The sequence below is a fragment of the Haliotis rubra genome, unplaced genomic scaffold (genome assembly GCF_003918875.1).
Source record: "Haliotis rubra isolate DU_JTF1 unplaced genomic scaffold, ASM391887v1 Scf18, whole genome shotgun sequence".
Taxonomy (NCBI): Eukaryota; Metazoa; Mollusca; class Gastropoda; order Lepetellida; family Haliotidae; genus Haliotis; species Haliotis rubra.
In genome coordinates this window covers 730300-802388 of record NW_025765780.1, presented here as the reverse complement: position 1 = coordinate 802388, position 72089 = coordinate 730300, and the positions used below count along the sequence as shown (strand labels likewise).

Sequence of the window (72089 nt, the reverse complement as noted above, 5' to 3'; positions counted from 1 at the left end):
CTACACTTGTTACCATGAACCACTTGCTGTGTACCCAGTCCTAGACCACCGCCATGCCCCTACACATGTTACCGTGAACCACTTGCTGTGTGGCCAGTCCAAGACCCCCGCCATGCCACTACACTTGTTTCCATGAACCACTTGCTAAGGAACCAGTCCTAGATTCCCGTCATGCCCCTACACATGTTACCGTGAACCACGTGTGTGTACCCAGTCCAAGACCCCCGCCATGCCCCAACACTTGTTACCATGAACCACTTGCAGTGTACCCAGTCCAAGATCCCCGCCATGCCCCAACACTTGTTACCATGAACCACTTGCTGTGTACCCAGTCCAAGACTTCCACCATGCCCGTATACTTGTTACCATGAACCACTTGCAGTGTACCCAGTCCAAAACCTCCACCATGCCCCTACACTTGTTACCATAAACCACTTGCTGTGTACCCAGTCCAGGACCTCCACCATGCCCCTACACTTGTTACCATGAACCACTTGTGTGTACTCAGTCCTGTACCTCCACCATGCCCCAACACTTGTTACCATGAACCACTTGCTGTGTACCCAGTCCAGTACCTCCACCATGCCCCAACACTTGTTACCATGAACCACTTGCAGTGTACCCAGTCCAAGACCCCCGCCATGCCCCAACACTTGTTACCATGAACCACTTGCTAAGGAACCAGTCCAAGATTCCCGTCATGCCCCTAAGCATGTTACCGTGAACCACTTGCTGTGTACCCAGCCCAAAACTCGGCGTTCCGAAGCAAATCTGTCCACAAACATCGGAAACTGTCGCCCAACCTATTGCCTCCTTACGTCAGACAAAGGTGTTTAAATTGTGTCCAAATGGAACAAAAGAATTGGTAAGGCTTTTGCCTCGTTTATTAAAATTGGAAGTAGTAAAAAAACTCTTGTATGCCTGGTGAGGGTGAAGGTTAATGTTATGGGTCGCGGCGGGAATTTTTCGGACAAGAAGTTTATTAACATATTTGAGTAGCGCTGCCACTGTGTGAAGACCCATCTTCAAGGAGACACTGGGACAGGCCGATAAGGCTCGGCGGGGGCCCTCAATATCAGAGAAATGTCTTTGATTAACACCACGTGTTCCCCTTGTTAAAACAGACTGTTTTTCAACATAAGAGTGGGGCAGAGATCAAAGATAATTAATTAACCAGAACATGTAATTGGGTTCATCTACAAGCCGGAGACACAGATGCGTATCCCCATTATGAGTGATGCTATCTGGTGGCGTGCATTTGTCACCGAGGTTAATGTAGACGAGAATTTGGTTGATGAAACATAAACTTCAAAGAAAAAAGTAACCATTCTTGTCTGAGCCTTTGGAAAAATGTACTGCGTGTTTCTTGTAGATTTAGTTGATCTAATGTCGTTGTTTTCATGTCGACACTGTTGAAATGATTTTGCAATTTGTACATTGTAATGAACTATCGAAGGAAGCATATTTATTCAACAGCAGCTGGCGGCGTTGTTAAAGTTGTTTAAGTGTTGAAGTGCTTATCATCATCAAAAGCAGTTCAACTTTTGAACTTATTTAGAACATAAGCAACAACATTCGGACAAGCACGACCACCGTCTACGTCACACACGACCACTGGTCACTGACGCCCCGCTGCAATAATATGACGCAATCATTGCACGTGCCCTCAGCGTCCACAGCGTGATAAAGGTCACGTGACACCTCGAGGGATGACCAGCGGTCAGTAGTCACACATCATTACAGCAAGACGTGCTAAGATCAAAGAGAATCGTGAGCTAAGATAGGGCTGAGAACTCGTCCTCTTCAGCGCCGAGTTACGTGATTCCATAAACTTCCTGGGAAAATGTCCCACTGTTGGGGCTGTATTGACAAGCCTGGGCTTGGAGGAATGGCTCGATACTGTATCGGTGTCAGGTAGCAGCGTACGCCTTCCCAGCTTCCCCAACCACTACTCACCACCACAGGGGCCCGCGCCCAGATGAAAGACAGTCAGCGATAAGCACCTGTTCTCTTGATAACCATGTAATTGGTAGCAGGAATTATTATGTATATTCAGCAGTTTATATAGCTTTGTGAGGATTGCAAAATTGTAAAATATTTTTCAAGCACGGAACCATAGGATAATGAGTGAACTATAAGGCACGCTTGTGCTCTTAATTTACCCATCTTGTCTCATCACTATCCTCACTATCACCGCTATCATCTCTATCAGTTTTTGTTGCACAACTCCGCACTAATTTCAACCACAAACCGGCTGTCTGTCAATAATCGAGTCTGAACTAGACAATCTACTGATTGACATCACGAGCATCGATCTACGTTACTGTGACACGATGGCATGCCTCACCCAAGTCAGCAAGCCTGACCACCCGATCCCGTTAGTCACCTCTTATGACAAACACGTAATCCTAAAATACCAATTCTAATCTGGATATTCAAGAAAGCATATTAAGTGCGCTATATCGTACTATAAATAACAGGGCTATATCCGCCTGTTTGTATGGTGTTGTACTTCAGTGAGTGTAAGGAGCCTTATGTATGGCCACATAGAGCGATGATATCATTTGTTGAGCGCTGCTTTCAATATTGTTCCGGACTAATAATCAGCTTAATTCCAGGAAAACAAAGGATTCATGCAGGTTACAGTCGTTCACCATTTTTGTGCAACCCATGAGGACGGCTATGGTGCTGACAACCTAGAAACAAAATAGGGAACAACTGGGATTCGACCCAAAAAGCATAGGGTTCCGGTGTGCCCAAGGGACGCTACTCTGTATAACGAATTGCGGTATCTAATTCTGTAATCGCGATTCTCAAGTTTGATTCTCAATATGTCATAATGCTTCATTGTTGTGAACTATGTTGTCTCTTGTTCAAGACTCCACGAGTTCACGTCCTTGGAACGATGTGCTGCCCTCTGCGAAACTGGTGTGTCAGGATTAACATTTTGTTTTTTCATTCAATTACTCTCACAATTACTCATTCTAATTAACATCATAATTTCATTTAGGAAAGATGCGACACAAGTGTCATCCATGGACCCCTGGTGATACTATACATGTAGTGTGAGGTTCTTGATGACACTATACATGTAGTGTGAGGTTCCTGATGACACTATACATGTAGTGTGAGGTTCCTGATGACACTATGTGTATAGTGTGAGGTTCCTGATGACACTATACATGTAGTGTGAGGTTCCTGATGACACTATACATGTAGTGTGAGGTTCCTGATGACACTATACATGTAGTGTGAGGTTCCTGATGACACTATGCATATAGTGTGAGGTTCCTGATGACACTATACATGTAGTGTGAGGTTCCTGATGACACTATACATATAGTGTGAGGTTCCTGATGACACTATGCATAATATAGTGTGAGGTTCCTGGTGATACTATCTAGCAGTGTAAGTCTCCTGATGACACTATACAGTGGTTTCAGTCCAGGGATGACACTATCACCTCTTTAGTCAGTGTCATAGGTCAACACACAAAATCTAACTCAGCCCTTGCGGAAACAATAATCATTGAGAACGCCTCCTAAATTACTATCATTCTGGAAATAATGCTATCTCTGTGAGTGTGGCTGTTCACGGAGGTCAACATAAATTGCAGATTATTTAAAACGAGGTTTATGGTTTTCTGAAAAGGATTATTCGGGTGGAGTCCATCACGGGAAATATCAAACTCGCAAAGGGATGTGCGGCGTAAAGTAATGAGGGGATTAGACGGTCTTCCTAGTCGTCTTCATGTCATTTGTTGACGTATTTTCCGTAGCATTCCCACAAAGAAGACCGTATCGTAATCACGCTTTTTCCTAACCATGAGCTTATCAACTGCCTCTGCTTGTAATCCCTATACTCGTGACCAAAGTTTGAAACATCCCCGACGTTCACTTAAATAGCTGAGGGCAAAGTTTATCTCCTTGTCTCACGCCTCGGCTTATCTGCTATATCGGAAAAACTTCACTCAGCCAATTAAGGATTTGATTTCTCAATTGTCTAGTGTTGTGACCGTCTTTTGTCCATGGGTCAAGGATCACAAACCTACCCAGAGGGAATATTTATCTCTCCTTCATCTGATGCCTGAAGTCAAGTACATCACACAACGAACCAGCATCCCCGGCAGTCTTCACTCGTTTAGGAAAAGAACGGTTCAAAGTTAATGACGTCTTACAATCTGTGTAATCAATCAACCCACAACGTTATGTGGACTTTGGTTTAGCTATGAAGTTGTATTTTACCGCATATACCGATAGAACTCGTGCACCAATAAACGTCAAAATACTGACTTCACCTCATCAACCGTGTATCTGATGAGTCCCATAACAAATGGTCCCTTCTCATGGCTTCCACAATTGTACCTGTTTTTCACACAGAGTTAATGGCAACACTTTCAGTTCTTCACACAGTTATATCTATCAGGAATATATTCAGCAAAATATCTTTGCTCTAAATAACGTCTATTGGCATAAACACCATGGTCTAAACATCTATCAGAATAATTACACATGCAAAAGCCTTCATTTGTAGGTCTAAACAAACATCTGTTAGAATCAATTCCTAGCTCTAAATACTATGTACCTCGCAACATCACATAAATACACATACGAAGCGAAACATTTTAAAACTTTGAAAGGCATTTAGAAGTTTGAAAAACACCAATACATGTAACTTCTACGGATAAAACCTTCTTACGTGTTTCAAGAAACGTCTCAGGGCAAAGTCGGGGCTAGCATCTTTTGTCTAAAATGAGCATGATTTACAGGAAAAAAACAGTTCTTAAATTATAATAAAAGAACCCAAATACTTTCTTCATTTTCAGGAACTGTGGTAATCTTGACTTTCCACATATTCTAGGCTTTGGATTTATTGGATCAGAGACCATATAATATCTATTATATGGTCTCTGCTTGGATATATTGATATTGTTTCAGCGTCTGTTTTGCAGACTAGGCAAAATCGTTGCCTGATAAACGAGAAACAAATTCCTCATGATCATATACGCACAAGAGATATCAAGAAAGAAAGAATACTTGTGCAGTGCTGAATACAATTTACATGTGTTGTAAGCTAGACAGTGTGTGCACTGTAAATTAGAAACTGATGGACAGGTGTTACGTTGAAATATCCGACCGATACGACACGTATCGTAACTGATTAAATAACTCTTTGAATATTGTAATAAATCGGCAGAGGGTATATAAAACACTTAAACAAGACTCGGAATCGGCGCTGTACATCAAAAGTCCCGGCATTGATATGTGGGTTGTCATAAAGTATTGAGGTTTGTTTATATCCTCCAATATGTATGTGTTATACAACAGGAAGACAAGCTGCCGTATATCAAACACACCGCTCTACAGAGGCAATTACACCATCAGTGTCTACCAATGTTCTCTTGTTCTCATGCAATTAGTTAGGATAAGACAATATTACATGTATGTACAACATGGTATATGTTGAAGAGTCAAAACAGTTATAACAAAAGTATGGCAAACCCTAACAAGACCATAAGTCATAATATTGATATCATATTGCCGTAGTGGTTCAAATATTCATAGATTCAAACATATTAAAGTTCAACTCAAGCAGCTGAATGATTATATAGCCCATTTCTATGGTTATACTTTCTTTGAGACATGTCACTTCCAGCTCGTTGTGGTCCATACTGCTGTATAAACGTTGATTGATCAAGCGGAGCCATGTGGGCACCCAGTGGGGTAACTTGATAGAAAGATGAAACAAATGCGGTAGAATTAAACTTCATCCACAGATATCAATCAATATTAATTTCTGCTTTGTGAACGTCAGCATCCTCTCCCTCCACCCCCAACCCCAACCCCACCCCATCGCGTAAGGTTCAGGTACGTTCGGAGCCAAGGCCTGTATAGAAACAGTGTTAATTCAGTTCGGTTGTGGCAGAACCGCACCACAAAACAGAACTAAGTTGTTTTACAGAGCGTTCAAGCAACATAGAGTATTCCACGATGAGCTTTAATTGTATCGATTATGTCGGCAGCATTTCCAGCTGATATAGAAATTCGTTTATAGTTGCTGGATAATTCAGATCCAAATTACAAGAAGCCATATTCCCCGATATATAGCAAGGTGATTTGTGAACGGATGTCCCACAACAGAAGCTAAACACGGGCATATTTTATACTCTGTAATGAATATTCATGTCTCCTTTATATTCGCTGCGACCCTCCAACGTTTACATGTGAGTAACGCCACTACAACACATACAGGACAGTGTTTCAGTAGGGGAAGGAGATGTTCCATCCGTGGATTGTCTCAATAACTGTACAGCAGTCAACATGTCACTATAACACTGACAAAACAAGAGTCCAACGTTTAAATTGTCCACACTTTGATTCACCTTTCGTTTGTCTTGCATTTAATTTTCTGTTCACCTATGTTCCCGTTATGTTTATGACTCCACAATGAGTGCATGGCTAGTTCTATATTTACTATTTCCTTACCGTTCGTTGCTTCAGGCTGTGTGACGTAATAGATAAACATTGTGTCGTCATCCCAGCTGGGACCTCCGGCGAAGATGAAAGCGTGGCCGCCGACATTTCCGTCCTTAATCCTTTAATCGTTTGTTATATTTCAACAGTCGGTGATGCGAATAACACTGTGCATAAATATTGACAATGAACGCGTTTGAAATACAATCGACGAGTGCTGATTTGCCCAGGATTACGCAGAAAGCAGTCATCACTGACAGCAATTTGATTTTATTTGACAGGTATCAAAGCGCCCAACTGAGGCAAACATTGAACTTTCTGATGTGAGGGTGGTTGTTTATATTGGTAGCTAAGTGGTCGTTATCATGCGATAAAGCATTCAGCCGATTGGCAGTATCTGCAGGAATCTGTTGTCTGATGCGGGACGATGCAGATGTCTGTTGTGTCCCAACACAAAGTTGTCTAAATAAAGTGTCCCAACACAAACATGTCATATGTGTCCCAACACAAAGTTGTCTAATGTGTCCCAATACAAACATGTGATATGTGTCCCAACACAAAGTTGCCTGATGTGTCCCAACACAAAGTTGTCTAAAGTGTCCCAACACAAACATGTCACATGTGTCCCAACACAAAGTTGTCTGAGGTGTCCCAAAACAAAGTTGTCTATAGTGTCCCAACACAAACATGTCATATGTGTCCCAACACAAAGTTGTATATAGTGTCCCAACGCAAAGTTTTCTGAGGTCTCCCAACACAAAGTTGTCTAAAGTGTCCCAACACAAAGCTGTCTAAAGTATTCCAACACAAAATTGTCTAAAGTGTCCCAACGCAAAGTTGTCTGATGTGTCCCAACACAAAGTTGTCTAAAGTGTCCCAACACAAACATGTCATATGTGTCCCAACACAAAGTTGTCTGATGTGTCCCAACACAAAGTTGTCTAAAGTGTCCCAACACAAACATGTCACATGTGTCCCAACACAAAGTTGTCTGTTGTGTCCCAACACAAAGTTGTCTATAGTGTCCCAACACAAAGTTGTCTATAGTGTCCCAACACAGGTTGACTAAAATGTCCCAACACAAAGCTGTCTAAAGTGTCCCAACACAGAATTGTCTAAAGTGTTCCAACACAAAATTGTCTAAAGTGTCCAAACGCAAAGTTGTCTGAGGTGTCCCAACACAAAGTTGTCTAAAGTGTCCCAACACAAACATGTCATATGTGTCCCAACACAAAGCTGTCTAAAGTGTCCCAACACAAAGTTGTCTAAAGTGTCCCAACGCAAAGTTGTCTGAGGTGTCCCAACACAAAGTTGTCTAAAGTGTCCCAACACAAACATGTCAAAAGTGTCCCAACACAAAGTTGTCAAAGTGTCATTGTCCGATGTGTCCCAACACAAAGTTGTCTAAAGTGTCCCAACACAAACATGTCATATGTGTCCCAACACAAAGTTGTCTAAAGTGTCCCAACACAAAGTTGTCTAAAGTGTCGCAACACAAAGTTGTCTAAAGTGTCCTAACACAAATATGTCATATGTGCCCGAACACAAAGTTGTCCCAACGCAAAGAAACAAATATATCCACGAAAGCCCATGCAAGTCTAGAATGTGCGGCAAGTCTAGATTTCCACAGTTTCTAAAAATGGAGAAAGTATCAGGGCTCCTTTCCATTATGTTCTAGTTTTGTTTAGTACGAACTGTTATTTCTGTAAACTATGTTTATATCAGAGACAAGTTGTTTGACTTCAAACCGGCATAAGTATCCGCCCATGCAGTTGTCTAAATGTGCCGGACACAGATTTGTTTTATGTGTTCAAACACAAAGTTGTCTGATGTGTCCCAAGTGTGAGTGAGTGAGTAGGTAGGTGAGTGCAGCTATCTATGATAAAAATATGTGGATCGGGTGGCTTGTTCAAAGGTATTACAAATTTACATTCAAAGACACAGAATAGATCCCATGAAATCTCGTCACGTGATTGTTTTTATTTTCTCTGTCCTGGAACATGTAACATGTAACACCTGATAAGGTGAGGTGGTAAGATAGTCTGTGCCAAGTTCTGGTGAACATGTCGACTAGTGTTTGAGCTGGCATGAAAACAGTACATTGTACTTTATTACCAGACAGACAATGGTTGAAACCCATAGAGTCGGCTATGGTCATGTAAACATATTCACAGCAAATCTATGAGTCGAAACCACCATCTAAGGTTTTGTTAGCGGTAGAACAGATCACTGCACACGAATGCGCGATAAAACATTTATACGATTAACGCCCTCATGGAGACGTTGTGTTATACTGTTCAGGGAACAACTAGTTTCAATGCCATGTTAGGTTATCCATGGGTTCCTTCTGGAACTGGGTGTATATGGACAATGAAGAATGATATTGATAGCCATCTACCCTGTGATGTCGAGATGACTGTATCATGATGTGAACAGACGAATAATGATATATTGCTTCCTGAAGCAATACCGACACTCACAGCTTCATGGAAGAATGTAACATCTGTACGCTTCTCTCCAGCGAACGAAAAACATATATACTGCTGCCAGAATTAAACAAGTTGTGTTGGGCCCGTCCATAACATAACGATCTGTCGACAATACATATAAAACGATTATTGTTTTCAAAGGTCAATAATACAGATATACTTATACATTTTCAGGAAATACAAATATGTGTTAACATATTTTCAGCAAGATGTAAACGCCATGAAAATACAGACGAAGCGAAACACGCCAACAACAAGGAAGATTCCGTGCTTTTCGTGATTAAATAAATGGCATTAATGTCGTCACATTACAACTGTGACCACCTCACTTCAAACATGCCTGTTACATTGACGCTGTTTCAGTCCATGCACATGCTGCACGGCTCACCTCCTCTCCCCTTGTCATAAAACTTATTGCCTTTCCGCCGATTTAACCGAATGTGCGGGTGGCGTAACCTACTATAACAAGTGTACCACCAGAGGGGTTGAAGGTGGCCACACCACAATGGCCTGGCGTAAACCTTTAATCTACGTAACACCTCGCCTTGTCCGGGCGCAGCACCGGAAACACTATGTATAACAGTGTGCTTGCGATTTTTAATGAGAACTGAACTGATTTTGAATTGCACCACGTGCTTCCAAATTATTTTTTGTTTGTATGTGTCCGTCTTTATTCCCTAGTTGTAAACTTAACGCTGGTTTCGGACAGAATGAAAGTTGAGGTGATAATGAAACGGTGGGAGGTGAGGGGAGGAGGGGGACCCACTGCCAGGAATATGGTTGTAACTGCCCCTCTGGGATTACGTTTGAAGAAATGTCCGTTTTTCTAAAATTGAATTCTCCACTCCTGCAGGGACAATGAGATCGACAAAGGGGCGGGTGAAGTCTTTGATCTGAAGTGATTGTCAATCCTGACAGGTACCTGTTGGCCGGTGACAGCCGTCTTGTTTCGACTGATCAGATCGGGTTATTCTGTCGTATTTGATCGCGATTTGATAGATGAAGAGACTGTTAAAGCCACATTTGTTTATTTACATTCGAAATTAAAATCCGGAGGCGGCTTTTAAATCCAGATTTGGTTCCAACAGAGTCATAAATCTTTCCGACTGCTACTGTTGGTTTAACCTTGCCGTGATTTAAACCGCAGCCGGACAAAGGCCAAAAAGGTGACGTTTTGCGTAATTTCCGTAAATGGAAACACGATACAGGCCGAGCAATAAACCATCCCCAACACGTCTTGTGTAACATATCTGTGTCCAGGCACATCCCCCGGATCTCCAGAGGAGATTGATGGGAACTGGACTGTGATACTCCACCGAGGGCTGTACCTCATACCATCAACCCATCCTGCATAGCCCACACCTCGGACAAGCCGCTTGTGTTTACTGCACATCACATGAAACCAAGCAGCCCTGAAATTAAACTATATATGTGCTACTCCCGTTTTTGGTAATATAAGATGAGTATTAAAGAGCTACAACCAAGGGAATGTTTAACTTTTGGTCGACTCCGATGGGAGGCGTGTATAGAGACGATCCATTTATGTTAGGTAATCTTCAAATACTCAAGGTTCCTGGCGAATACTTATTGAACTTTCAAGATCATAATACAATCTCTGTCAGATTTATTATAAAAACTATCAGCATTTAAATACTTACGACTGTGCTCTCACAATTTGGGAACCGGAAGATATATGATAACAGAAAATATCTAAACGTTCTCATTCAGGAGACGGTGAAGCTCATTTGATACTTCACGTTCTGTTCATACACCGAGTCTGTCTCATTTTCAAAGTACTGTTACACAACATAATGCAAAGCACACGAGAGTCTGGTCACATATGCTTAACACTTGTCCAAGAGGCCTATCTCTGAACATGACCTAGTGCACGGCATGTTGGAAACACTAGTCGAGGCCCACTTTATGTAGATTCCATTTACGGTCGAGGCCCACTTTATGTAGATTCCATTTACGGTGACTTCATTATGTGCAATATATTTGATTGTTGAATCTTCAAAGGTACGGAGACTTTAGTAATAGTATCTGGGCAATAATCTGGGTTTCCTCGCTGTGTAGTGTTGCAGGTGTTTTTGGCGAGATAGAAAATCCTGATCGTGGGTTCGGTCACATAATAACCGATATACTGTTCAATACAACACAATCGCTTCGGTTAAACAAGCAACGGTGTTACTTCGCATCGTCAGTTCCACGGGCACATAACGATAATGAGCGTTAGCTGTGAGTTTGTAACATACACACATTCATATTATGTGAGGTTAAACCAATTTTCTAAAGAACCTGCGAATATTGAGGAACCATCCAGTCCCTGAATTTCCTGGTGCTGAAGAGAGGATGAATAGTTGTCTGCTGAAACAAAGAAATTATTTATAATACGGAAGCTGATTGGTGTGACTGATATACACTAAACGCCAAAAGAAACGTTACCTTCCTTCCTTTATGACGGAGATATCTATCTTTAGCTGGGGTTGTGATGCGTGGACGTCCACTTATTGGTCTGTCTACGGTGTCCCCAGTTTGTCCGAAGCCCTGAATAAGTCTTATAACCGTGATACGGTGACATCAGAGGGCGTTGGTAACATCATTGTGTGTCGACCCCATCTGCACCATCCCAATGGCTCATTCTCTCTCTTCAGTTGTTAATCATGGCATATTTCTCGTACTTGTGTATCATATCATGCATTCTAGTCTCTCTTTATACCTTATAGAATCATTCTACACGTGAAGTGGATGCAAATACTGCTTGAATATTGCTACGTTTTTACGATTGATATTGGAAACAGAAAATGGAAAGAAAAGTTACTTTGCAAGCAAAAATGTTGACAAAGATAATTTTACATGTTCCTAAAAACCTTTTCACAATATCAAAGACACGTAGTACTTGTTTTCATTAATGCAAATCAGCAGAATAAGTTGTAAAAGAGTGTAATCACAGGAATGATTCTTTTACAATTTTACACACTATACAACAGTTGTTTCTTGTTTTAACAGTTGAAAAATGTTGGCTTTAAATGGTTTATCTTTGTCTCAAAGCAGAATTTTATTTCAACCTTTCTTTTGGACATCTAAATCACTGTTATTGGTTTATTTCGGCATGGTCGAAAATAGGACAATTTAACTCTTCTGAAAAAGATGCATTTCACATAAATATGAATGCATTTGAGAAAATGTTTTCGTGATTTGTATGAAGCTGTGTTGTTAAGCTATCTTGTAAACTAATACCTTCTAACATATCTTTGACAGTTTTGAAGTAATTCATAAAGGTAGGAGGGTAACGTTTTTTTGGCGTGTAGTGTATATGCTGAAGTCAGTAGGAGAGTCTAGTATCACTGCAGTGTCTGTACACGAGTATTGTCAGTGAAGCGCTGCCAGCCCTTTACACGTAATGTGTCCGGAACTGGCTACAACTGACCACACCTTCACACCTTTGTACAGCATTCAGTTCTAGAAGTTGTCTGGTAATTCTAAATAATACTACCATGTCTTATGTCGGTCACAGTGGACCGTACTGGACAACCGGACATCGGACATGGAGGGACTCTCTAATTAGCGGTCTGTTTGCGGGAGGGATGGGGTAGATTTCAAAGAGACTGACCGCTGTTCTGACGAGCAATTTAACCACCACTCCCACTGGTCAGCTCAATAAGAAACGGACCACACGCCCACATTCATCGTGGAGAACACGTGAGTCCACTTACATGGTCATCAGGGGATTTGATCAAACAAATGACCCCCTGCTTATAGTTGATACGCCATGATTTCTACCTCCAACCGCCCACTACCGTCGTCTACTGTGTCTCCCCTACCCACATGTAGAGAGGGTGCCCGGAAGCTAGACGCACGAGGGGGCAGGAGGGGCGTTGCGCCCTGTGTCTGCTGTAGATGACGTACACGGTGTTGGTACCCCGTTATGGTGTTACATCACACAGCGGAGTAATTGTTCCCAAAATATATTTTAGTTTATGATAGAGGTTTGTAAGAGGTGTGTTCTACGGAAACGGTGGGGTAGCCTAGTGGTTATATATAGCGTTCGCTAGTTTTGCCGAAGACCCGGGTTCGGTTGCCCACATGGTTACTATGTGAGAAGCCCATTTCTGAAGTTCCCCGCCGTGCTGGAATATTGCTAAAAGCGGCGTAAAACCATACTCACTCACTCACAATCCGGAAACAACCTTTGGTACACGACAACAGAGACCCCTAAAGTAGCTTCTGGGTATTGACAGATAGATGCCCGCCGTCACAAACTCTTGATATATGACGGAAGACATATTCCCGTAACCAGTTTCTGGTTCACGACAGAGAGATAATATATTTTACAAAATTAATGTTTCCAAACGGTCAACGTTGCAAACTGATTCAACATCATCCTTGAGTGTGTCATGTCCGACTGACGCACAATAATACATATCCTGACGATTGACATGATTCAGATCCGTACACCAAGAGGATCTGTCAACTGTATCTACAATGACATACAAAGGAAAGTATACATCTGGTGTTTTAGGTTCAATTAGAGCGAGTGAGTGAGTTTAGTTTTACGCCGATTTTAGCAATATCGCGGCGGGGGACACCAGAAATGTGCTTCACACATTGTACCCATGTGGGGAATCGAACCCGGGTGTTCTGCGTGACGAGCGAACACTTTACCCACTAGGCTACTCCACCGCCCCAGGTTTAATCAGAAATGCGTAAATACTTTGAAAAGTGTCAACACGGTCATCGACGAATCAGTCGATGTTGAGGTACACAATGCTTACGATTTGTAAGCCACAACGGAAACACTTTGGGTTTTTTCCCTTAAAACATAATCCCAAAGGACGAACTGTGTACATTGTTTTATACGTCGGTTCGTGGTATATTTTCCCTTTAAAGCATGACAACTGCATCTGTGATATATTTCACACTAAATTCGGTCAAGTATATCAGTGATATGTCACGCTACAGTGTACGACTATACATTCCAAATGGTATATTCTTCACAGGCAATGAAGCGGCAAGACCTCAAGCCTGTGTAATAGTTATGAACGTGGCGACATGAACCGGCACCACTGAAAACCAAGGTATACTGTGTTTATGGGCCTATGGCTTTGAAAACTAAACATACAAATGATTGAAACCTAATGTTCAGGTGGTAGACAATATCGGAGATATATCTGAGATCATTGCAGCATGACTGTCTCCGCTAGAGCTACAACTCACGTAGTGAGTGAGTGAGTGAGGATTTTTATACGCCGCACTCAACAATATTCCAGCTATATGGCAGCGGTCTGTAAATAATCGAGTCTGGGCCACGTAAGTTAATGTAGATTCCTCTTGGGGTAACCCGACGTATCCTGGTTCAATCCAATCAACCAGTGCCATTTCATACTTTATATTGCTCAGTCAAGGTGGTCAAGCAACGAAGAACCAGTATCTAGAAACAGATGTTCGCCATATTTCAAAAACTCCAACCAAACAAACGAGGGAATTTGTCAACATGTGCAATTAACCCGGATGAGTCACTGTTGACATTTGTTTTTCTTTTGATGTTTATAGGCATGACTGGAAGGTTACTGGCATCCTGAAGTGCATGGACACACTTTCGGCCATTATAACTCTGTCCCATGGGCTGTAATTTCATGGTGTCAGGGATCCCTGTGATTTAAGCAAATAAACACGGTATGGTGGTCCCCCTCCACACGTCTCCCCGTGGTACTATCAGACCCCCTTACATCAACTAACATCGGAAATGGCCACTACAACAGGTGGATGCGGCTAATCGGTACAAGTGATCACCGCCTTGGGGGTAGGGGCAGGGCGCGGGGGCAGGGGGGAAGTTGTATTAACACTTGTCCACTTCCTTCTGAGCTTCTTTCAAGTAGATACATTTACAGGTGTTGGTTTTTCAGTCGTTTCCCGCTTAGATGCACGTATACGGACCCATGCATGTTTAAATGTTCATATGTGGTAGCTACAGTGGACTCTAGTAATTAGCATAAGAGTTTACTGTCTGGCAACTGCTTTTGAGATACATTAGAATGTGTCCACTGTATGTATGTTTTACATAGCCAGTTCACGTCAGTGTGAAATATATCGTAGATACAACTGACAGACATTTGTGCCAAATATGTCGTAGATGCAACTGACAGACATTTGTGCCAAATATGTCGTAGATGCAGCTGACAGACATTTGTGCTAAATATATCGTAGATGCAACTGACAGACATTTGTGTCAAATATATCGTAGATGCAGCAGACAGACATTTGTGCCAAATATATCGTAAATGCAGCAGACAGACATTTCTGTCAAACGCATCGTAGATGCAACTGACAGACATTTGTGCCAAATATATCGTAGATGCAGCTGACAGACATATATGTGCCAAATATATCGTAGATGCAACTGATAGACATTTGTGCCAAATATATCGTAGATACAACTGACAGACATTTGTGCCAAATATGTCGTAGCTGCAGCTGAAAGACATTTGTGCTAAATATATCGTAGATGCAACTGACAGACATTTGTGCCAAATATATCGTAGATGCAGCAGACAGACATTTGTGCCAAATATATCGTAGATGCAGCTGATAGACATTTGTGCCAAATATGTCGTAGATGCAACTGACAGACATTTGTGCTAAATATATCGTAGATGCAACTGACAGACATCAGTGCCAAATATATCGTAGATACAGCTGACAGACATGTGTGCAAAATGCATCGTAGATGCAGCTGGCAGACATTTGTGCCAAATATATAGATACATCTGCCTTTGGTGTGACAGTGTTATAAAGCATGTAGGTATTATGCTTGTTGGAAATCTATTCCTGTGTATTCTGCATGCATGTTTTCACGCGTGTCTGCAGTCAAACAATGATGTATGTTTTACAAGCTGGGAGTTCGGCACAAATCGTTGTTTTAGGCAGGGGCTGTCGTCGCTGTAAGGCAGGGATATAAAACAGCCAACAGCTGATATCAGTGTACTGGGGTACATGTGTGTTGCCACGTACTCTAGGATGTCTGTTCAACATAACATATGTACTTGGTCAACCAATCTACTCGGGAACTGCTCACTGTCACATACACGTTTGATTGGTTCAAGTCACTTGTCTATTCCGATGTACGTCAGTAAATATTGACAACAATAGCACAAGGATATCCTCGGTCGGTGGTCGCTTAACCGACATCTGCAGCCTGGCTATTGCATCCCCAGCCTACACAATCCTCATCATCTGTACCACGCACTGGTTCAACATGAAGTCACGTAGCTGCACGTGTGTTACACAGAGGGTCACCAAGAACAGTCGGCGGCCAGGATGTGTTATGATGCCTTAAACAATTCATATCGGTAAAGCTATTATTTCCACACTCAAATCAGAAACTCAGTACCGGGTGCCCTGACATGTTAGTTAGTCTATATCCACATCGTATACTGATGTACATGTCAATATCTGGCTCTACTTAGTCTGACTCACAGTCACTGAACCATATTATTTTCCCTACTGCCTCGCCCTCCCTCCAATGCTAAAGCCCTAAATGAAGCAAGTCTAGATTTCCTCAGGTATCCCTGGGGCTCCTTTTCAGTTTAAATGTGTTTGTTTGTTGATATCAAAACCATATAATATTCAGAGACTAAGCGTTAGTCTAGGCTTTACATTACGGGGGAATATACGCCCGGTTTGTTTCAACTCAAAGAATGTCTCCACCGGGATCAGGTATCTAACCCAACATGAAATCTCTTACGAGGCTACATGTGTCAAAGATAACTCGCTCGATTGTATTCGCATGCAAACTAACCACCACTTGGTACAGTACAATGGATCATACACGTGTCAGGAATCAGAGTCTTTTATTCCACGAGTGCCCCTTCCGCCGGGTGACTCAATATTCCGTCTTCTACTGAAACTAATCAGTTGATCCACAGGCTTAGCGTCAGGGTCTCCCTGTCCCGGGAACGTCAAGGGTTGTTCCTGTACAATGGACACTGGTCATTCCCACGGCCACCAAGGATCATGGACACCAGGAGCGGCCATTACCCAGTGTTTATGCCTGTTTTATGTGTAGAGCATGTCGCGAGTAGACGGGACTTATCATTGCGGAAAGGAGACTACGGTCATAAATGTGGCACAGGCGCATGAATGGTCACTGTACTGTCCAGTTGCACGATGACCTCAACTTACTGAACATGACAATCTCAAGTCTGAAGTATCATGGCCGTGATAATGGAGGGCTGATGTCCGTCGGATCAATGACCGCAATGTTAATCACGAGTTTGATGCTGTGATCATGTGGTCATGAAGTGAGATTAGGATGGGCGAAGGCGAGACGGCCGTTTCCGGATCTGGCATCATGGGTTTATGGGGGACGTCCCCTACACCTGACAAAACCTTCTACCTGTCAGTGAAGTTTAACGGTGTTGATTATGACACTTGTTCAGTCTCCATCAGTCGTAACGTGTCTGTTAGTGATTGTTTCATTTGTCTCGGGGAACAAAGCGGGCGGAGAGTTTTGCTGACATGAGTATGAAAAGTACCACTGAATGTCACACAATGAATGAAATAAACACACGAGTTGTTTGATGGCAGCCTATGGCAGTTTTGTTGTCGTAGTTTGAGTCGGCTCAAACAATTGCATGGTTCATACATTGTATAAGAACACCATTCTGAGCTGATTTAATTTGTGCAATTAAAACATATACTCGAACTGGAGCAATAAATTACACATTCAAGCAATATCAAATAACAAATGAGTGAAGTAAATGTATATGGTTTGAATACATCTGACCCCTGGTCAACATGTCCGTCGTAGAGTACTTTCGGAACCAGAAATGTAGCTGGTAAATCCCTCTTTATTCTTTACACTGAAACATTTTCAAAAGTTTGTAGTGGGAGAGTTTGAGGTGGGAGAAACGGTATTTCAAGAAAAGATCGGTTATGTGACATACTGTAATGCACATGAAATTGAGAATTTTTATCATTTTACATTTATCTGTCCATCTTTAAGTGAGGTAAGGAAACAGTGACTGTATAGAAATTACATATCAATAAAATGAGCAGTTCGACATATTTCTCAAGTCTTAATGAAATTCTGTAATGCTGCTTTAAAATAAAGAAATTATTAATCATACCCAAACAACCTTGAATGTTTGTACAGTTTCGTGTATCTGTTGTATCGTCTATCTGTCAATTGTTACTACCCGTGAAGATCGGGGTTAGAATTGTGATCTTCAGTAACCCATGCGTCGTATCCCAGTTGCGTAGATCGATGCTTATGCTGTTGATCACTGGATTGTCTCGGTCAGACTCGATTGTTTACAGACAGCCGTCATACAGATGTAATATTGCTGAGTGCGGCGTAAAACTAAATTCACTCAGTCAATCTACTGTTACTACTTGTGTATATAGGGACGGCGGGGTAGCCTAGGGGTTAAAGTGTTCGCTCGTCTCGCAGAAGACCCGGGTTCGATTCCCCACATGGGTACAATGTGTGAAGCCCATTTCTGGTATCCCCAGCCGCGATATTTCTGGAATACTGCTAAAAGCGGCGTAAAACTAAACTCACTCACTCACTTGTATATATGGTCATCATGTTGGACCACTTTCTGTAAATATCACCTGGTTTATCATTAGTCACCGCCTTCTGTAACTGCCAGTGCATCTGGGACTTGGCCCCTCATGCTGTAAGCATCGTTCATTCAGTCGTATTGAGGATAGTGATATCTATCATTGTCAACCCCAAAGTACCAAAGAGGTAAACGCCAATCACTTGCAACATTTCAGCCTGAGTTGTTTTCAGGAGCATGAAAATCTGTTATATATACTGGGGGCTTGAAAAATGTCTTCAGACCAATCGAGTCCCACACCGGATGTAGACGTGCGACAGACGTGGTGTAGACCTGATATTGACGTAGTGTAGACGTTGGATAGACGTGGCGTAGACCTGGGATAGACTTGGTGTAGATGTGGGGTAGACATGATGTAAAGGTGATGTAAAGGTGATGAAGACGTAGTGTAGACGTTGGATAGACGTGGCGTAGACCTGGGGTAAACGTGGCGTAGACCTGGGATAGACTTGGTGTAGATGTGGGGTAGGCATGATGTAAAGGTGATGTGATGTGAAGTAGACGTAGTGTAGACGTTGGCTAGACGTAGTGGTGACGTTATTCTTTGTACAGTTCTGTACAGGCCACAAGTCCTTTGTACACAATGTCTGACACACATTTACGGAGACAGTCACGTCTATTTCTTCCTCGGTGTACTACAGATATGTATAGAGATACCAATGAGCTCCGTGTTCGTTTGGGTGTAAGTGATATTTACAATTTGACAATGAAGTTCCTTATCATCTTGATATCTGACGACCGAATAGATTTAAATAGCAGTGTTTCTGCGTCATCTTTATATTTAACGACAGAAATGAATTTAAATACAGGACTTTCAAATTTCTACATCGCTGACAACAAACGACCGAATAGTTGTAATACACGTGTGGCAATAAAAGTCTTGATATATAATCTCTGAATAGACATTGATAACGTGGAACACGCGCCAGTTTGATGGAGAGGCTGCAGCAACTCGTCAGTGGAATCGCGAAAACTAGGCCACTAAGTTTTGAATTTCCTTTGTTGTGAGAAAGTTGGCTTGATACAAAACAACAACAAGGTGGCCCGTGATAACAGGTGAAAGTGTACTACATCGTATGTAAAAACAAGATTTTGAAATGTTTTATGAAATCCAAATGTTTTAATGAATTATATTCATTGCACAAGAATCAAAGTGTTTGGTTTACTTGTTTAAAGGAAATGAAGGCAGTATATTGTCCTCTACTTGTTTGAAATTAATTAAATGGGTTGATGTAAGTGTTGTTTATAAATATATTATTGTATCTCTTTGCTTTAAATATGTTGTCAAGTGACAGTTAGAGTGGCCTTGAAATCGGCTGTACTCGTCAAGGGTAAGAGGGCGATGGCCCGAATAACGTACGGGGCGATGTGGGACTAGGATGAGTTGGTAAACATTGGAAGGAAAAAGATGAAAGATTTATCCCGTGCTACATCTGACAAACGTGGGTAATTCTATGTGCTTTCATCAAGCCTTGTGTTAGCTCTGGTCTGTCCCGCTGTGACAGTGCACAACAACAAGTTATGATTGCTAACATGTTTGCTGACATCATTGGAAGTAGATAGTAGTTTGAATGTCTTGACCAATAAGCGTATTGTCACCTGCTACGTACTATGGGAACATGGCGTAAACACATCTAAGGGACGCAACTGCAGGTGTCATGTCGATATTAACGGCGGGAATCCTGATGCTGTGTTTTTAGTCACGTGTCAGCGTGTGTCTCGCTCTAATTCTCACACAATACCGTGTGACGTTACACCAAAGAAAAGCCCAAGAAAGGTGAAGGGTCAATAATTGTCGCACAAGTTTAACTCGGAAACAACCGAACCTGTAAAACCGATTGTTCGTGAGTCAGTCGTGTAAACTGGACCGTCTCATCACGAGAACAGCAGGGCAATTGTATTTTTCCATATCTTCCAATGTGATAAACAGTTCTTATATTTGTCTGATTAAAGATCTGATTTGCTGAGAAAAATTTCATGTGACGAATTGGCTCGGGCGGAACTTTCAGGAAGGTCACCATATTAAAGAGAAGTTTTTAAGTAAATTTTGGGTGTTTTTGTTTGGGTTTTCTTTCCTTTCAATCTACTCTAATACAATACACAAAAACAGACAACTTTCATCATAAGGAATACAATTCAGATACTTGGAAAGATATGCTTTAATCAATATTAATTTTAAATTTCCACGTATCAGTATTGAATATTATTTATTACCAGAACCACCAAGGTACACAGACACACAGACACATTCAGTATGTACATAGCTTGGTGAACTTCGGTTCCATCAATACAGGTGTCATTAAAGTTCGTTGTATCAAACATCTTGAAGCCAGGTAAGGGGGGTAATCGTTGCAGGCCGCGAATGTTCAAGTTACGGCATAATGGACAGGTGCGATAGGCAAGGGGCGAGCTCGTGGGGGCACAGTGTCACGTCGGCACGTGCGCCGGTTTCCGCTTTAAAAGCCGGAAATTGACAAGGAGAATAGACAGATTTGAAGTTTATCGTGAAGAAATCTAGACTTTATCCGGGATGAATTTCAGACTGCCCAAAGTACTGAGTTAATATATACATCTTAGAACATTCTAATTTTTATATAGTTCGGTAATATACACATAAGTATATAAATATATCTATTTCTAAATATAGAGGTGAGATTCGTCATTGTACAGTAACCAATGATATACAATATACCCAATAAACACCGGACAGATATCGTTCTCTCATGGGTTTCACTTTTATCTTCCTGGAGTTGAGTTGGGTTGGCTTTTACGTCACATCGGCATTATTCCAGCGATATAGTGACTAGATCAAGTCTGAATTCATACACGTTTAAATACAAAGTCCAACAGATTATTTTTTTAATTCATATACATGTATATTCATTACATTATCATTTACAAACTGAAACTGTCATAGCACCAATTTCAAAAACATGCAATCCGTCATTCACATTACATAGTTGCAATTTATCGTATGGAACGAGACGATAATGCTAGAAGATAAAATTCCGTGACAATTCGCGTCATAATTGTGTGAATACATATACAGATGAGTAGAGCTGTGACGATATGTCGTAGTATCGATAATCGTGATACTTTATCTGACGATAAATATATCGATACGTTTTTTGTATCGAGATATGTATCGTTGACCTTAACATTGTTAATTTTCATGAGATATTGATGGTTATATCAAAATTTCTTGCTATTAAAGTATGATTTTTTTAAAGAAAATAACTAAAGAAAGCATATCGTGATATGCATCGAATCGTATCGTATCGTTCCAAGATATCGCGATACGTATCGTATCGTGAAATTTCTGTATCGTCACACCTCTACAGATGAGTATATGTTTTCGAGTTACGTGCTTATAGATTATAGTCATAATCTCATGATCTGTGATCTGCACTGATTGCTCTTAGGTTAAACACAAAGTACACGTGTGATGCTGAGACAGTTTCCTCTTCCTCGTCATCTGCAAAATCTTCACATTGTAAGGATTTGATAAGTTTGTATCTAATGCTCAACCCGTTAACGTTACAGCTGAACAGGACTGTACGTATTCAGTACATCACAATGTGATACCTCAAAACTGTATCACAGTATCACGTACCATATCAAACGTACCAGACACTTATCACAGAACAGTGAATCTGCCGTGGAATCTCACATTGTGCAATGTCATATGTTTATGTGAGTGATAAGTTTTCAGTTTTGTTTATATGTAAAGCGAGTTTGAATGAGGGGTCTGTATGTAGCCAAATTAATGGATGTACTTGGTGGTGGTATGGTGCATGTTTTACTGTTCCAGAGTGTAACTAAATGTCAGTGAAGTGCACCGTTTCCTTTCCCCATATTTTAAACTACACGAAAGAGTTAACTGTGATATTTTTCTCCATACAAAACGTGAACAGTAGATCGAACCTGGATCCGTCATTCTAGTACACTGAAATGTTAATTGAGCACTGGCTGACAATAGCCTTCTTTCGCTCTCATCACAGAATAACAAAATAAGGACGACAACGTGTGTCGCCAGCGAGATAGGAACTCCGCAACTTAACAACAAGCCTGCCGAAAGAGTAATTATTATTTACTGACAATGTGAAGTAGGTCATCTCATTAATAATGTAATTCTTACTTGACACCTCAGTTCTCCCGGCTATCGTGGTGTTAGTTGTTGTCATTACGTTTCGTTGTTAATGTACGTGTTTTGTTTATCACGACATATATTGTGTATATTTACCAGCCTCTATTACTTATTCACACTGATTTGTCCCCCAGATTCCAGTGAATGAATTAGACAGGAGATTTAATCGAGTCTCAAATGATTTTTGCCACTGATGTTCGTGTGTTATGTGTACGTGTGCTTTCGGGTGTGAGTGGTCGCGTGTGTGCGTGTGTGTGTGTTGTGTATATGTTGTGTGTTTGTTAAATGTCGACCAGAGTGAGATAGATATTTGTTGAATGTATACTTGCGTAAGATGTGTACTTGTTGAATGTGTACTTAGGTAAGGTGTATATACTTTTTTAATGTGTACTTAAGTACGGTGTATACTTTTTGAATGTGTACTTAAGTACGGTGTATACTTGATGAATGTGTACTTAAGTATGGTGTATACATGTTGAATGTGTACTTAAGTACGGTTAATCCTTTAGCCCCCCAAAAGTTAGACGTCCCAAAAGTTAGACGCGTTAAAACAACAAAGGTTATGGTTGGTTGCACTGAGGTTCACTACACTGTTACCTTCGTTAATTAATGGACTACTCCAAACATACTAGTCCAAACACAAAGAGAAGAGATTATGGATAATGACAATGACTTTATTTGACCAGAAACAAAACAATTTGATTGTATTTTTGTTAATATGTTGCTTTACAACCAACCTATGTTTAAAAACATAATTATTAAGTGAATAATGATGAACATAATAAAAGGTTAAAAAATGAGTTAAAGTTAAAAGAACATATATACATATTTATAACAATTTTTTAAATGGTAAAATGTGGAATTATTGTATTATTGTTTTTGTTTCTAGATTGTTTGATATAATTTTGTATGAATAAGATATTTAGTGATTGTTTTAATTAATTTGGGGTTTGTTGAGATCAGAAGAGTTAGCATTATTGAGGTACTATGTTAAAGCATTGGTAAATGGGGTTCTTTGTTTATTGTATTTTAAGCAGTTAAAGATAGTGTGGGCTACTGTTTCAGGAATTTGGCAAGTGATGCATTTGCCGTTTGGATGAAGGTTGATTTTGTGTAGATAGTGATGAATTTGGTAGAGTGGATAATGTTTTCCTATTATTTGCCAGCTATAATTGAATGTTAACCCTACATCCTGTTCTTCTTTCTATATTTTATATTGTTTATGCTGGAAAAACAATGCTAGGAAGGAAGTACTAGTACTCCTTTAGGTTAATGAAAACTCAAGAACATAAAAAAATCTATAATCATGTTTTGATCAAAGTGAACATCGTAAAATCGAGCATGCAAAATCTATAATCATGTTTTGATCAAAGTGAAAATCGTAAAAACAAGCATGCAAAATCTATAATCATGTTTTGATCAAAGTGAAAATCGTAAAAACAAGCATGCAAAATCTATAATCTTGTTTTGATCAAAGAGAACATTGTAAAAACGAGCATGCAAAATCTATAATCATGTTTTGGTCAAAGTAAAAATTCTAAATACAAGCATGCAAAATCTATAATAATGTTTTGATCAAAGTGAACATCGTGTACTTAAGTAGGGTGTATACTTGATGAATGTGTACTTAAGTACGGTATATACATGTTGAATGTGTACTTAAGTACGGTGTATACTTGATGAATGTGTACTTAAGTACGGTGTATACTTGTTGAATGTGTACCTAAGTACGGGGTATGCATGTTGAATTAAGTACGGTGTATACTTGTTGAATGTGTACTTAAGTACGGTGTATACTTGTTGAATGATTGTGTCCTTAAGTACGGAGAATACATGTTGAATTAAGTACGGTGTATACTTGTTGAATGTGTACTTAAGTACGGTGTATACTTGAGGATGGTGTGTAATTTGTTGCATGTCCAGCAGTGTCACGTGGCTGAACAGGTTGAATACCAGTGAACAATGGACGAGTTAATGTCTAACCGGCAGAACATCTCATATAGTGACCATAAGACAACACATACCTCTAAATTGTAGGCCCTTCGCATGTTTGAATACAGCCAGATCACCTGTGTCCCGAAACACCATATGGATTTGTCTTCGTGTATTTTTAACGTTTGCCAAAAATGTTACAGTGAAGATCCCAGGGGACGCATTTTTCACCATCCGACCCTTCAAGTGTGATCCGTCATTGTTTATGGTATAGGAGCTGCCAAAAGGAAACCACGAAACCGGTATAGTGAAACCTACTGGTATATAAGGAAACGCACGTCACTGGTATAAAGAAACCCACGTCACTTCTATAACGTGAGTGAGTGAGTTTAGCTTTACGCCACACTCAGCATCATTCCAGTTATATGGCGGCGGTCTGTAAATAATCGGGTCTGAACCAGACAATTCTGTGATCAACAGCATGAGCATCGATCTGCACAATTGGAAACCGATGGCATGTGTCAACCAAGCCAGCGAGCCTGACCACCTGATCCCTTTCGTCGCACTCTTACGACAAGCATGGGTTACTGAAGGTACAGTCTAACCCGGATCTTCACGGGTTCACTTCTATAAAGAAACCCACGTCACTGGTATAATGAAACCCACGTCCCTGGTATAATGAAGCCCACGTCACTGGTATAAGGAAACCCACGTCACTGGTATAAGGAAACCCACGTCACTGGTATAAGGAAACTCACGTCACTGGTGTAATGAACCGTATGTCACAATCACTCTGAAACTCATATCATTGGTCCACGGAAACCGGAACAGATTTCATGGATGTATTGAATCAAATTTCCCCACTTTATTTAAATACATTTGGGAAAACAAAAAAGGGCAAACAAGAGAAGTTTCAAACCAGAATTTACGTGAAGACTGTCATCTATGGCCCTACGAAGCAATGAGAGGGCTGGGGTGTGGGGTGGTGGTGTCTGTGGGGTTGTGGGTGTAGATGGGGTTGGGGGTTGGAGTGGTATCACATGGTCGGCCCACTACTAACGAGGTAGGGGAAGGCTGTGGGGTGTATGGGTGGAGATGGCGGTTGGAGTGATATCACATGGTCGGCCCACTACTAGCGAGGTTGGGGGAAGGGTGTGGGTGGGGAGTAGCTAATGCAACACAGCTGCTAACAATGATAATTATTTTAGATATACAGGGGCATGTGTGTTACCCCGCAGGAAGGAACAAAAGAATGTTAGAAAACTTTATAAAGTAGTGAATGAATCGTCACTAGTAAATCACACAGCTAGAGAAACAGAGAATTGGTAGAGATTGACAGACGAAGTTTTGAAAACATTATCGTTTAACTCAGATTTTCAAAATACTTCTAATATGAATCTTATATAGCACTGAATGATAGACATCAACTCATAGAAAGATTTATACTGATTGTTGAAATATTGCACGATGGACGACGTCACAGAACTCTCATGTTGGAGATACCAGCTAAATGTATTTATTTGCTTGAGGTGTTGAGAATATCTTTGTAATCCCAAATATCAAACTTTATGAAGGAAACATACAATTTAAACAGCAGACCAACTCACACACGGTTAAAATATTTTTTTTTAAACTTAAGAGTGGAAATACATCCTTACAATATAAGTACAATGCCACCTACAGGTCGCAAGTAAACCCGGCCAGCCGTGAAAGTTGTAGAAAGTTATCACCAGCAACTTGTTGCAGTGAAGGGAGACACAAAGAAGCCCCCGACAATAGGTTATTTGGGAGACTTGTACAAAGTGGGTGATTACCACAAGGCGGCACGCGACCACTGACAAAGAGATAGAGAGAGGAGGTGAAAAACTGACAAACAAACAAAGCCGAAGATTCAAACCATTGGCGCGCAAAAGTTTGAAAGAAGTTAGCAAGAAAGGATTCAAATCTTAGGAATCTGCCGTCGCATCCCACCTGTCGCACTCTGTCAGGCAGGGTGGGGGACGGGACTGATGGCGGGGAGGGGTGGGGTGACTGCTTTTGTGATGGGTCAGTGATCTTCATTCGTAGAACCCTCTTTGTTCTACATGGAATCAGTTTCAAACCTACTTCACCGTAAACGTGGTTTTATATGTATATGCAAAAAAGTTTACAAATTTCAAAACATGTCCTTAAGTATGAGTCAGGGGGGGGGACTTAGAGTCGTAAATATACTCTGGGTTGTCCATCAGATATACACTGTGTGAGACAACGTGGCAATTTGTTCACATCAAAACATACCCAAGCATCCCCTTAAATATGAGATTTATAAATATCAGGTAAAATGGCTTTATATTTAAGAATAATGAGGTATACATTTCAACTATACTACCCATCAAAAAGTTTAGACTCACTAGTGTAAATGTAGCCACTTACTTGTCCACTGTTCTAAACTAGCTTTTTGCAAAATATTCCATACTGTTTAAAGGTACTGTTTAGTTATGAACTGGTGTATTGTAAAACATATTCGTAACATTGAAAAGATTATTGTCATGAGTTCAGTAAATGATTAAAATCTGTGAAAATTGGCGAATTCTTAACAAAACTTTACACCAAAACGAATCTGTTCACATGCACGACATTTGCTCATGCCTTTCGCAATTTGAAGCATCATCCTTGTGCAATTCATCTGCATAAGGTTTTCAGTTGGTTCCCCCCAAGTTGGTGGAGAAATTCATCTTTGATGTAACCACATACATATACATAACATATAGTGAGTGCTTTAAGTGAGTCTAAACTTTTGATGGGTAGTATAGTACAGACGTTACATAGAACTGCTGTATTCATTATTCAGACAGGATTATGCCAGTTTGTATGAAGATCAGGATACGCTCTTGTCTTCCAGGTCTCCGATACATACGCAAGAAAGTTTAAACAAGCACATGTGCAACTGTGTACAACTTTAGGTCAGTTTGAGGTCAGTTTCCCAAACTAGAATAAGATAAATATACATGTAATGTTCAGATAGAAAAACACTGACGATAATAAAACAGAAATTATCGTGAGCAAATAAACAAAGATGTATCTCCTCTAACCGTTGTGGGAGCCGCACACAAAACACTGTGAAATTCACGAAGTCATCTGTTGATACAAGTATGTACCACCTCCTCAGTTTGCTACAAAGTGCAGGATTCACGTGTCCTGCACTCATCGTGAGAGACATACACAGGAGGAATAAGAAATGATATGAAAATAACCGTGTCACAAAATAGTTCATGTGCAATAACTAGCTGAGATGATAACAATTTGCTTCTAATCATTATTGGATCCACACTCGAAATAACATGTAATTTACGAAAACGTCTGACAATGCCAGTCTCACAAACCAGCGAAAGCCGCAAGTGTGTCTGCTTTCTTCCAGCTCTTACAGTCTCTATACACAGGTCAAAACAATATGTAATTCACCTCTACCTGTTAAACTATATACGTATATTTTTAGAATAAAATGTCACATAGATAAATTACAGACAATTTGTCGAAAAATATTTATTTCATTTGTATTCGCGAGTATATTTTATTCACACCACATCACGTTCAGAAAAGTTTATGCTGGTTTCAAATAAGCACTTCCCTGAAACAAGACAACAGCTATCGAGATCCCACATAAACTACCCCTTGTCTTCACTTCCGGGCTGTGATGTTTTTAGAGTATATCATTAATATCTTCATTTGCAAGGCGTAGAAAATCAATAAGTTAATGGCGCGCATAAGTTATCTTAGTTCAAGAAGAATAAAAGATTCAAATTTGAAGATGACCCCCCGTGGAGACCAGCTGTCTGAAAAAGTAGTGGAAATACCCGTAATTCGGTGTGAGATCAGCCAATCGGAGCAGTCGCCGTGCGGTCGTGTGCCCCCTTCATTCAGTGTGAATGAAATCTCAGCCGTCTTGTGAATGAGACTTCTCCCCCGCATGCGCCCGACGGAAAAAGCTCAATGAAAACATCTGCCGATAAATAATCAATATTTGGAATTTGATGACTGTGAATGGAGAGGGATGTTAGATGAATGAAATGCGATGTCGACGATGTGGTCATCATTGTGGTTACATTTATGAATGAAATTCACAAATTGTAAAGAAATCGATTTAATGTTTTGATGGGAAGTAATGCATGCATTGTTTTATCTCGATCTGGGACTCAAATTGAAATACACAATGTCACTTAATTCATAATTCCATGCCTCGGATTGTCTGGGGAAAATGTTTGAACCGCGTTCTTTATCCGTGTCGCATCATTAGACATCAAACAGGGCACCTTTGACAGTGTTCGAACCACATTAATTGCAGCTATACCTTCGAATTGTCACCGCCTTTACTTTTCATCAGTAATCTTCTTACGACGTGAAGACAACCTTGTTCTTTTTACACAATCCAATTTTTGTATTTGAATTTTTCGGCGACAACAGTTTGGTGATAAAGACTTGTAAAATTCAAATTTAAAATGTGTGTACACCTGCCTGCCAGTGTACGTGCTCTCGATATCTACCTGCCGTGGCGTCTCCAGCGACACAGCCTCATAGGCTATATTTATATATCTACAAACAAAGACATTCTCTGTCGCCGCGGTCTCGCATGCAGCCCTCTCTAAGCTGTTCTGTGTCCTGCTTACATCCTTCAGACGGAGGAGGGTTAAAGTCGATGCGACACTGATGAGCGATGGTGTTGAGCTTCTTTTCATGTGTATAAATATGGCGTAAGCGGTTAACCCCCCTTCACGGATCACGTCCCGTGTGTTTGATACTGGGTGAAGTTCGTCGCCAGGAAAAACACCTAAATGTTAGCGACAGATAAAGACGGAGAAAACGGCATTTCAGGAACTTGCCGGTATCACTTTGGTTAGAATATAGAAACTCTTAAATTACAATACCATCACCCTGCTATTGAGGACTTCTTATCATGGACGCTCTAATGTCCTCATCTCATTAATCAGGCACTGCAGAATATACCCCCATGACACCGAAATTGTTCAAGCTCTTTTAAAGGAGAACAGGTAATTTGGAATAAGGTTATCTTACTCTAACACTCTTCCTGAAATACTGGGCGGTTGGCGGTGGGGGGAGTCGTTTCCCAACATGTATGCAATACCCGATGTGCAGCCGAATCGGGGTGAGGCACGTGACCAACCACCGCCGACACCTGCTGGACTGAGGAGAACTTGGCGGGAATGTGTGTTCATACACTCAGCGAATGATGTGAGGCGTTTCCCTGCAAAGTGTGTGAATCTGTAACACAACAATATTCATGTGTTGGACTAGTTCAGGCTGTATTGAAGGGACAGGATTTGTTTAAGAAAGAAAAGAAAGGAAGCCCTGGCAGACCTCCAAAATATCCGTTTTTGTCTTATTGTTTTGTGAAAGTGAAGTCAAAATATTTCGTTCATATATTTTGTTCAAAAACAACATCACACGGTGAATGTCAATACATACAGATTGACAGTTTAGTATCCCAGAGGAGACTCAAGGGATCCAGCTCGTCCCCAACAACACACAGTGAACGTCAATACATACAGATTAACAGTCTAGTATCCCAGAGGAGAATCACGGGATCCAGCTCGTCCCCAACATCACACAGTGAACGTCAACACATACAGATTAACAGTCTAGTATCCCAGAGGAGACTCACGGGATCCAGCTCGTCCCCAACATCACACAGTGAACGTCAACACACACAGATTAACAGTCTAGTATCCCAGAGGAGACTCAAGGGATCCAGCTCGTCCCCAAAATCGCACAGTGAACGTCAATACATACAGATGAACAGTCTAGTATCCCAGAGGAGAATCACGGGATCCAGCTCGTCCCCAACATCACAAAGTGAACGTAAATACATACTGATTAACAGTCTAGTATCCCAGAGGGGAATCACGGGATCCAGCTCGTCCCCAACATCACACAGTGAACGTCAATACATACAGATTAACAGTCTAGTATCCCAGAGGAGACTCACGGGATCCAGCTCGTCCCCAACATCACACAGTGAACGTCAATACATACAGATTAACAGTCTAGTATCCCAGAGGGGACTCACGGGATCCAGCTCGTCCCCAACATCACACAGTGAACGTCAATACATACAGAATAACAGTCTAGTATCCCAGAGGAGACTCAAGGGATCCAGCTCGTCCCCAACATCACACAGTGAACGTCAATACATACAGATTAACAGTCTAGTATCCCAGAGGGGACTCGCGGGATCCAGCTCGTCCCCAACATCACACAGTGAACGTCAATACATACAGATTAACAGTCTAGTATCCCAGAGGAGACTCAAGGGATCCAGCTCGTCCCCAACATCACACAGTGAACGTCAATACATACAGAATAACAGACTAGTATCCCAGAGGAGACTCAAGGGATCCAGCTCGTCCCCAACATCACACAGTGAACGTCAATACATACAGAATAACAGACTAGTATCCCAGAGGAGACTCAAGGGATCCAGCTCGTCCCCAACATCACACAGTGAACGTCAATACATACTGATTAACAGTCTAGTATCCCAGAGGAGACTCACGGGATCCAGCTCGTCCCCAACATCACACAGTGAACGTCAATACATACAGATTAACAGACTAGTATCCCAGAGGAGACTCAAGGGATCCAGCTCGTCCCCAACAACAACTGCGTCTTGTTAAAGGCGGCCACATGGATCAGTGGGCCTTGATCGCTAACATGGCTGACCGCGAGGACTATTGCTCATTGTATCAGCCCCCGGGTTGTCTGGTCCAGACTGGGATACTTACAAATAACAGTCAAACAGATGCAATATGGCGGAGTCCATCCACAAACTTTCTCAACAGCGAACATCAGTATAAGATGAGACAAGGACAGAGATTAACATCAGTATACGGGGAGACAAGGACAGAGATTAACATCAGTATAAGGGGAGACAAGGACAGAGATTAACATCAGTATAAGGGGAGACAAGGACAGAGATTAACATCAGTATAAGAGGAGACAAGGACAGAGATTAACATCAGTATAAGGGGAGACAAGGACAGAGATTAACATCAGTATACGGGGAGACAAGGACAGAGATTAACATCAGTATAAGGGGAGACAAGGACAGAGATTAACATCAGTATAAGGGGAGACAAGGACAGAGATTAACATCAGTATAAGGGGAGACAAGGACAGAGATTAACATCAGTATACGGGGAGACAAGGACAGAGATTAACATCAGTATACGGGGAGACAAGGACAGAGATTAACATCTGTATACGGGGAGACAAGGACAGAGATTAACATCAGTATACGGGGAGACAAGGACAGAGATTAATATCAGTATAAGGAGAGACAAGGACAGAGATTAACATCAGTATAAGGGGAGACAAGGACAGAGATTAACATCAGTATAAGGAGAGACAAGGACAGAGATTAATATCAGTATATGGAGAGACAAACACAAATATATGTAAGTATATGGAGAGAAAACACAGAAGATCGAACGTCGGTATATGTAGAGACCACTACAAACAATATTCTCTGTAATATGGAGAGACAAACACAAGATCGAGAGTCGGTATATGGAGAGTCAAACACAAAGAATATTATCTGTAATATGGAGGGACAAAGACATGATCGACCGTCGGGTATATGAAGAGTCAAACATAAGCTGTCCCAGATACCCTGACCTCCACATTCTCTCCGTTCTGGGATTCGGTACATTTTCGTCCTACAAGAGATGGAAGGGCTCGCGTCCTGGCACGTGACACAATTCCGATATATGATATTAATATGATACAGCCAGTTCACCCCAAACATGTCCCCAAGATCTCTATATATCTGTTAGTCTCGACATGATTGCTCTATCTCCCGTCAATCGGCTGTGCAAGCGTCAAGTCTGGCCCCTCCAAGGAACCATGTTTTCTTTTCATATTTGCCAGACCACGTGTCCGCTATTACAGTTGTTATTTCTCCGATAATAATTGGGAAAATCCACACAATAGTAATTTGTTTAAAGGCGTTGTCTGCAATTGCAAATAATATTCATATCTCACACCCATATCGCATGATGTGTTTTGTCGGTGAGAGTAGAAAACCTATTTTGTTTGCACGACGAAAGGAAGCCGTCAACTGATAATGCCTTTCCTCTGTGCGACATTTGGTTGTATCAAAAACATTGTACATGCCGGTTTGTATAGCATGGGTCCAGTAACAGCCTGGAACACAAACACACTGACCAGACATCGGGACTGGCGGGTTGTAGTGGTACAGATACTACACACTAGGAGACCAGTGGACAGGGAGGACCACTGTTGGCCTACCTGCATAATCCAAGAAATATTTAAAACTTCACGAAATCATTGAGACACTGGTCCCATATGATGTAATGAATTCAAGCCAGGCCGTTAATGTTCTCACTTACGTTGAGTGACTTTCTAACTGAACAAATTGTGTTGGAGCTACAATATGATCACAGGGAAGATTTAAGAGGTTTTAGGTAAGTTTAGGAAGAGCCAGACAAAGGAAAGACTACACTGGCTAATCGGATTTGATTGACAAATTTCAAAACGCCTAAACGTTACTTGGCTGAAACAATCACCGATTAACTGCAAACCAACTATAAAATGCCAGCTCAACAATTTGTAACTTTATCTTGGCATGGTGTGTCATTTACATTTCATGACTTGTGTGTCCACTACTTTAACATGCTGTACCACAACTTCGCAGTATCAATTACTTCCTTTAAAAGGGAAGCTGCATCAATCCCAATGTGAGCCTGCTAGTGAGACTTAGTGTGTTAATACCAGATTTGAAATTGTCTCGATTACAAGCTATTGCCTGTACTACCTGTAACCAATATTCCATCTGTGTATACACCCACCGTCGGTTGGTATTCATGTCCATTTTTGTATACACCCACCTCCCGTTGGTATCCATGTAATCTGATTTTGCTGGAATAAAAATATATATATATATATATATATATATATATATATATATATATATACGCACAAAATGTCCAAAGTAGTACAGGTGTTCAGTCATAAATATTGCATAGATAAATAAAAACAGAATGCCGTTTTCTCCAACATGTTTCGTTCTTTACTCTTCAGGAGATTGTGAAGAGTAAAGAACGAAACATGTTGGAGAAAACGGCATTCTGTTTTTATTTATCTATGCAATATATATATATATATATATATATCCCAGCTCGTGCACGTCACCACCATATAATCATTTCCCATTTGATTCATTTCAAACTACACCGAACGTATTTCCTTCAGTTCAACATCAACAAGAAGGAACAGATAGTACTTAGCTAACATATGGTTATACATCTATTTTTGGTGACTGACTTGCTCGCAGGTTATCTGTGAAATCCACCTTTTCAATCATTGTAACCATGCTTACGTACTTGATGAAGCCAGAACTCCAGCACCATGACAAGTAAGAAAAGAACAGAAGCAACAGTTGGAAGCCATTTTAACATTTCTCATATTTCTTACCACCCTCTTTCCGTAAATATGTTTCGTAACGCTTGATTCCTTTCATAGTTAATGAGCTTTTCGTGTGATCTGCACACACGACAAGCTTTGTGAAGAATCGTGACGGTGACGTGGTCAACGCCTAAACTACGACTTCGTTCACGACAGTGTTCCATCATGTTACTGACAGCCTGCCATCACCTAGGATGTCCAACAAAACCTATCCCTGTAACTGTGCACGTTTATTACGGGGGGCCCCAAGCCTCGACCGAACCTGCGTTTAATCCACACATACATGATCTTGTGATTAAAGAATTAATCATGCATTCTGATCAAGCAGTGTAAAATGTCGACTCAGCTGACGTCTGTGTTCTCCTGAACACCCGGGGGAAAATATGGCAATAAAACAACGATCGCTGGAAGACATGTATCGTAAACTGGTAGCGTCAATGTCGTTACTTGAACCCTTTGATGGAGTGGTATGTTGTAGTCAAACCCTCCAGCCAAGTCAACATCGATCGTAACTTTCAAGTTCAGTTTAAACGCTTCATTTCCTTGCCGGTGTAGCCCACTGACCATCACTCAACGGATCGTAATTTATGCTACAGGTTTGGATGGGTAATCATTGTTGCCTTCAACTGATACTTGTAACTTACTTTTAGTGATGCAGTAACAAATGCATATTCATTATTCAAAAAACGGTTATTATGTATGCTTTGACTGTTGTATAACGGATAGCTCCCAAGTTTTCTTGACTTAACCCTACAGAGTTCGTGCACAGTGTGCACATTTCACAGCAAGTGATCGAGAGCCACAGCAAGTGAGTCACAGAGGACGCAAGCGTACACACTATGAAACACGTACACACTATGACACACGTACACACTATAATACACACGTACACACTATAATACACACGCACACACTATGACACACACACTCACTATGACGCACGCACACACTATGACACACACTTACACACGTTGGCACACACGTACACACCATGGCACACATACAAACTATGAAACACACTACACACTATGACACACACGTACACACTATGACACACACGTACACATTGTGACGCAGACGTACACACTATGACACACACTGACACACGTGCACAATATGACGCACACACTATGACACACACGTACACATTATGATACACACCATGACATACACGTACACACTATGACGCACACGTACACACTATGACACACACGTACACACACGACATGGCAAACACGTTTCCATGATCGAAAATAGATTGTATAATATTGACTGCATCTCCACATAGTAATCACCACAAAATAATAGAGTGATATGCTATTCAAAGAAGATTCTTAGTTATCACTGTCGGCCACATGACACGTGAGGACAGATTTACTATGGTAATATGGAAGAATCGTTGTTTGAGCATGAATTGTGTTCTATTAACGATTGATGACAAACTCCGCCTTTTTCATACAAACAGATACATTGCTTCTAGTGATGTACAATGTACAATCCCGTACAGCAGGTCGATACATCAGCATCCCTTGCCAGAGGCGGTGTGACGTCTCCACACCTATGGTGATGTATGGCAATATTATTCGTTAACCTATGTCCACTTGTCAATCAGCCCTAGCACATTGTTTAGTAGAGCTGGCCCCGATTGATGTCATATTTCTAACGCTTGTCTGTCTGCAATTGTCAAGATCTTTCGCCATGTAACGGAAGCGTTTGACTCAACCGACAACACACATAGTCCATGACGGAAATGACTTGACGGTTAGGGAGGCACAATAGCCTGGCATCAGTCTCTACGATGATAATATACAGGACATAACATGGCGCTCTCAGAGTCGGAATGTCTCAGCGAATGTTGTCAACATGTTTCCTCTTGTTTGCAGACGCAAGGCCATACGAACACGACCAATGACTAACATTAGTTGCAGATATCTTCACAGATTCCTGTCCTGCCGTCACACAGAATGCTTAGCAATAATGGTAACGAACTATTACTTGACTGTGCGATGTTAGTGTTTAACTGAGATGTGTGTCATTTTTTTTGTTTTAATCAGCCAGTTTCACACACCGCCATCAGTAAACTTTAGCGTTGTTTGGAACAGGTATTTTGATGGCACTGAACTAAATGGACAAGAACACATTATTTGGATATCGGTAACGTAGTTTGGATAAAAGTAATGTATGTATTGAACTCATGAGAGATAATAGTTAACGTGTGTGTGTGTGTTGGGGGGGGTTAAGATGGCAGTTGGGGGTGTTTGTATGAGATCACGGTTGAGTGGTGTTTGTGAGACATGGCAGTTGATAGTTTCGTAGATGAAAAGTTAGTGCATGAATCGGCTAAGTTATAGTTGTGGTACATTTTAGATTGAGTGGCGTACTGATGGCCATTGTGAGGATATTATGATTACAAAGAAATCATGAAGTGTAGGGAGCTCAAAGATAAAAATTGTCCTTTGAACAGTTTCTAAAATGTGTTGATACTTCTTATCATGGTCCTCGTAATCTTCTTGCAGTACAGTATATTGGAGTTTATTATGCTACTTTCTTAAGTTGTTTCAAATGTTGCACGTTAGTGTTATCAATTTAGGTCACAGGAAATCCCTTCCCAGAACGTGGATCCGGGTTGCAAATCTTTCCCACAGATATCGAATAATAACATTTAATTTTATGTCCACCTCAGCAAGTCGGAATCCAGGCAGAAGTGATAGAACACACGCGTAGTGTTTGTAATTATACCTTTGTAACAGAGGTATATATTGCATGTATGTAAATCACCACTCGTCTGATGCTTACACGTAAGTCTATCATATGCATCAAGGGTTGTAAAGGTTAAGCTTTACCCTGTCAAAGTTCACAGCAGATAACATAAGAAACGGTAGAATGAGTGAGTGAGTGAATTTAGTTTACGCCGAACTCAGCAATGTTCCAGCTGTATGGCGGCGGTCTGTAAATAATCAGGTATGGACCAGACAATCCAACAGCATGAGCATCGATCTAAGGAACAGTAGCGACATTAGGTACAATAGGGGACTCTATAGTATAGCAAATAAAACAATATATAAATGGAACAGTGGAAAATATAAACATATGACGATCAGAATCATCTAATGACAATTTTAAGTCATCACCAACTATTTTATTCTCATCTTATTCCCAGCTGAGCTGCCTGGACTCAATAGTATAATGGAAACAAGAGAAAAGGGGGGTTATTACGTTAATGTTCCCTGTCACGTTGTTTAATTGCTGGGACCGTATGTTTGTCTAAGTAAGTAAGTGAGTTTGGTTTTACGCCGCTTTCAGCATTATCACGGCGGGGGTCACCAGAAATGGATTAGTCTAGGTAAGAGGGTAGTCTTGTTCCCGGTGTCTAGACATGTATAAAAGACACAAAACAAGGACGTTATTGTAACCGAAAGTACTCTGGCGATACACTCTAGCCTATAGCTAATCCGACAGCTATATGACGACTCCTTCTTTACTATTAAGCACCGATGCTGAAATGGTGTTTATAAACTTTCATGACTGTTTTTATTTGACAGTGAAATAGATGGAAGGAAATGTATACACTCGTTACCGGGACAATAGTGAAGTTGCGTTACTTTCGTTGCTGTGTATACTTTGTGTGCATCAGCGCATCAGTCTGTAAGACGTTGCACTGTGAAGGTCAATGGGTTCTATATTTATGATAAATGTAATATATAACAGTCGCACGGGGTACCCGACTAGGTACCAACTAGGCTTCCAAGGGAGGTAAACATGAATTAACACTACACTGTAGTTATATCACGCCACGGTTCCCAACAAAGGCATCTCCGGAATCAGACCTGCCCTGCTCCCCGTCCCCTCCAGGCCGGTATAAACAGTGGCATGTTGGCGATGATAAATAATTCCTCACCCCTCGGGCCACAGCTCGGACATATCCTTTACGAAAGTCTGGTATATTTGTACTGCTTATTGGTGTGAGCGGCTGCGTCACAGGACCGATGGACGCACGGCCGTGGAGACACCGAGTCTAGCAGGGTCACGTGATTTCTTACCTCCGTCACCCTCATAACACACAGGCGTGAACATAGACACCTGTGCTGAATTAACGTGTCTAACACGCCTTCCTTGATGGCCATTTTATACAGGTAGATTTACTACGTGTTAAATACTATCGGTATGTTGTGATCGATTATATACGTCTTTTGTTCGACGTTCATGTGAGTATTGCACACCTGATCTGAAGCAGTGACCATGGCCCGCCATAATCACCTGCTTCTTGTGACCGGTTCCTTGTGATCGGAGACCAAATACCGTATAAGTTAATTATTCTCTCTTCTGAGTGAGTGAGTGAGTTTAATTTTGCGCCGCACTCAGCAATATTCCAGCTCTATGGCGGCGGTCTGTAAATAATCGAGTCTGGACCAGACAATCCAGTGATCAACAGCATGAGCATCGACCTGCGTCTCTCTTCTGATCCAATTGGCAACTTGCATATACTGGAATAAATATGTATGCATCAAAGAAGTGAGATGGGAGTCTAATTATATGCATCAAGGGCGTGTGTGATTATTAAACTATGTTTGATGTGTCGAAAGTAATGAGCGCTGAGGGGGGCAGTGGCGGCTACTGTTATAACCTTAGCGAGGCGTGGCACAGCTCGTGCCGATCTTGAAGCAATTATTTGCTATAACCATAAGGTCAAGTATTTCACACGTATTTGTAATATATGTTGGTCGGCTCTTGTTGCATACATTACTATTAACATGAGACGAAATGCATATATCCAGGTTTGGAAATGATGCAATGCATACTTCGTGGGACATTCTTACCATTTTTAGCGAACAGCTGGTGTCATAACTAATTGTCAATGATCCATTTAGGATATATTTTACCGCTAATTTGCACCACGCCTAGTGGAATGTTTCGGCGGATGGTGGAGACTGGTTGTTCTCTAACACTGCTGTTCGTGTTATATATTGGTCTTCAGCAACCACTACCGATATCGGTCATTTTCCCTGACTTGATGCACGTCGTCGTATCCCAGTCATCGATATTCATGATGTCAATCCCTGAATTATCTAATCCAGGCTCCAGAATCTGCAGACCGGCGAGTTTTGTAACATATTACTGATAAAGACAACACTACTGACAGAACTGACGAGCTACGCACGATAGTACAAGTGGGCGATGTTAGTGTTGGACAACACACAACGTCACTCAATCACGGGACCGCCTCCGTGGTGTAGTGGTTAGAGCGTCCGCTCGGAGTGCGGAATGTCGCGGGTTCGATCCCCGACCGCGTCATACCAAAAGACGTTAAAATATGGTACTTGTTGGTCCCTGCCTGGCGCTCGGCATTAATGGGTACAACAAGGACTGGTCGGCTCGGAGTCAGTATAATGTGTTTGAGTCGGGTATTCATGCTTCACTGTGGCATGGTATCTCAGTGGGCTAGCGCTATAAAACCAGCTTCAGTCTGGGCTAGTACAAGCAGCCGCACATACACATACACACGCATGAACGTCGTTATATGAGCGAAATATTCTCAAGCACGACGTTCCACCCAATTTCACCACCACCACCACTCAATCACGGACAAAATGTCCCAACATTAGGCAGCAGGTATTTACCGCATCGATATAAAGGAGTTGGCAATTGGATGCATGCTTACTCAAGGTCCATTCGCACTGTCGAGGGACCATTGATAGCCGCTAAAGGGTAGGTCTTTATACAACCAGCCGTGGTTTGTTATCTGATCACCACTGATCAACGAGGTATAACTGAATCTCGGCATACAATACAGACAGAATGTATGGTTTACAGTGTAGAGTACAAGGCACTACGCGGTATAGTTGGTAGCTGTACATGAGGTCCTATATAAACGGTATAGTTGGTAGTTGTACATAAGGTCCTATATACACAGTATAGTTGGTAGTTGTACATGAGGTCCTATATACACGGTATAGTTGGTAGTTGTACATGAGGTCCTATATACACGGTATAGTTGGTAGTTGTACATAAGGTCCTATATACACGGTATAGTTGGTAGTTGTACATGAGGTCCTATATACACGGTATAGTTGGTAGTTGTACATGAGGTCCTATATACACGGTATATAGTTGTACATGAGGTCCTATATACACGGTATAGTTGGTAGTTGTACATAAGGTCCTATATACACAGTATAGTTGGTAGTTGTACATAAGGTCCTATATACACGGTATAGTTGGTAGTTGTACATGAGGTCCTATATACACGGTATAGTTGGTAGTTGTACATAAGGTCCTATATACACGGTATAGTTGGTAGTTGTACATAAGGTCCTATATAGTTGGTAGTTGTACATAAGGTCCTATATACACGGTATAGTTGGTAGTACATAGGTCCTGGTAGTTGGTAGTTGTACATAAGGTCCTATATATATACACGGTATACATAAGTTGGTAGTTGTAGTTGTACATAAGGTCCTATATACACGGTATAGTTGGTAGTTGTACATAAGGTCCTATATACACGGTATAGTTGGTAGTTGTACATGAGGTCCTATATACACGGTATAGTTGGTAGTTGTACATAAGGTCCTATATACACGGGTAGTACATTCCTATATAGTTGTACATACAGGTCCTATATACACGGTATAGTTGGTAGTTGTACATGAGGTCCTATATACACGGTATAGTTGGTAGTTGTACATGAGGTCCTATATACACGGTATAGTTGGTAGTTGTACATGAGGTCCTATATACACGGTATAGTTGGTAGTTGTACATAAGGTCCTATATACACGGTATAGTTGGTAGTTGTACATGAGGTCCTATATACACGGTATAGTTGGTAGTTGTACATAAGGTCCTATATACACGGTATAGTTGGTAGTTGTACATGAGGTCCTATATACACGGTATAGTTGGTAGTTGTACATAAGGTCCTATATACACGGTATAGTTGGTAGTTGTACATAAGGTCCTATATACACGGTATAGTTGGTAGTTGTACATAAGGTCCTATATACACGATATAGTTGGTAGTTGTACATAGAGGTCCTATATACATATAGGTCCTATATACACGGTATAGTTGGTAGTTGTACATAAGGTCCTATATACACGGTATAGTTGGTAGTTGTACATAAGGTCCTATATACACGGTATAGTTGGTAGTTGTACATAGGTCCTATATACACGTATAGTTGGTAGTATATACACGGTATAGTTGGTAGTTGTACATAAGGTCCTATATACAGTTGGTAGTTAGTTGGTAGTTGTCCTATATACACGGTTGGTAGTTGTACATATATATATACACGGTATAGTTGGTAGTTGTACATAAGGTCCTATATACACGGTATAGTTGGTAGTTGTACATAAGGTCCTATATACACGGTATAGTTGGTAGTTGTACATAAGGTCCTATATACACGGTATAGTTGGTAGTTGTACATAAGGTCCTATATACACGGTATAGTTGGTAGTTGTACATAAGGTCCTATATACACGGTATAGTTGGTAGTTGTACATGAGGTCCTGTATATACACGATATAGTTGGTAGTTGTACATAAGGTCCTATATACACGGTATAGTTGGTAGTTGTACATAAGGTCCTATATACACGGTATAGTTGGTAGTTGTACATAAGGTCCTATATACACGGTATAGTTGGTAGTTGTACATAAGGTCCTATATACACGGTATAGTTGGTAGTTGTACATAAGGTCCTATATACACGGTATAGTTGGTAGTTGTACATAAGGTCCTATATATACACGGTATAGTTGGTAGTTGTACATGAGGTCCTATATACACGGTATAGTTGGTAGTTGTACATAAGGTCCTATATACACGGTATAGTTGGTAGTTGTACATAAGGTCCTATATACACGGTATAGTTGGTAGTTGTACATAAGGTCCTATATACACGGTATAGTTGGTAGTTGTACATGAGGTCCTATATACACGGTATAGTTGGTAGTTGTACATAAGGTCCTATATACACGGTATAGTTGGTAGTTGTACATAAGGTCCTATATACACGGTATAGTTGGTAGTTGTACATGAGGTCCTATATACACGGTATAGTTGGTAGTTGTACATAAGGTCCTATATACACGGTATAGTTGGTAGTTGTACATAAAGCCCCTATATACACGATATAGTTGGTAGTTGTACATGAGGTCCTGTATATACACGGTATAGTTGGTAGTTGTACACAAAGACCTATATACACGGTATAGTTGGTAGTTGTACACAAACCGCCTCCGTGGTGTAGTTGTTAGAGCGTCCGCTCGGAGAGTGGAAGGTCGTGGGTTCGATCCCCGACCGCGTCATACCAAAAGACGTTAAAATATGGTACTTGTTGGTCCCTGCCTGGCGCTCGGCATTAATGGGCACGATAAGGACTGGTCGGCTCGGAGTCAGTATAATGTGTCTGAGTGGGGTATTCATGCTTCACTGCGGCATGGTATCTCAGTGGGCTAGCACTATATAACCAGCTTAAGTCTGGGCTAGTACAAGCAGCCGCACATACACATACACACGCATGAACGTCGTCATATGAGCGAAGTATTCTCAAGCACGACGTAAAACCCAATTTCACCTCACCTCACCTCACCCAGTTGTACACAAAGCCCTATATACACGGTATAGTTGATATATACTATATAGTGCCATATCACTGAAAGACAATCCAGTGCAATCCACATGCAGTGGGTGTTTACAAGCAGTATAGATACAAGACAACGCCAATGCTATGTAATCCACGTGTAGTGGGTGGTCTGAAGCAATAGATACAAGACAACGTACGCTTGTCAACAAATACAATTCGGGCACAATTCACCTGTTACTAACATGTGAAGACATGTCTCCAAACACGATTATCTGGGGCAGGTTATGATTATACATTAAATTCAAAAGTTTCGAATACCATGACTGTCACACGTACAAAGGAAAATATACATCTTCCTGAAAAATGTTATTCCACAATAATACTCCGTGGAGGGGATTATGTGGTACTGCATATGAAGAATAAGGGCGTCGGCGGCAACTGTAAAGTCTTGTGAAAAATCAACATAACACCATCCCGCCAATCCAAGAGTGGATTAATTATCAATGAAGAAAGTGAAAATCCGTGTTGTGCCGATGTCCAGAGAAACACGGGATGTCTTTGACCATATAAGCTGACCCTTTGTGTGTTAATTGCAGGGAAAGCAATCTGACAGAGAACAAAAGCCCGGTACACTCAGTGGATTATCAGGGGTAGTGATAAAGCTTAACGCTTGAACGGGGAAGTTATTTCTATTGTTTAATTGTAGGGATTACAAGCAGTGTTGTAAATATTAGATGTGTGGATGTGATAGCAAGTCACGACTTCAGACAGAAATACCTCAGGTTGGTGGAACCGTTACACACGACAGATAGAACCAGTTCCACTACCGGTAGTCTGTCACAGTCCCTGAACCACATTATTTTCCCTACATCCTAGCCCTTCCTGCAATGCTAAAGCCCTAAATGAAGCAAGTCTAGATTTCCCCAGGTTCAGGACCTCTGAATCTGTGGTCTCTTTGTGGCTCCTTTTCAATTTAAATGTTTTTTGTTTTTGTGTTACAATCAAAATTTAATAGTATGTATTCAGGGACTAAGCGTTACTCTTTAAAGGTAGTGGCAGTCACGGCGGGTGCAGACAAATGTTATATATTGAGACAATATAGACAGACTAATGTTGGAACGAGTTTGCAATGAACACCTAATCGAAACTGTGAAACATGTTGTGATCCGTATTTATTGTACATTTCATGATGAATCAGGTTTGAGCAGGATGCAGTTCAAGACAGAGCTGTTGGGTACAAGTGTACCATAACGGTTAGTTTGAACAATTATATTTACACACACATGGTATTTATTTCCCTATGACACGACTACAAAAGCCTAAAACTCATCCTATTGTTTCTTTACATGTATGTTCACACGGTCACGGATGAAAGGGTTGAAACAGAGAAACATGAATCTGGTGCATCCTAGTCGGATGCCACAAAGACTGTCTTACAGAAATAGAATCTTTCCGCGAATTCGCAAATAGTGACAAGGAAGTGCGCCATTTCAAACATCGAAACTGTTATCACGTTAAGTGTGTGTGTGGGGGAGGCTGGTGTGTGTGTGTGTGTGTGTGTTTGTCGGGGGTTTTGGTGGGGAAGCGTTATATCTACATTATACGCTAACCGATATGTATTGATTCGTGCGTGTCTGCTGTTAGCACCACGGCCCTGTTTGTTTGTGGTAATGAAACATATTGGTATTGATTGATGATCTGTCATGCATGCAGGTATTTCACGTGATAGAGCTGATCTCATCTCTTACCTTGACTTGTGTCAAAAGCAACATAAATATTTAAAGCCAAAGCCATAACTGTGGTTAAAAAGATATAATCAATAATAAATCGACTAGGATCCGCAATAGAATAGACACTCTCGGGATGCAGAATCCTCCCCCAACCCCCTCCCAGAGACATTCCATAATGCATTACGCTGTCAATACTGTTTTGATGTGCCGCTCCCTCCCACACCTCGCCCCCTCCCTCTCAACGCTCTATCCGTGAACCCGGGAGCCACCTTGGACCCAACAGGTTGCTTAGCCGTAATCTCCCGTTCTCGTGCCATGCTGCTTTTCATCGCTGTGGAGACATTTTCCCACGGCCAAACACAAAGCGATCTCGCATTCCGATGAACGACGGTGTAGGCGAGCCGTATCGCAGTCGCGGGCCACCACACAAACGCATTGTGTTCAAGTATGCCTTATCGCAACCACTGTTTACATAACAATTCGACCATTAAGGGAGAGAGACGAGGGGCGTGGTTTTCCCACACTGCTTCCAAACCACAACATAATCCGCCTGGCACGTGCGACTGTTTAGTTGACGTCCGGTGTGTCGCTTGATTGACGGCTGTAATGAACATCCACGAGAACATCTGGCTCTTAGCCAATCAGCGCACGACGGTCACAAGCCTTGCGGCTCGTCTCGTGCGGTCGTCCGCGAGCTGGGTGCTGATTGGCTAGAGCTCACCCGGTTCAGAGCGTGGGAAAGGGCTGAATCGTGTCTTCACATCAACTCCGGGCATGTGTCATGGGGTATAAATACGAAAATTCCTCCACAGGTTGTTATTTCTCGGCGACATTCCGTCATAGCACACTCCCTTCGATTTTGTCCCCGAATCATTCCTCCATATCACACCATGGCTGATATTGCCGTATCTTCTCACAGGAAGGACCCTTCTATCAGAAAGGTGAGTTGTCAATATTAATTTTTTTTCTTTCACAGTTGTTGACACCTGTTGAATAGCAGTTTACCTGTTGAATGATGACGTGTTCCGTGGACTTATAAATTTGAACAGGATTAATGATTGACAGGAAGAAAGAAATCTTCCCATTACAAAATTCTTTTATTGGTGGTTTTTAACTTCATTGATTTTTCTCGAGCCAGTTTCAGCACGTTTGTTCTGCGTGCCATTTGTTTATATTTCCACTTTAGCCTACAATGTGTCATTTACATTACAGAGCAACAAACCATTGATGGAAAAGAAACGAAGAGCAAGAATCAACAATTGTCTGTCGCAGCTGAAGACTCTCACACTACAAGCACTTAAGAAAGATGTAAGTATCCTGGTGTTGTTGACGTGTTAACAGATTGCCACTTATACAAGATGCATATCCTTGACACACACACACGATACGCATTGTTTTTATATTGTTTACATACTGCAGTAATTTATTAATGTCAATACTAAAAAAATATGAGTACTTATTTCTCCCTTTTAACTTTTCAGAGCTCACAGTTTTCCAAGCTGGAGAAGGCCGACATATTGGAGTTGACGGTTAAACATCTGAGAAACCTACAACGTCAACAGATATCAGCTTCCATGGCAACCGATACCTCAGTGATGGGCAAATACAGAGCTGGTTTCAATGAATGCGCAAACGAAGTGATGCGGTATTTGAGTTCCAGTCACGACATCAACGGCGATGTACGAAGTCAGCTGATCAACCACCTCGCCAACTGCCTCCAAGCAGTCAACAGTGTACAGACACCGGACTCCATACACCAAAGATGTCTCCAGCCAATCAGCGTTCAGATCCCATCCTCTGGACAGGCAACCCACAACACACCTCCGTCCATGACGACAGCATCATCTCACCCGCAGACACCTGTTGCATCAACACCCATCATCCCGTCACCGACATCCACACCATCAACCAGTCCTGTTCAACTCGCAGGGGCTTTCCATATCATGCCAGGCAACATGTGCAACGGAAGCGCTGTGGCCGTGTATCTAGGCAACCAGAACTCTCACTCCGTGCCAGTGTACTCTCTTCACGTTCCCCAGACAGACAACGGTGTTACCACATTTGTGCCTTCCCCCACAGGTTCCTCCCAGTCCCCCACCTCCCCAACTCAACTCTTCTACAGTGAACGAAAACACAGTGACTCTCGTTTCACCCCTTACACCACAAGTCCCACGTGCTCCCCGTCGCCGTCTAAGGTCAAGGAGGAATGCGTGTGGCGGCCATGGTAACAACCTACCGTGTTCATATTATCACAAAGTGCCTACAAACTCTTGGATTTACATCGTTGACTATTCCGTGCCATGATATCTCATTCCAATCTTCTGGACTTTCCACTTTTGTTGAAGCAGAACTGTGCGAGTGAAGTCTGCAGGCCATTCCTTATGGCCGTGCCGTTCATTGAACATTCATTCATACCTTGGTGCATATGACAGTATTTTTTGTTACAAATCAAATAGCATTTACTGTTTTGTTATTAAAAAATTGAAACTAAAGCATTTCGTCTTGTCATGGTATATACATGGTCACTTATATTGCTGTGTCACGTCTGTGGATCTCACACTACAAGCATTGTTTGTATATTGCTATATCCATGAACCACAATCATTGCTACATTGGGTGAATATGTTTGTATTGGTAAACAGACCAATCCTTGGTCAACCATCCCGACATACATACAATGTTCATGACAAATGCGACACAACTAAAGACATCTAGAAATGTCGTGTGCGAACTGCGAACGTGACTTCTGGTGAACTGTCACGATGTCACACCCAAATTCCAGGGTGTTACCTTTCAGCATAAGTCAGCCCGACTTCTCACTGAAGAAAGTAGGACCACCATCACCATGCGAGTTGAACAATATCGCCAAGTAGTTGGTTTCCGATTTGGTCGTAACGTGGTGATTAACCACACCAGCACGAGTCGTGCCGTTCTAATAGGTCCACCATCTCCCCGCAGACATGTCGGACTTGAGAGGGTGTCCTCAATGTGCATATATATGGGACTGGCACTTCTTGTGACGTGCATGACGGCAGGGAGGGGGGATCACATTGCCGACAATGCATTCAAATCCGGATGCTCTGTGGAACTGACAGTCATTAACTGCACCAGAGCGACTGTCGGCACGTCAACACCACGTTCCGCTGGCGCTTAGACGCCGGCGGGGAATAGGGTTCGCACAGTGCTCGTTGATAGATATTATACGGCGCTTCATATAATTACCTCGTTAATACACACACGCACGATTGACCTGGAAAATGTTTCAAATATCAGATGCGGATGAAGGAAAACTTAAGCTACTACATAACTATAATGTTTGAAGGTTTTCGGAATGTCTTTTTCTGTATCTTAAAACTTAATAATCTCATCACCATAAACTACAAAACAACTCGCTTCAGTTATTTTCAAACCGCCGTGGTTCAGCTGGAATACTACCGAGTATTTGACGTTTGACACCAAAGGGTTAAAACAACCAGTAAAAATCAGATTTGTATATCGGCGACCATATACATGCATACTGTCACCCAGACTCTGTACATACCGGTACTGCTAGTGTCCGCCTTACCCTACCATATCCAATACTGCGTCACTGTAGGGCGTAACTGTATCAATTTAACCCCATACCCCACCCAGGTGAGTGAGTGAGTGAGTTTAGTTTTACGCCACACTCAGCAATATTCCGGCTATATGGCGGCCGTCTGTAAATACTCGAGTTTGGACCAGACAATCCAGTGATCAACAGCATGAGCATCGATCTACGCACTTGGGAACTGATGTGTCAACCAAGTCAGTGAGCCTTACCACCCGATCCCGTTAGTCGCCTCTTACGACAAGCATGGGTTACTCAAGGTTCATTCTAACCCGGATCTTCACGGGTTCCCACCCAGGTGTGTAGCTAAGAGGCGTTGTTGTAGTTCATATATTGCAGCTAGGTGCTGTAGTAGTACCGTCGTTGCTGTTGACATGCTGCTGTTACACAGAACATTCATGAATGCCAGTCCCTAGATCCATTCCTTATGCCATTGATTTTGTCACCAGTAATAATACAAAGCATGACATGGAGCGACATTGACCATTAGACTGGCTGAATATGCCCTGGGTACCCGGTAGACTGGCTGACACTACCCTGGGTACCCGCTAGTCTAACTGACACTGCCCTGGGTAGACTGGCTGGATTATGACCGTGCATAATTACCTACGAGGCTTTCATGTAACGGTATATGTTTCACTAGTAGGTCGATCAGTCCAGGTGTACAATCAAAATGAAGCAAATCTCCAAGCTGCCAGTATAATCGATTACACCCTGACAACAGAAGATGACCGCCAGATGAAATAGGTCCCCTTTACTCACACACTGCGCAGTCAAAGTGATTATAGCAGCTCTTCAGTCAATTTTAGAAAGATCGGCCGAATGACGTCACGTGACATTTTGTAATTAGTCGTTTCGAGCTGTCTGTGGTGTACAACACAAGCAATCTGTGTCTGTGCGCCCTTTGTATTGCTTTCGTTTACATATACTACTGATCGGTATGAAAACAGCTAATACATAACACAAGTGTCCCTTTGTACTGAAAGCGTGGAGCACCAGGAGTAAAGTCAGGCAGCACAGCAATCCCGTTGCTACTGAGTAACCGACCCCTGTTTCTCGCGACCACATGGTTACCAATGTGACTCCATACTACGAAGATATGTTGGCAACTGGTTCGGACGGCAACGTTGACATCCACAAACACACGTTCTGATCCCAGCCGATGTGGTTTCAAAATGCACCAGGATAAAGCCTGGCCCAGCCATCGTCCTTCAGCCAGAGCTTTGTCGCGTGTGGCCCGACCCATGTGATATGTAAGGGAAATATACAAGGAAATTGTCACCGAGTGCAATCGACAACTTATGGTATATATATAGCGTACAATTGAAGCGAGTAATGACATTATCGATAGGCGTAATGACGACTCGGGTATCATGTGTGTGATGGGGGAGAATAAAATAGATGGGGTAATATGTGAAAATGAATTGAATTATAATTTGAGATACGTTCCTGAAGCAATAAGTCCAACTGCCGTCGTTCAAAGTAGGCGTCTCTGCGTGCAACAGGCGACAGTCGTCACGTGCAAGGCAAGCCGCAGGGCGCTGACGATACTCAACCAGGAATGTTCCCCTCGCTTTCCCACGACCTGTGTTTGTAGTGTGATTCACAGGACCGTCACCTCTGACCCCAACTCGTGTCGAAAACGTGGCCGCGGCGTCAGACCCTTGATGGTCATTGAAATTCAGCAGCTGGGTGAAATACGAGCTGGGTTGGAGTGTGGGAGCGGGGGTATCTCTCCTCGCTCCTGTGACGGAATTTGAACGGATTTAGCTGCCTGTCGCTGGATAATAATTTATGACCGTGAAACTGTCCATGTCCTGGTCGTGTCCCCAAACATCATCTGTGCCCCAGTGAGAGGAAGGATGGGGGTGGGGACTGATGCTCGGTGGTTATTACTAGTGTCTGTCGTTGGGATATCTGGGAGAGTATCCTACAGTCGGGCATCAGTCGGGCGACAGCTGTGAGGAGAGTAACCCACAGTCGGGCGATAGCTGTGAGGAGAGTAATTCACAGTCGGGCAACAGTCAGTAACCTACAGTCGGGGAAGAGTAACCTACAGTCGGGGGAGTAACTAACCAACAGTCTGGGGAGAGTAAATATAACCTGCAGTCGAGAGAGAGTAACCTACATTCGAGAGAGTAACCGACTGTCGAGAGGAAAGTAACCTACAGTCGGAGGAGAGTAACCTACAGTCGCGGAAAGTAAACTACAGACGGGGAGAGTAACCTGACAGTCTGGGGACAGTAACCAGTACAATCTGAGGGATAGTAACCTACAGTCTGGGAGAGTAAGAAGTTTACAGTCTGGAGAGTAACTTACAGTCTGGGGAGTAACCTATAAGTCCTGCAGTCGAGAGAGTAACCTACAGTCGAGAGAGTAACCTGCGCTACAGACGGAAAGTATTAAGTAAATCCTAAAGTGCGGAGTAAACTGACCAAAGTAAGGAGCAAGAGTAACCTACAGTCGGGGAAAGAGTAACCTACATGTCGGGAGAGAGTAACCTACAGTCTGGGGAGAGTAACCTACAGTCGGGGAAAGTAACCTACAGTCGGGGAAGAGTAACCTACAGTCGTGGGGAGAGTAACCTACATCTGGGAGAGTAACCTACAGTCGGGGAGAGTAACCTACAGTCTGGGAACAGTAACAGTCTACAGAGTAGAAATTATACCCTGCAGTCGAGAGAGTAACCTACAGTCGGGACAGAGTAGCAACCTACAGTCGGGGGAGAGTAACCTACAGTCCTGCTGTCGAAAGTAACCTACACTGGGAGAGAGTAACCTACAGTCGGGAGACTGTAAACCACAGTCGGGGAGAGTAACCTCCCAGTAAGACTACAGTCAAACCTACAGTCGGGGAAAGTAACCTACAGTCTGGGGAAAGTAACCTACAGTCTGGGGAAAGTAACCTACAGTCGGGGAGAAGTAACCTTACATAGGGGAGAGTAACCTACAGTCGGGGAGAGTAACCTACAGTCTGGGGAAAGTAACCTACAGTCGGGGAAAAGTAACCTACAGTCGGGGGAAAGTAACCTACAGTCAGGGAAAGAGTAACCTACAGTCGGGGAGAGAGTAACCTACAGTCTGGGAAAGTAACCTACAGTTGGGGAGAGTAACCTACAGTCGGGGAAAAAGTAACCTACAGTCGGGGGAGAGTAACCTACAGTCGGGGAGAAGTAACCTACAGTCGGGGAAAGTAAACTACAGTCCGGGGAGAAATAACCTACAGTCGGGGAAAGTAACCTACAGTCTGGGGAAAGTAACCTACACATAACACAAGTGTCCTTTTGTACCTGAAAGCGTGGAGCACCAGGAGTAAAGTCCAGGCAGCACAGTAATCCTGTTATACTGAGTAAATCACCCCTGTATCTCGCGACCGTCATAGTTGACCAATGTGACTCCATACTACGAGAAGATATGTTAAGAACTGGTTCTCGGACGGCAACGCCGAAAGTCACATCCACAAACAATAATGTTCTGGGATCCTAGCGACGTGTGGTTTCAAAATGCACCAGGATAAAGCTCTGGCCCAGCCGCATCGTCCTTCTCAGCCCAGAGCTTTCGCGCGTACAATGGCCCGACCCATGTGATATGTAAAGAGCGAAATGGTACAAGGAAATTGTCACCGAGAGCAATCGACAACCTATGGCATATATATAGCGTACAATTGAAGCGAGAGTAATGTTATCGATAGGCGTAATGACGACTCGGGTTGCATGATTGTGATGAGAGAATAAAATAGATGGGGTAATAGTGAAAATGCACTGAATTATAATTTGAATACGTTCCTGAAACCCAATAAGTCCAGCTGCCGTCGTTCAGTAAGAAGGCGTCTCTGCGTGCAACAGGCGACAGTCGTCACGTGCAAGGCAGAGCCGCAGGGCGCTGACGATACTAAGCTCCAGGAATATTTCCCCTCGCTTTCCAGCACGACCTGGTGTTTTGTAGTGTGATCTCACGGGACCGTCACCTCTATGACCCCAACTCGTGTGTCGAAAAACGTGGCCGCGGCGTCAGGGCCCTTGATGGTCATTGAAATTGCAGCAGCTGGGTGAAATACGAGCTGGGTTGGAGTGTGGGAGCGAGGGTATCTCTCCTCGCTCCTGTGGACGGAATTGAACAGTTTTAGCTGCCTGTCGCTGGATAATAATTTATGACCGTGAAACTGTCCATGTCCTGGTCGTGTCCCCAAACATCATCTGTGCCCCAGTGAGAGGAAGGATGGGGGTGGGGACTGATGCTCGGTGGTTATTACTAGTGTCTGTCGTTGGGATATCTGGGAGAGTATCCTACAGTCGGGCATCAGTCGGGCGACAGCTGTGAGGAGAGTAACCCACAGTCGGGCGATAGCTGTGAGGAGAGTAATTCACAGTCGGGCAACAGTCAGTAACCTACAGTCGGGGAAGAGTAACCTACAGTCGGGGGGAAGTAACCTACAGTCTGGGGAGAGTAACCTACAGTCTGGGGAGAGTAACCTACAGTCGGGAAAGAGTAACCTACAATCGGGGGAAAGTAGCCTACAGTCGGGGGAGAGTAACCTACAGTCGGGCAACAGTCTGGAGAGAGTAACCTACGGTCGGGGGAAAGTAACCTACAGTCGAGGGAGAGAGTAACTTACAGTTGGGGGAGAGTAACCTACGGTCTGGGGACAGTAACCTACAGTCGGGGGAGAGTTACCTACAGTCTGGAGAGAGTAACCTACAGTCTGGGGAGAGTAACCTACAGTCTGGAGAGAGTAACCTACAGTCTGGGGAGAGTATCCTACAGTCGGGCATCAGTCGGGCGACAGCTGTGAGGAGAGTAACCCACAGTCGGGCGATAGCTGTGAGGAGAGTTACTCACAGTCGGGCAACAGTCAGTAACCTACAGTCGGGGAAGAGTAACCTACAGTCGGGGGGAAGTAACCTACAGTCTGGGGAGAGTAACCTACAGTCGGGCGATAGCTGTGAGGAGAGTAACTCACAGTCGGGCAACAGTCAGTAACCTACAGTCGGGGAAGAGTAACCTACAGTCTGGGGAGAGTAACCTACAGTCTGGAGAGAGTAACCTACAGTCTGGGGAGAGTAACCTACAGTCGGGTAACAGTCTGGAGAGAGTAATTATAACCTGCAGTCGAGAGAGAGTAACCTACATTCGGGAGAGAGTAACCGACTGTCGAGGGAGAGTAACCTACAGTCGAGAGGAAAGTAACCTACAGTCGGGGGAGAGTAACCTACAGTCGCGGAAAGTAAACTACAGTCGCGGAAAGTAAACTAAAGTCGGGGGAGAGTAACCTACAGTCGCGGAAAGTAAACTACAGACGGGGGAGAGTAACCTACAGTAGAGGAAGAGTAACCTACAGTCGGGGGAGAGTAACCTACAGTCGGGGGAGAGTAACCTACAGTCGCGGAAAGTAAACTACAGACGGGGGAGAGTAACCTACATTCTGGGTAGAGTAACCTACAGTCTGGAGAGAGTAACCTACAGTCGGGGGAAAGTAACCTACAGTCGGGGGGAAAGTAACCTACAGTCGGGGAAGAGTAACCTACAGTCGGGGGAAAGTAACCTAAAGTAGGGGTAGAGTAACCTACAGTCGGGGGAGAGTAACATACAGACTGGGGAAAGTAACCTAAAGTCGGGTAAAGTAAACTAAAGTCGGGGGAGAGTAACCTACAGTCTGGGGAAAGTAACCTACAATCTTTGGACAGTAACCTACAGTCTGGGGAGAGTAACCTACAGTCGGGTAACAATCCGGAAAGAGTAATTATAACCTGCAGTTGAGAGAGAGTAACCTACATTCGGGAGAGAGTAACCTACAGTCGGGGGAGATTAACCTACTGTCGGGGGAGAGTAACCTACATTCTGGGGAGAGTAACCTACAGTCTGGAGAGAGTAACCTACAGTCGGGGGAAAGTAACCTACAGTCGGGGGGAAAGTAACCTACAGTCGGGGAAGAGTAACCTACAGTCGGGGAAAAGTAACCTAAAGTAGGGGGAGAGTAACCTACAGTCGGGGGAGAGTAACATACAGACTGGGGAAAGTAACCTAAAGTCGGGTAAAGTAAACTAAAGTCGGGGGAGAGTAACCTACAGTCTGGGGAGAGTAACCTACAGTCGGGAGAGAGTAGCTTAGAGTCGCGAGGAAAGTAACCTACAGTTGGGGGAGAGTAACCTACAGTCGCGGAAAGTAAACTACAGACAGGGGAGAGTAGCCTACAGTCGGGGTAGAGTAACCTACAGTCGGGGGAGAGTAAGCTACAGTCGCGGAAAGTAAACTACAGACGGGGGAGAGTAACCTACAGTCTGGGGACAGTAACCTACAATCTTTGGACAGTAACCTACAGTCTGGGGAGAGTAACCTGCAGTCGGGTAACAGTCCAGAGAGAGTAAATATAACCTGCTGCCGAGAGAGAGTAACCTACATTCGGGAGAGAGTAACCTACAGTCGGGGGAGTGTAACCTACATTCAGGGGAGAGTAACCTACAGTCTGGAGAGAGTAACCTACAGTCTGGGGAAAGTAACCTACAGTCTGGGGAAAGTAACCTACAGTCTGGGGAAAGTAACCTACAGTCGGGGGAAAGTAACCTACAGTCGGGGGAGAGTAACCTATAGTCGGGGAGAGTAACCTACAGTCGGGGGAAAGTAACCTACAGTCGGGGAGAGTAACCTACAGTCGGGGGAAAGTAACCTACAGTAGGGGGAGAGTAACCTACAGTCGGGGGAGAGTAACCTACAGTCTGGAGACAGTAACCTACAGTCGGGGGAAAGTAACCTACAGTCTGGGGAAAGTAACCTACAGTCTTGGGAGAGTAACCTACAGACTGGGGAAAGTAACCTACAGTCGGGGAAAGTAACCTACAGCCGGGAGAGAGTAACCTACAGTCTGGAGACAGTAACCTACAGCCGGGAGAGAGTAACCTACAGTCTGGGGACAGTAACCTACAGTCTGGAGACAGTAACCTACAGTCTGGAGACAGTAACCTACAGTCGGGGGAGAGTAACCTACAGTCTGGAGACAGTAACCTACAGTCGGGGAGAGTAACCTACAGTCGGGGGAAAGTAACCTAGTCTTGGGAGAGTAACCTACAGACTGGGGAAAGTAACCTACAGTCCGGGGAAAGTAACCTACAGCCGAGAGAGAGTAACCTACAGTCTGGGGAAAGTAACCTACAGTCGGGGGAAAGTAACCTACATTCTGGGGAGAGTAACCTATAGTCTGTAGAGAGTAACCTACAGTCTGCGGAAAGTAACCTACAGTCGGGGGAAAGTAACCTACAGTCTGGGGAGTGTAACCTACAGTCGGGGGAGAGTAACCTACAGTCCGGAGAGAGTAACCTACAGTCAGGGGAAAGTACCCTACAGTAGGGGAGAGTAACCTACAGTTGCGGGAAAGTACCCTACAGTAGGGGAGAGTAACCTACAGTCGGGGGAAAGTAACCTACAGTCGGGGGAGAGTAACCTGCAGATTGGGGAAAGTAACCTACAGTCGGGGAAAGTAACCTACAGCCGGGAGAGAGTAAACTACAGTCTGTGGAAAGTAACCTACAGTCGGGGTAAAGTAACCTACAGTTGGGGGAGAGTAACCTATAGTCTGTAGAGAGTAACCTACAGTCGGGGGAAAGTAACCTACAGTAGGGGAGAGTAACCTACAGGGGGGGAGAGTAACCTACAGTCGGGGGAAAGTAACCTACAGTAGAGGGAAAGTAACCTACAGTCTGGGGAGAGTAACCTGTAGTCTGTAGAGAGTAACCTACATTCTGGGGAAAGTAACCTACAGTCGGGGGAAAGTAACCTACAGTCGGGGGAGAGTAACCTACAGACGGGGGAAATTAAACCTACAGTTGGGGAGAGTAACCTACAGTGGGGGAGAGTAACCTACAGTTTGGGGAAAGTAACCTAAAGACTGGGGAAAGTAACCTACAGTCAGGGAAAGTAACCTACAGTCGGGGGAGAGTAACCTACAGTCGGGGGAAATTAAACCTACAGTGGGGGAGAGTAACCTACAGTGGGGGAGAGTAACCTACAGTTGGGAGAAAGTAACCTAAAGACTGGGGAAAGTAACCTACAGTCAGGGAAAGTAACCTACAGTCGGGGGAGAGTAATCTACACACTGGGGAAAGTAACCTACAGTCGGGGAAAGTAAACTATAGTCGGGAGAGAGTAACCTACAGCCGGGGGAGAGTAACTACAGTTGGGGGAGAGTAACCTACAGTTAGGGGAAAGTACCCTACAGTCTGGGGAGAGTAACCTACAGACGGGGGAGAGTAACCTACAGACTGGGGAAAGTAACCTACAGTCGGGGAAAGTAACCTACAGCCGGGAGAGAGTAACCTACAGTCGGGAGACAGTAACCTACAGCCGGGAGAGAGTAACCTACAGTCTGGGGACAGTAACCTACAGTCTGGAGACAGTAACCTACAGTCTGGAGACAGTAACCTACAGTCGGGGGAGAGTAACCTACAGTCTGGAGACAGTAACCTACATTCGGGGAGAGTAACCTACAGTCGGGGAAAGTAACCTAGTCTTGGGAGAGTAACCTACAGACTGGGGAAAGTAACCTACAGTCGGGGAAAGTAACCTACAGCCGGGAGAGAGTAACCTACAGTCGGGGGAAAGTAACCTACAGTCGGGGGAGAGTAACCTACAGTCGGGGGAAATTAAACCTACAGTGGGGGAGAAGTAACCTACAGTGGGGGAGAGAGTAACCTACAGTCGGGGGAAAGTAACCTAAAGACTGGGGGAAAGTAACCTACAGTCAGGGAAAGTAACCTACAGTCGGGGGAGAAGTAAATCTACACACTGGGGAAAGTAACCTACAGTCGGGGAAAGTAAACTATAGTCGGGAGAGAGTAACCTAAAGTCGGGGGAGAGTAACCTACAGCCGGGGGAGAGTAACTACAGTTGGGGGAGAGGAACCTACAGTTAGGGGAAAGTACCCTACAGTCTGGGGAGAGTAACCTACAGACGGGGGAGAGTAACCTACAGTCTGTAGAGAGTAACCTACAGTCGGGGGAGAGTAACCTACAGTCTGGGTAGAGTAACCTACAGACGGGGGAAAGTACCCTACAGTCTGGAGAGAGTAACCTACAATCGGGTGAGAGTAACCTACAGTCGGGGGAGTGTAACCTACAGTCGGGGGAGAGTAACCTACAGTCGGGGGAGAGTAACCTACAGACGAGGAAAGAAAACTACAGTCGGGGGAGAGTAACCTACAGTCGAGGGAGAGTAACCTACAGTCGGGGGACAGTAACCTACAGTCTGGGGAGAGTAAACTATAGTCGGGGGAGAGTAACCTACAGTCGGGGGAAAGTAACCTAAAGTCTTGGGAGAGTAACCTGCAGTCTGGGTAGAGTAACCTACAGACTGGGGAAAGTAACCTACAGTCGGGGAAAGTAAACTATAGTCGGGGGAGAGTAACCTACAGTCGGGGGAAAGTAACCTAAAGTAGGGGGAGAGTAACCTACAGTAGAGCGAGAGTAACCTACAGTAGATGGAGAGTAACCTACAGTAGAGGGAGAGTAACCTACAGTAGAGGAAGAGTAACCTGCAGCCGGGAGAGAGTATCCAACAATATAGGGAGAGTAACCTACAGTCTGGAGAGAGTAACCTACAGTCGTGGGAGAGTAACCTATAGTCGGGAGAGAGTAACCTACAGTCACGAGAGAGTAACCTACAGTCTGGAGACAGTAACCTACAGTCACGAGAGAGTAACCTACAGTCTTGAGAGAGTAACCTACAGTCGGGAGAGGGTAACCTACAGTCACGAGAGAGTAACATATAGTCGGGAGAGAGTAACCTACAGTCACGAGAGAGTAACCTACAGTCTGGGGAGAGTAACCTACAGTCGGGAGAGAGTAGCTTAGAGTCGCGAGGAAAGTAACCTACAGTTGGGGGAGAGTAACCTACAGTCGCGGAAAGTAAACTACAGACAGGGTAGAGTAGCCTACAGTCGGGGGAGAGTAAGCTACAGTCGCGGAAAGTAACCTACAGTCTGGGGAGAGTAACCTACAGTCTGGGGACAGTAACCTACAATCCTTGGACAGTAACCCACAGTCTGGGGAGAGTAACCTGCAGTCGGGTAACAGTCCAGAGAGAGTAAATATAACCTGCTGCCGAGAGAGAGTAACCTACATTCGGGAGAGAGTAACCTACAGTCGGGGGAGTGTAACCTACATTCAGGGGAGAGTAACCTACAGTCTGGAGAGAGTAACCTACAGTCTGGGGAAAGTAACCTACAGTCTGGGGAAAGTAACCTACAGTCGGGGGAAAGTAACCTACAGTCGGGGGAGAGTAACCTATAGTCGGGGAGAGTAACCTACAGTCGGGGGAAAGTAACCTACAGTCGGGGAGAGTAACCTACAGTCGGGGGAAAGTAACCTACAGTAGGGGGAGAGTAACCTACAGTCGGGGGAGAGTAACCTACAGTCTGGAGACAGTAACCTACAGTCGGGGGAAAGTAACCTACAGTCTGGGGAAAGTAACCTACAGTCTTGGGAGAGTAACCTACAGACTGGGGAAAGTAACCTACAGTCGGGGAAAGTAACCTACAGCCGGGAGAGAGTAACCTACAGTCGGGAGACAGTAACCTACAGCCGGGAGAGAGTAACCTACAGTCTGGGGACAGTAACCTACAGTCTGGAGACAGTAACCTACAGTCTGGAGACAGTAACCTACAGTCGGGCGAGAGTAACCTACAGTCTGGAGACAGTAACCTACAGTCGGGAGAGTAACCTACAGTCGGGGGAAAGTAACCTACAGTAGAGGGAAAGTAACCTACAGTCTGGGGAGAGTAACCTGTAGTCTGTAGAGAGTAACCTACATTCTGGGGAAAGTAACCTACAGTCGGGGGAAAGTAACCTACAGTCGGGGGGGAGTAACCTACAGTCGGGGGAAATTAAACCTACAGTTGGGGAGAGTAACCTACAGTGGGGGAGTGTAACCTACAGTTTGGGGAAAGTAACCTAAAGACTGGGGAAAGTAACCTACAGTCAGGGAAAGTAACCTACAGTCGGGGGAGAGTAACCTACAGTCGGGGGAAATTAAACCTACAGTGGGGGAGAGTAACCTACAGTTGGGAGAAAGTAACCTAAAGACTGGGGAAAGTAACCTACAGTCAGGGAAAGTAACCTACAGTCGGGGGAGAGTAATCTACACACTGGGGAAAGTAACCTACAGTCGGGGAAAGTAAACTATAGTCGGGAGAGAGTAACCTACAGCCGGGGGAGAGTAACTACAGTTGGGGGAGAGTAACCTACAGTCTGGGGAGAGTAACCTACAGACGGGGGAGAGTAACCTACAGACTGGGGAAAGTAACCTACAGTCGGGGAAAGTAACCTACAGCCGGGAGAGAGTAACCTACAGTCGGGAGACAGTAACCTACAGCCGGGAGAGAGTAACCTACAGTCTGGGGACAGTAACCTACAGTCTGGAGACAGTAACCTACAGTCTGGAGACAGTAACCTACAGTCGGGGGAGAGTAACCTACAGTCTGGAGACAGTAACCTACAGTCGGGGAGAGTAACCTACAGTCGTGGGAAAGTAACCTAGTCTTGGGAGAGTAACCTACAGACTGGGGAAAGTAACCTACAGTCGGGGAAAGTAACCTACAGCCGGGAGAGAGTAACCTACAGTCGGGGGAAAGTAACCTACAGTCGGGGGAAAGTAACCTACAGTCGGGGGAGAGTAACCTACAGTCGGGGGAAATTAAACCTACAGTTGGGGAGAGTAACCTACAGTGGGGGAGAGTAACCTACAGTCGGGGGAAAGTAACCTAAAGACTGGGGAAAGTAACCTACAGTCAGGGAAAGTAACCTACAGTCGGGGGAGAGTAATCTACACACTGGGGAAAGTAACCTACAGTCGGGGAAAGTAAACTATAGTCGGGAGAGAGTAACCTAAAGTCGGGGGAGAGTAACCTACAGCCGGGGGAGAGTAACTACAGTTGGGGGAGAGGAACCTACAGTTAGGGGAAAGTACCCTACAGTCTGGGGAGAGTAACCTACAGACGGGGGAGAGTAACCTACAGTCTGTAGAGAGTAACCTACAGTCGGGGGAGAGTAACCTACAGTCTGGGTAGAGTAACCTACAGACGGGGGAAAGTACCCTACAGTCTGGAGAGAGTAACCTACAATCGGGTGAGAGTAACCTACAGTCGGGGGAGTGTAACCTACAGTCGGGGGAGAGTAACCTACAGACGAGGAAAGAAAACTACAGTCGAGGGAGAGTAACCTACAGTCGGGGGACAGTAACCTACAGTCTGGGGAGAGTAAACTATAGTCGGGGGAGAGTAACCTACAGTCGGGGGAAAGTAACCTAAAGTCTTGGGAGAGTAACCTGCAGTCTGGGTAGAGTAACCTACAGACTGGGGAAAGTAACCTACAGTCGGGGAAAGTAAACTATAGTCGGGGGAGAGTAACCTACAGTCGGGGGAAAGTAACCTAAAGTAGGGGGAGAGTAACCTACAGTAGAGCGAGAGTAACCTACAGTAGATGGAGAGTAACCTACAGTAGAGGGAGAGTAACCTACAGTAGAGGAAGAGTAACCTGCAGCCGGGAGAGAGTATCCAACAATATAGGGAGAGTAACCTACAGTCTGGAGAGAGTAACCTACAGTCGTGGGAGAGTAACCTATAGTCGGGAGAGAGTAACCAACAGTCACGAGAGAGTAACCTACAGTCTTGAGAGAGTAACCTACAGTCGGGAGAGGGTAACCTACAGTCACGAGAGAGTAACATATAGTCGGGAGAGAGTAACCTACAGTCACGAGAGAGTAACCTACAGTCTGGAGAGAGTAACCTACAGTCACGAGAGAGTAACCTACAGTCTGGAGAGACTAACCTATAGTCGGGAGAGAGTAACCTACAGTCACGAGAGAGTAACCTACAGTCGGGAGAGAGTAACCCACAGTCGGGAGAGTAACCTACAGTAAAGCGAGAGTAACCTACAGTAGATGGAGAGTAACCTACAGTAGAGGGAGAGTAACCTACAGTAGAGGAAGAGTAACCTGCAGTCGGGAGAGAGTAACCTACAGTAGAGGGAGAGTAACCTACAGTCGGGAGAGAGTTACCCACTGTAGGGAGAAAGTAACTGTCAAGTAACCCTCTTTATGCTAATCTCTACTCACTTTTGAGTATCGCTCCTTACACTCATTTCTCCCCAAGTAACCCTCTACCCTCGTCTAGTCCTCAACGACTCCCAACCGCTTACCATGCCTATCCTCAACGACTGCTAACCCTCCGCCACGTCTATACTCCTACACGACTGCTAACCCTGCACCACGTCTAATCCTCAACGACTGCTAACCCTCAGCCACGTCTAATCCTCAACGACTCCTAACCCTCGGCCACACCTAATCCTCAACGACTACTAACCCTCGGCCACGCCTAATCCTCAATGACTGCTAACCCTCAGCCACGTCTATACTCATCAACGACTGCTAACCCTCAACCACGTCTATACTCCTCTACGACTGCTAACCTTCAGCCACGTCTAATCCACAAGGACTGCTAACCCTCAGCCACGTCTAATCTTCAAGGACTGCTAACCCTCAGCCACGTCTAATCCTCAACGACTCCTAACCCTCAGCCACGTCTAATCCTCAACGACTCCTAACCCTCGGCCACGCCTAATCCTCAACGACTACTAACCCTCGGCCACGCCTAATCCTCAATGACTGCTAACCCTCAGCCACGTCTATACTCATCAACGACTGCTAACCCTCAACCACGTCTAATCCACAAGGACTGCTAACCCTCAGCCACGTCTATACTCCTCAACGAATGCAAACCTGCGCCACGTCTAATCTTCAAGGACTGCTAACCCTCAGCCACGTCTAATCCTCAAGGACTGCTTACCTTAAGCTACGTCTAATCCTCAAGGACTGCTAACCCTGCGCCACGTCTAATCTTCAAGGACTGCTAACCCTCAGACACATCTAATCCTCAAGGACTGCTAACCTTAAGCTACGTCTAATCCTCAAGGACTGCTAACCCTCAGTCACGTCTAAACTTCATGCAATGACTCCTAACCTTCCGCCACGTCTATACTCCTCAACGACTGCTAACCCTCAGCCACGTCTAATCCTCAAGGACTGCTAACCTTTAGCTACGTCTAATCCTCAAGGACTGCTAACCCTCAGCAACGTCTAATCTTCCATGATATCTAACCCTCAGCCACGTCTATACTCCTCAACGACTGCTAACACTGCGCCACGTCTAATCTTCCATATCTAACCCTCAGCCACGTCTAATCTTCAAGGACTGCTAACCCTCAGCCACATCTAATCCTCAAGGACTGTTAACCTTAAGCTACGTCTAATCTTCAATGACTCCTAACCTCAATGCCGTCTAATCCTCAAGGACTGCTAACCCTCAGCCACGTCTAATCCTCAACGACTCCTAACCTCAGCCACGTCTAATATTCAACCCTGCGCCACGTCTAATCCTCAACGACTGTTAACCCTGCGCCACGTCTAATCCTCAAGGACTGCTAACCCTCAGCCACGTCTAATCCTCAAGGACTGCTAACCCTCAGCCACGTCTAATCCTCAAGGACTGCTAACCCTCAGCTACGTCTAATCCTCAAGGACTGCTAACCTTAAGCTACGTCTAAACCTCAACGACTGCTAACCCTCAGCCACGTCTAATCCTCAACGAATGCTAACTCTAACGTAACGTCTAACTACTCATTACGACAGATGCAGGTTACGTCATCGCCCTTGATGTCGTGGGAAAGTGAATTCGACAAGTGACAGCAAGCGATAAACGTGTGTACATTACAAGAAAAGTTTCCCTTGGTAAAGTCATGACGTCATTGCTTGATGATGAACCGATTTAGTTTAAACATATGAAGTTAACAATAGCTAAGAGGTTCGGTGACGAGGCATCTGATTGTACGCCGGTCCCATAATTATTGATACCTAGATGTTGCAATAACACCTCAGTAAGGATTCATATGTAGTCTGACTGCAGGGTTAGACTGCAACAATTCTAGGTGTCTACACATGGAGCGCTTGCACGAATATTTCTAATGAAGACTTGATAGATATTTATATCTTGTTTTCTACATATCTGATTTGCTCAGTGAAGCATAAAATCTTAAAATAATAAAATCTCACGGGATAAAATAGATGATGATCTTTAGGGTATTGTACTCTTATTACTTGATTATCATCTAATTTGATTACAGGGAAAGCATGTGTAGAAAATACTTGTACTTATCATATTTGGACAAAGGTAGCGTTCTGTTTTGTTCTAACAACTATTGATTTTTCTACACATAGATTAAGTTCAAATAGATTTTGGTCATGTTTCACAATGCTTCGTTTTCAATTTGAAATATGACAATTGTGTTGATGATAATAATTACTGAATTACCCAAAGTGAAACTGTCAGTGATAATATTCCCCTTTAGATCCCTCGATGTACTGAGACCACCCCAGAAGATGGATTTTTATATCAACAAAATAGGACAGTTGTCTCACGAAGGATACACGTTTCTCTTTTCCGGACACGCCCAACAAGAGGTAAAAGATCAAATGTTGTAACGCTGGAAATGACGCTACAACTGTCGGAATCACAATGGATACCACAACAAAGTGGAGACTATCTGAAACCTTATATTAAACTAATAGATGAAACGGTAGTTGGCCATCAGTGTTCATCCTCAGCCAGCTAAAGATGTCATCATATGGCCAGTCACTGGCCATTGTCCACTCAATTCGGCCACGTGGGAGCGACTCGTTGAAAGCGTGCGAGCTTTTGTTAAAAAATACCTGTAAAATATCGCAAGCTCGGATGAGTAAGCAGGGGGCTTATTGAGAAAATAAGGGAGTTTACGGTTACAGGTGGTTCAGTATTAAGACGGGGCCTTTGTGCGTCTACCATGCTGGAGCGTGTGAACTCTCCCTGTACCCAGGTTCCCAGAGCATACCCGGGAATCTCCTATTTAGCCAGGTAACCTCTGTATACACCGTCAAGTCGGTCCTATTGTCAATATCTCCCAAGCATAACCGTAATCCTCAGCACGTGGGTCGCAGAGGCCAGAATGGTGATACACACATTACGCATATAAAAGCACAATGGCTTGGTTTAGAAAATAGATAGTTCGATAAAAAACACTGCAGGTAAAATTATCAAATGACAGTACGTTGCAGTTGACGATCGAGCTGAAGTCAGGCAAACTATACTGAAATAAACATGATCGTTCGCTGGTGTGCTGTGACCATCGGCTATGTGTGACCCCGGGATGTCAACGTCGTATCGTCAATGAGGAAGAACCACTCAGGAACATACAGTCGTTGCAACGAAACAATACTTAATCCAATAAATTTGTAACTAACTGTACCCAGATCACTTTAGAAAAATATGTTTACAGACTACGTTGTAATAGCGAGGGGACTTCCGGAGACCTAAAACAACATTCATGCACGCGTGAGAAGATGTTGCTGTCTGAGGCAACCTCCCTGATTGTATGTCTGCCCCCAGACTCATGCTATCAATCCTCGCAGGAAAAGGGAAGATCTTGGGCTTTCGGCAACCTTAGAATCAGTATATTGCATGTCCAAGAACAGGTGCATTTATCTTACTCATTTCAAAATGTCATTAACATATATTGTGCAAGACAAATTGACAGATCATTGTGTGCAATCTGATTTACATTGTACAACGTGCAATATTCGCTGAACATCACTGAATACATCACTGAGAATATTTCACTCATATGACGACGTGCATGCTTGTGTATGTGTGGCTGTTTGAACTACCTCAGACTTAAGCTGGTTTAATAGCAAACCAAAACATGAGTCTCACTAGCCTATTCAGACAATGACCTACTTTTCAGCCGATCCGAATTTCCTCGTGTGAAAGTGAAAATAGACATCACAAACAACTATGGTTACACTGAATTCCAATTTCTTGTTTCACATGAAAATGACATTTACAAATGAATTTAATTTTAAACTTTAATAACATCGTATTTCTATATTTTATGGCGAGGTGTAGGCAACATGACCTTAACTAAGACGTCACAGACTGCCCCTGTTTGATGAGGTCGTAAAATGATTCACAATGCATCTGGCTCACTGGTTCAACCTGTTATGTGTTTTTTTTGCACTTATTCAGTGTAGTTCTGTAACGCACATTGTGATTGATATAATATCAAGTCCGTACCAGACCGCCAAACGTTTCTAGCGGCAGAGCCTCGTTTTGAGATTTCCACGATTTCAAGGTTTCTGTTTGTCAGTGCTCGCTGTACGACAGAGCACGCTGCACGACGTGTTTGCAAGGATTATAAGGAGCGTAGTGTTGCAATATACAAGTGCTTAGATGTATCAAATAATACTGATTAATATTTATGTATCCAGTTAAATGAACTGGTCTCAAAATTGTGGACTGGTTATTGTACTAAGATCCGCAATAGGACGGAACCCAGTATACAGGAAACGAGACTGTTGTGTAATCAATGTTTTGACTTGGGTAGCTCACTGAGATACCATACCGCAGTTAAGCATGAATACCCCACTCAGACACATTATACTGACTCCGAGCCAATCAGTCCTTGTTGTACCCATTAATGCCGAACACCAGGCAGGGAACAACAAGTACCATATTTTAAAGTCTTTTGGTATGACCGGCCGGGCGGACGCTCTAACCACTACACCACGGAGGAGGTCAGATGTCATTAATTTGTAAAGATTGTGTCTGAGAACATAATCAGTATTATATTTGTTTTCACCTGTGAGGTTGCCTGCTACCTCCCGGCTAACGCTTCCTGTCTAGTTACTCAAATTGTCCCATAAAGTAGAAGATGTGAGATATCAAACTGTGCCAGCAGATCACCTATTCCCAGCTATATCCAGTTACACATTCGTGTTACCACATCTCAACCAAGTATCACATTCCGACCGGAAACGACCCAAGGCGATAAAACTAGCTTGATATTTAATCTCATGTTTAAACTCCACGATTTGAAATCCACGAAATTTCTTACATAAAACTTGCAATTTACATAATGTAACGGTTTATTCAGATTGCCTTACCCAAATCAAACCCAATCTGTGGAGCGTATTCAGTGACTTGCCCTGTACATGGAAGTGCGTCCGTTTCAAAGTCTGACATGTCAATCAAAACAAGATATGGACAATACGGTGGATCGGTTTCAAAGAGGTTGCGAATAACTTCATTCACAGTTTCCCACTTTTCTCACGATCCCAAAAGACGGTGCGGTAACCTTGACCATAATTACATGAATACTTTACTCATGCAATGTCTCGTTCCTCTTACTAATCATGCAGGTTTGTTGAGTTGGGTAGCCCTAACACCCCCGCCAACACAATGGGGTTTTGCACGTGGGTGCGGATTTGAACAAAGGTGTTCTCCTAAGGAAAATCACACCCCCGACTCCCTACAATCCTACAGATCAACCAACGCCAGAATGCACCCGTGTATATGACTGGAGTGCCAGACTACTTGGGGTGGTTGTGTAGTATTTCGGAAAGGATTCAAAATGTGCCAAGCCCCATTCCTGGCAAAGGTACCCTTTGTGAAGGTGTTTTAGAGGCACAGTGAGATGGTGGTAGTGTGTGTGTGTGTGTGTGTGTGTGTGTGTGTGTGTGTGTGTGTGTGTGTGTGTGTGGGGGGGTGTGTGTGTGTGTGTGTGTGTGTGTGTGTGTGTGTGTGTGTGTGTGTTGTTGGAAGGAGTGGGGAGAGAGTGTACGGATTAATGTACTGTTAACCCTCTTTGAGGAATATGGCCATAAATCAGCACTCGAAATACCGTTGAAAACTGAAAGTGGCCTCGCTATGATATATGAGTCATATCGGGGGTTTGCATTACACTGAATAGCTGTGCACGTGTTACTACGGAAACTATTTAAAATCATTTTCTTTACAATATCCACCGTTTCCGTTCGGATATGACGGTATGAATTCAAATGTAAACTCATCAAGTTTGACATAATGTTTGTGACAGTCATTACGATAAGCCGGTTGTCTGAGAATTTGAAGATCGACTTTTTCAAGCGAAAAGACAAAGTCTGTAACACTTGATAATACTTCACAATATTCTGAGTCATGCATTCATTTAAATTAATCAGCTTGGGACAAAGACTTGCCAATTTTCAAAAGCATCTACGATTATCCTTTTTTGACACATACCTACAAAAAGTATTGGTCATAGTTGGATGATATTTCAAAAGAATGGTTGACGAACACATTATGTTCTTTTTGATTGTTGGATGTTCAAATACTTTATAAATATTGAATTAGTTTATCAGGTTTGTTTTATATTATATAACAAACATTTTGTTATTCCCGCACCAACATCGAAACATAATTTGGTACATAAGTAAAATGTTTTCACGTGTTTTTGTTTTTATCTGTCCCTCAATGCAATACTACATAACAATATTTGTTTACGATTATACCATGTTTACCATCTTGTCAATAATTTTCCTTTTCTCAAATGTGCCACAGCTAAACGTTTTTTTTGTATGCAGCTTACTACCGTGCCTCGCAATCAGGACTTGATGTGGAAATGTAACCCTAGAGAAAAACAGTGATGCATTCAAAAAGACTGACTAAACTGACTGACTGAGTTTTGGTTTTACCCCGCTTTTAGCAATATTCCAGCAACATCACGGCGGGGGACACCAGAAATGGGCTTCGACTGACTAAACAGTTATCAATGAATGCAATAAATACAAGCGTGACAGCTGTTCCTGGATGAACATGCCCTGAAAAGTTAATAATATAGATATGGGTTCCTTTAGCTCCGACATATACTCATGCCAATAATGGTTGTCACCTCCTTCATTTTTTTTAATTGGAGTGGGGGTGTGAGGTGTGTGTGGGTTTGGGGTGGGAAGGAGGGTGACAACCATTATTGGCATGAATATATTAGCACCTGAGTGATCGCGACATAATGGGAAGTTAGATAGTGCTAGCTGCGGAAGAAAATCTACTAACAAGAATACATCACTATTGCCGTGCACCCAGATGGAGTACCGTTATTGCCATGCACTCAGATGAGTGAGTGAGTGAGTTTAGTTTTACGCCGCACCCAGCAATATTCCAGCTATATGGCGGCGGTCTGTAAATAATCGAGTCTGGACCAGACAATCCAGTGATCAACAACATGAGCATCGATCTGCGCAGTTGGGAACCGATGACATGTGTCAACCAAGTCAGCGAGCCTGACCAACCGATCCCTTTAGTCGCCTCTTACGACAAGCACGGGTTACTGAAGATCAATATTCTAACCCGGACCTTCACGGGTATGCACTCAAATGGAGAACTGTTAATGCCATGTACTCAGATGGAGTAACGTTATTGCCATGCACTCAGATGGAGCACTGTTATTGTCATGCACTCAGATGGAGTGCCGTTATTGTCATGCAATCAGATGGAGCACCGTTATTGTCATGCACTCAAATGGAGTACCGTTATTGCCATGCACTCATATGGAGTACCGTTATTGCCATGCACTCAGATGGAGCACCGTTATTGTCATGCACTCCGATGGAGTGCCGTTATTGTCATGCAATCGGATGGAGCACCGTTATTGTCATGCACTCATATGGAGTACCGTTCTTGTCATGCACTCATATGGAGTACCGCTATTGTCATGCACCCATATTGAGTACCGTTATAAGCTTTTTGTGCATAAATCAGTGTTTTCACATTCAAAGTGTGATTGAGTTAGAACATACAGGACACTGATATACAAAACAGCAATTGCACTTGTATGTCCTGTCGAAAGACAATTAGATAAGCAAAACTGGACGTCGTGATTAGTAAATTGCATTTGATCAAGCACAGCACATGCCGTCATTTTGCTGGTATATACGCACGGGCGTGTGGTAGAAGGGAGGTAACTCTGATGTCGCTCAATGTTAACTACCTGTGGATCATATGCTTACCGCAGAGTCACTGATAAAGAGGTCTAACCCGTATGTACTCGTTGTGAACATTCTCCCCAGACGTTTAAACATAATTTAAGTGAATGTCCCGTTTACAATCATATCAGATTGGATTTAAGAAGTGCAGTACTTGAGGAAGAAAAGCCCTTTTCTCTCATTTCACTTTTGTACCCAAACCTATTTTATGGTTCAATTCAAAGGGCAATATTAAGACTTCGTGTCTGCATCGGGAAAGTGTGACATATTATACAGAATTAATGTTAACATAGACTCGTATTGACTTTTAAACCATTTCAAGGGTTTCACTTTTATTTATCTTCTGATCTGCTTTTTGACTGAACGAGGTCTTACTTTCCAGAAGTGAAATAGTAATTACTTGCGGTGATGAAATATACACTATATCATTAACCACATTGGTTAATCATCTCATTTGCATTACTCACTTTGTTCTTACACTTAAAGTCGATTACTTGCGGTGATGTGTTGGGCTTTAAAAGGTCCAAGTCGCCTTAAAACCCAAATACCATTCACCATGACTATCTGTGGCCTGTTGTTATGGTAGGAACTACTTCTGCTGCTGCTACTACTACTACTGTGCATGGAGCTCAGGTCACAAATCAGTTGAAGTAAAGCAACGTTGAGCTCGGACAGTCCTTGGATGGGTGGCCGTGTTTGGCAGCTTGACTCGGAGAGTTTCTAGGACTTCAGTCCTGCCCCACAACGAAGCACATGTGATACATGTGGTCTCACCTTAGGCAAGTGAGTTTGTCCAAAATTGCCTCTGTTCACCCAGCAGAAAATGGGTACCCGGTGGGATAAGTCATGTGACTATTAACATTCTTGTGCCCCACAGACAGCTTGGGTTACAATACAAATGAATAACATAATTATTAACCAGCAACTATAACACGTGGTGTACCTGGGATAACAGTTTCTCAGTAAGGTAGAGAATCTAGAACTTGTTTTTGTTAGGTTAAGTCCCTGACATGTTTATAGGGGGTACACAGTGGCTGGTATTCAGGCTACCCATCTACCACGCCACGGTGCCCTTCATTACTAGGAGTCAGAGGCCCAGATAAGCGGCGTATCCGGGTAAAATACGCATATAAAATTTCCAATTACGCATTGAAAAATAATTGTTGCGTACCAATTACACATTTAAAGTGTTAGATACGCAAAAAGTTTAAAACAAATGCGTACAGAATATATTTATAAAAATCTCTTGCGTAATGAAAAAGACATCAATTGCTATCAAGTTATACTGTTAGTATAGGACAAGTGTTGTACTGTCCATTTAGGATGAGTGATTATTTATGAACTCATTTCCATTATATTTAAGTTGGTTTTGATTAGGTATGACATAAGGCAGAACATACCTGCTTAGTAAACTTACTCAGTCACATAATACTTAGGTGAGTAAAATGACTGAAATACGCACATGTTTGAAAGCAGTGGGTAACGGAAAATGAAATACCCACTCAACATTCATAATACCCACTCCAAAAAAATACAGTGGGTACAGTACCCACATGAGCTAAATCTTATCTGGAGCTCTGCTAGGAGTGTATGACGAGGCAGTGAGGACAGGTTGATAGCATGATACCTTGTACCATATATCTATCGGAATATATACAAGTACTTGATAGCATGATACCTTGTACCATATATCTATCGGAATATATACAAGTACTTGATAGCATGATACCTTGTACCATATATCTATCGGAATATATACAAGTACTTGATAGCATGATACCTTGTACCATATATCTATCGGAATATATACAAGTACTTGATAGCATGATACCTTGTACCATATATCTATCGGAATATATACAAGTACTTGATAGCCAAGAGATAGTTATGAATACAGTGCAACTACAGATAAAACTAAAACTAATGTGATCTATAGGATGTATTTTTATTCCCAGTTGAGCGAGTCCCTCCCCCTCCGGTGAGGACACATTCGAGATATCATGTAGAATTACGTACAAAATAATCACAGCTGCATGCAAATTTCAATGTAAAACACATGCCTGTTGAGGTGGGTATTTCCTGTAGTGACACACTCACCCCCGATTGATCAGCGGATGTAGGCGGCCAAGGAACAGTGTATCAGCTGATGACTGAATGCTGAAGTCATCTCACTGGCGTAAAGGTATTCAACCACTTCCTTTGTCGGTTACAATGGGATTGAAATAGACACGTGCCGCCATTGAGGGGGACACACAACGCGAGGGGACAAATGGGCGACCTCCATGCAGTATTGTAGCACTACCGTCGGCGGTTCAATGCAGGATGGGCAGAGGATGGAGATGTTCGGTCCTGCAGCAGGAGGTGATGGTGGAGCTGATCTCTGTCTGATATACCAAGAAATGGAAATACATAACACAATTGCCATTTTCCCATGCTGGGGTGTTGCTCCGCTATGTTGCAACTTGTACTATAGGTATTGTGAAAGTTTCTCAAAGGGGAGGGTCTCCTCAAGAATGAAAGGACGTTTTAGGGGGTGTGGTTGTGGGGGTGGGGGAGGGGAGGGGGGAGTGCTGGTGGTATGAAGAATATATCATGAAATGCAAGGAAGTTACACTGTGTCTGTAAAAATAATGTTTTATATTTATGATGCAAGTTCCTACAAAATCAATAGATATCTCTAAGATAAAATTTGGGTTCTGTCATTTCAAAATATAAATTAATGTAATTTCAGGAAATATTGACGGGAAACCACGATTACTTTGGAGGGTTGATTTGTACTTTGGTTTGCAAATTATACTCGTAGATACTGGTCTGAATTTTTCGATTCCGTTCTTTCGTCAAAACCTTTGTGGTCGAGCTTGGTAAAAGACAATTATCTGATAGTTCATATCCGAGAACCTGATTACCATCTTGAGATCAGAACAGTTTTGCAGGACAACATTTTCACACACATTTTGATCGTAAGACATCGGTATTGTCATCTTTTCTTTCCTTTTCATTGCTATTCTTTGTATGACATCAACACACCGCCACACCATTCGTCAAGTTTGTAAAATGGTAAACTTGGTTGAGTTACCTGACTTCCTATCATACTGGTAGAACCATCTGTACAATTATGTTATGGGTCTTCTGCATCACCACACGTTTGACTCTCTACTCTTGGAACCG

General features: G+C 43.0%; 1 protein-coding gene across 1 annotated transcript; it reads left to right on the top strand.

Moving 5' to 3' along the window:
• Window positions 1-45259: 45259 nt before the first annotated feature.
• On the top strand, window positions 45260-46957 carry LOC124273348 (transcription factor HES-1-B-like). The gene is made up of 3 exons (XM_046708585.1): window positions 45260-45406; window positions 45678-45773; window positions 45947-46957. Exons 1-3 carry the CDS (start codon window positions 45356-45358, stop codon window positions 46691-46693), a joined length of 894 nt encoding a protein of 297 aa, XP_046564541.1. The 5' UTR covers window positions 45260-45355; the 3' UTR covers window positions 46694-46957.
• The last annotated feature ends 25132 nt before the right edge of the window (window positions 46958-72089 follow it).

Bases quoted from the DNA above. Each gene is read 5' to 3' on its own strand.
- LOC124273348 (XM_046708585.1), top strand. From the start codon at position 45,356: ATGGCTGATATTGCCGTATCTTCTCACAGGAAGGACCCTTCTATCAGA. The intron at 45,407-45,677 runs GTGAGTTGTCAA...TTTACATTACAG, and splicing joins AGGACCCTTCTATCAGAAAG to AGCAACAAACCATTGATGGA. The intron at 45,774-45,946 runs GTAAGTATCCTG...TTAACTTTTCAG, and splicing joins TACAAGCACTTAAGAAAGAT to AGCTCACAGTTTTCCAAGCT.